The sequence below is a fragment of the Thermobia domestica genome, chromosome 3 (assembly GCF_964235325.1).
Source record: "Thermobia domestica chromosome 3, izTheDome1.hap1.1, whole genome shotgun sequence".
Taxonomy (NCBI): domain Eukaryota; kingdom Metazoa; phylum Arthropoda; class Insecta; order Zygentoma; family Lepismatidae; genus Thermobia; species Thermobia domestica.
The window spans coordinates 49,027,538-49,099,626 of NC_137456.1; the positions used below are offsets into that span (position 1 = coordinate 49,027,538).

Here is a 72,089-nt window from a genome sequence, read left to right on the forward strand (position 1 = left end):
AAATTTAACTAGTTTTAACTTGTCCTTTGTGTCTTTTTGCAAAACAAAGACATATGTAAGAAATTTCATGTAAAATCACTTCCTCTGTCAACACTTTCATATAGTATATGATTCCACTTGTAAGCAACAAGATTGATTCACAATATTGCCGTCTGCACAACTATATCAGATGGGTTATAGGATACAAAACCTTCAAATGTGAAAATCAACAACTAACAGTTGATAAAATTTGTTGCTTCTTTCTTTCTTTTGGCATAAAAAAAATATTTTAAACATTTCTACCTCAAACTTTCTCTTACTCCGAGAATCCATCCACACGTTATTAAAGACTGAAAGTACAATTTGTTTTCTGCAGTATTTTCGTTCTTGTCGTCATGTATATTGACCAATAAGCGATGTTGTATATAAGAAAGGAAACTGGAAACAGCACCATGGACACACTGTCTATTGTTGTTTGGGAGGGATTACAAAACTTCGTTTCACCTATCTTTCGCTTTGTGTGCACAATTTTCCTCCAAAATTTGTTCCGTTTGATCTGTGATAAAAAGAGAATTAAAGCATTAATGGTTTACATATACACGAATTAACAATTATCATAAATATAGAGTGTATTAAAAAGAACTTTACAACTTCGAAAACAGGTTGACTGTCATGAGCATCATATGTGGTGCTCATGCTCACCTTATTTCTCTGTGGGGTCATGAGCACCATATATGATGCTCATGCTTGATATCACAAATCACTAGCCTATTCAGGTTCTTGAGCATCATATATGATGCTCATTGTCACAAATTACTGTGAGACCATGAGCATGGCATATGGTGCTCGGCTCCTATTGGTACATTTTCGGGAGAAGCAAAATATCGCGTCAAAAATGTGACATGACTATCCATAATCGAGCCAAAGGTAAGAAGAAATTTATGGCCTCCTGGGACCAGTACTCTCAAATCACCTTGGCAGTCAATCTGCAAGCTTACAGACATGATTTTGGTGTTATTTTGTAGCAAAATATATAAAGGTTTTTACCTTATAACTAAAGAGGTTCAACGTGGGTTCCATTGGTGATGCGGTACACATAGTATCTGAAGTCGATTTCTTGCCAAACCCACTGCAGCATGTCAGGTGTGATTTGTTGAGTGTTCTTTAATTCTTGCACCATTTGTAATTTGTATGGTTTGAGATACAATCGTTTTCTCAACACACGCCAAACTATCATGTGTGGGATGCCCAGCTCTCGAGAAGCACACCAGGTTGATTTTGGTAGTACTGTTCATAAAGCTTTGTCTCACTTGCTCTACAACGTCTTCAGGCATACGAGGACGACCTGAAGATTTGTTGTGTCTTACCGTACATCCAGTTTCAATAAAAACATTTTTGCCATTGATAAAGAGTAGGCCTACTGGGAGGATCTTTATTACACTTTGTGCGAAAGTTACGTTGCACTGTTGTCACATACTTTGCATTCTTCTAACCGAAACACACAGCTATCATGCTTAGGACTAGTAAAGACAGCCATCTTTGCTGGAACTGCTGCAAGCGCTTGCGATGGCTTGTTTCTAAGCTAGTGTACTACGTGAGTCAAAACTTGATGTATTTTGCTACAAAAGCATGTCTGTACGATAAATGAATAAAGCAATATGAGTTTTCAAAGTTGTGAAGTCTTTTTTGATACAACCTGTATGATGGAAACTTCACAGACTATTTATATATTTATTACTAGGAGGAGAAAGTTGACGAAATATCATCTTCCTTTCTGTTATCGCGAACACAATGGCCATCAAATATAGATACTTCGTTATGAAAAGCAAAAGTAATTTCAAAGTGCATATTTTTGGATATTTTGCCAATTTTGAGCTTTTAGGTTATTTTTTTTCGATTTTACACCATTTGTTTTGTATTTTCCCCTAAGTTTCGGTGATTTTTTCGTCATTGTTGGTAAGGTATGGTTCATTATTTTTTTGTCATTCTTTTAATTTTGGCAATATGCTCGAGACTTTGCACCTAAGTAAACACATTTCCTCAATAGGATGGCAATTTACAAGGAAAATAAAAAGAAATTTGAACTACAGATATTAGTCTTCGTTCTTATGTTGTTAAGACAATGGTGATGTACTACAACTGTATGTAAAAAAAGTAAAAAAGAAAAACAGGAATTTTCATTTTCATTATTTATTTTCAAAATTAATTAATGTGTGTGTAATATTTTAAAAAATATTTCCTACATTTAAATTTATTTTTTCCTTGGTTTTATATTCTGATGCAAAGAGGCAGTGTGCCTAGGAGGTCCCTTCTTCCCTTTCGAATGTGTTCCTGATTTTCACTTTCCAATTTTTCGTATTCAATTTATTTAACTCTAAACAACAATTACACGTATGAGCGGATCCAGGACGGACTTGTATGTGTATGTATGCGTGTGTGTGTGGGGGGGGGGGCGGTAGTTCGTAATACTGCTACTTAGAGCTACTTTTAAGAGCACCAAACTCTGGGTCAGGTTTTATTTGTATATAAAATAAGAAAGTTTCCTCTTCGGGGGGGGGGGGGGGGGCGATCGGGCCGATCGCCCCCTGGATCCATCCCTGATTACACGATTTACATGGGTACATTTTATTTCTTTATCTTTAAAGTGACGCGTAAGAAACGGAAACACACCACGGTATATAGTAGACCGAGATGCGGGAAATTAGTGAATTTTACACTAAATGAGCTAGTGTATTTATCTTCTGTATTACATTGTTTAAATTTATATTTTATTTGGTTACTGTCAATTACCTGTTTCGATGATTTAAAATAAGAAAAATTAGTAATATGTTCTGTTAACCAATCATTTTTTTTTTTTTTTTTTTTACTATTACTGAAATCGGTCTCTGATATCGGTCATTTTCCATCAAATATATATCCCCGCCGCCCTCCTCTAAGTTCCACCATCAAAGTGAAATGATAAGAACCATCCCAAGTCCGAATCTCATGTACGTTAAAAATTTGATGGAGGTCGGTGGTTCAAGAGTTATGAAATCACAAACACAATCACTTTCACTTTTAGATATTAGGGACCTTATGCAGAGTCGTTCTGACCCTTGATTAGTGCCATACTAAAGAGTTCGACTAACATATGTTTCCTTCAATAGTCAGGTCTTTAGTATGACCCTAATCATACGTCAAAACGACTCTGCATAAGGCGGTTAAAGTTTTATTTAAAATCAAACCTACATATTTCAACTGAAGAAGCTACGTCATTTTCTTTATGGCATCACGGACACAATGCCCATCATTTCGTATGTTTGTTTTGTTTTTTTGAAAGTTAGTTACAAATTTAATGTCATTTTCCATAACTTTTAGGTAATTTTTTCTATTTCTCTTAGAGAATTACATAGGCCATATACCCAAGGGCGCCGATTTCTCTGTAAATTTGGGGAGGTGGCTTTCAGATGCAGAAGGTATATATATGAGAATTTTAAGACAAATTACATTCAAATTATGCCAAATATTGTATATTCATAAATTCAATAGGGAGGCCCACATGAACTTTGGGGGGGAGGCGGGGGCAGGGCTCCTGGCCCCCCAGGATCAGCGCTCTTGCATATACTTTTATTTTTTAAATCATGAACTTCCGCTCCCAATTTGTTAAACTATATTAGCTTTATGTAAAGTAAGTGGGAAAAATGGAATTTTCATTTTCATTATAATTATATATTTCCAATATTATTTGTGTGTGTGTGTGTGTGTGTAATATGTTTTAAATCATTTAAATTACCAGACTTGAGCTGATTGTGTCAAGGGACTAGCACCATTGCAGTAATATTGCCTACGAGACCAAAGACGTCTCGTCTCGATTCTTGTCTCAAAAACGAGATCGAGTCGAGCCGAGCCGAAACATGTTCAAATTCGATACTAGATGAGAAATTTCTCGACTCTTGTGGGCAACACTAGTTCAGAAATATCAAACATTATTTTAGTGGTATATGAGTGATATATAAAAACTATAAATTGATAAAGTCAAAATAATGAAAAGCATTTATTAGCTTTTAAGAATATGCAAGAGCTTAGACAATATATTCCAGTAATAACTTTGGCGGAAATGTTGTGATATCATATCCTTCATGGACGTAGATAACTTCTGGATGAAATTGTAGGAGAAAAAATCAGGCCACAAATTTTGTAAATAAATTTATAAAACGAGACGAAAAAACTGTATTTTTCGTCTCGTCTTGTGGGTAACCCTAAAATAGATTTCCTTTCCTGAATTCTCAAGCGTAGACCGACCATTTTGCTTTACTATCATTCGTCAAATGTTTCACCGACATTTGTTGAAAAAACATGATAGAATGTATCATATTGTAATGATAGTTCTATTTAATTTTAAAAAGTAATACGGAAGTACCATATATTAAATTATGTATTCACTTTTTTTGACGGATTCTGTACATTAAGCACATGTATGTGACTTGAAATGACTGCCAAGGCTTGACTCGATGTATCTTTGTATATTTGTTCTATTCATTGAAGGTCATATGTCAGTAGGTTTAATATCTATCAAAACGTTCCTTAGTCGTTTCTTGCTCTTAGCAGGCCCGTATTTATATATTATGCGCCAGTGTGCTCTAAATAATTTGCCAACCCCCACACAGTTCCCCCCCCTCCGAAAATGATCAATATTAGAGTTTAATTCAGTTTTTGGGATCGCTGAGATGAATAGTGACAGTTGTAATCCAATTCAAGGTCATACTCCACTCCCCAGGGAGGGGGCGAGATTTTAAAAGTAATCGATAACGACAGATATTAGTGTTAAATTCATAGTTTTCGAGGTCGCTGCGTTTTATAATATTAGTTTTCATGATGTTCAAGTTTATCCTCACCCCTTGGGGTCGGGGTGGGAAAGGATGACTTTTTAAAAATAATTAGATATGCTAGCTAATTAGTAACTACTGTAATTAGAGCAATTTAAACACATTAACATATTTTCTTGCGCGGGACTTTGCGAGTTGCTACACAGTAAAAAATGGTTGTGTTAATTCAACTCAAAATTAACACAGGGCAGTGGTTCCAGCGTGACTACCACTATGCGGTGTTAATTCAACACAGACCCCGCGGTGTTAGCGTTTAACACAAACTGGTGTTGAGCGGTGTTAAATTCGGATCTGTGTTAGTATTTTCGGTGTTGATTCGACATCATGTTAGGGTCAGTAGTGTGGGGAAAAGTGTTGAGTGTTACTTGTGGCGGCGATGTACCAACACAAAGAAAGTAACACAGTGTGTAGCAGGGTTTAAAAAAATGTTTTTTTTAAAAAAAAACAACAAAAAGAACGTTTTTTATGTTTAAAACATGTTTTTTTGTTTAAAACGTTTTTAACGTTTAAAACAAAGTACTTTGTTTTAAAAAAACATGTTTAAAATGTTTATTTTGTTTAAAACAATAATCTGAATAGGCATATATATTACATTTTTACACTCTTAGGTATTGCTTGCCATCTATATTCAACCGCTAGATCAAATTTCGGGAACTTCCCTAATCTCAATCCGTCCAAATGTTCAATTCCGGAGAAAGAAATCGGGAATTTCCCTATCTCCGTTCACCGAATATGTAGTTTAGTTTCTTTGTGTTACGTTCTATCAGGGCTTTAAACCTCAATGGCTCAGTCTTAAACCTCAAATTAAGGCTGGAAGATGGTTTTGGTACCAATTTATTCCTGAAAGATGCAGCTTTGCTGATGTGCATTTTATGTATGTGGAAGGAGGGTAAATATCGTGTTTTTTTTTGTTTTTTCAACAGTTTTTGGGGCCATTCCTCCTCTTGGGGGATAGATTCATAAAAATTGTTACGTGAAGCAATGAAGTTGGCCACTATATGGTAATATCGTGTATTTGGACTTCTTGCTTGTATGGGGCAAAGTTAGCCAATTTTTGGAGTTTTTTTTTTTTTTTTTTTTTTTTTTACGTAAATTGCATTTATTTTTACAACAAACATCAATAGCTCAGTCCTTAATTAAGCTAGAAAGATGATTTGGTACCAAAGTATTTTTGAGGGATGAAGCTTTCCGTCAATTGCATTTTATGTATATAGGGGGTACATATGTACGGCCGAGAGAGGGAGAAGAAGTTTTTTTTTGTTTTTAATTTTTCATCAGGTTTTGGCGGGTATTTCTCCCTCCTTTGTGGTACATGCCTAAAAATTGGTATGTGAAGCAATGAAGTAGTCCCCTATATGATAGTAACCTGTATGTGTACTTGTTGTTTATAGAGGTAGAGGGGGTCAAATTTGGTTAATTTACGTTTATTTTCGGGACGATCCCATATAACACAAGATATATTTCACTGAAGTGGTCTAGAAGCATAATTCTTGTTCGTATACATGATGTGTGCATCAAAAATGATTTGCATATGGATGTGGTACTATAGTGGGGAAGGGAGAGTATGTCTAATTCAATTAATATTTTTCTGCGTATATTTTTTTAAAAAAATATTTCCTACATAAAACGAATTCATTACGCAATGGCAGCAATGGCTACCATTTCTTATATTATTGTCACAAGTATGTGGCCTACACATTAGCATCATTTTGTCAGCGTAGGGAGACTGCAAGGGTTGCCAGAGCCCCGCAAAGTCAATAGTTTCATATTTTTAATGATTTTTTATGTCTGTTCTTTTTCTACGAATACGGCGGGAACTTCACGAATGTTACCTCGTTGGAATTTGTGGTCTATAAGCTTTCCAATGATGTATAACTCATGACTCTTGTGATAATTAGGGGGTCACCAGAGCCCCGAACATGAGAGTCTACCGTTTTGTTAAAATGCCTGGCGGGTATCTAGAGTTAATTGTGCTGTTGTGCCGTAGACACTAATCATTATTAGCTACCCATGTTGCAGATAGAGATGTATCTTGAAAACTGTTTAGTTAAGATGTCATTTGCTCCTTGTAGGCTAGTCACTGCGTTTTTCTATGAGTTGTATTGTATTTGTCAGAGCATTTCTTCTAGCTTATGATGTGAGGACTGTTCATTATTATGGAAATGATAGTGACCAAAAATACCCAACTTTTGAATTTGTGAATTTGGACCTTAGAATAGTGTATAGTGTGTTTAACCTCCATTATTCTTGGAAATTAAGACATGTTCAAATACTTCACTTGAATTTCTGTTGGTTTAGTTATATGCACATTGATGTGCAGAATTTCGTTCAGTAATTGCGGTTATAATAAGAATATAACTCTGCTTGTATTTTACTCCATGCACAAATCCTGCGGAGAATGGGTTGTTTGTTAGAAAATTAAATTAGCCTCTTCAATCTGATATTTTACTTGTTTTAAACATGTCCAACCAGCATCGAAACAACACGTTTAAAACAATTTGTTTAAAACGTTTAAAACAAACTGAATAAAACAACAGCCCTCGTTTTAAACATGTTTTAAACATTTGGTTTTAAACATATCAACCCTGGTGTGTAGTGTGTTATTTATTTTGTGTTAATATTACACCATCTCAAGTATCAATATAACACAGTCCTTGTGTTATTTCAACACCATTTTCTTATTATTTCAACACACAATCTGTATAATAATTCAAGGTCAAAGCCGTGTAAGTAATACCATTTTGGTATTAATTCAACACTCCCTGCGTTAAAATTCAAGGTTAAACCATCTGATTAACACCGTTTTTTGTGTTCGTTCGACTCCAGTTCTGTGTTACTACGACACTTATTTCAGTGTTGAAATAACTCCGTGTGCGATGTTGATGTAACCATTTTTCTGTGTTGGAAAAGGTTGTGGTGTGCATGCTTACGATTACCGAAGATTCTAATTTTAAAATAAGAATAGTAAACTGCAGAACACTTCATTTAGAAAATCTTCATGAAATTTTTGGCGTCTTCCCCAACACTTATTGTGAAGTATTTCTTGATGGTTCGAAACACAACTTTCACTAACAACTTGTTTTAGAATGATAGGAAACTTATCTATATCCTTATAATATGTTTGCCTCTTAATCGTGTTTCTACTGGTTTTCCGCCATTTTTGAAACACAGTCCCCGCTGTTGACTGGTGAGCTCTAGTGCAGTAGAGAAGTGACACAGTAATACGGTGTTGTTTCTCGCTGTTGGCATATTTCTTCAGAAACATTATGTAAAACAATTGGGAACACATCGCGAGGTTTGCATGTTGAAATTTTATGAATACCTGGGATAATCGTGGGACGTAAAACTCGAAGATTTCAAAGATTTGAAAGTTGTAGCAGATTTCAACCACTTCCGTTTTTATTAGAGAGGTTAAAACAGAAATGGAATATATTCTTGCCTCGCTTAATTAATTGTAGAAAACTGCTTGTCACTATCGCCGTTTCTACTCTATAGAAATCAACGTAAAAATTGGTTGATTTCTGCCACTTTCAGTTTGAATAGAGAGTTGAGAGAGAAGACGTATCCATACTTAGATTGTTAAATCAATTTTTTAAAAAATCGCTTCTAGCTATCTCTTTACTATTCCTTTTAACTCTACGTAGATCAATATTGAAATCGCAAATTTAATAGATGTCCATCACACCTGGTCTTATAGTAGAGAGTTAAGGGTGGCTATAAAATATTCTTGGGCGTCTTAATCGATTGCAAGAAACTACTTCTCGCTATCTATTACCGTTTTTGATCTAGAGTGATGAACGTTAAAACTAGAAATGATTTACTTCTATCCCTTCCAGTGGATGGATTACCTCCAGCAAGAAACTCGAAAACTTTGTAATCTTTAAGTTTCACGTCCCACGTTTATGCCATGATGACAAGACGATCATTAAGGCAAGTGATTGATGATGAAAGAATTGGTGGAATTAGAATGTGGGAGGAAACAAGAATACCCGAGGAAACACACGGACACGATGCTCTCCCGTTAAAACTTATTTCACCGGGAATCGAATCAACAAGAAACCCGATTCCTAACTTTTACTATACATCCTAGTCAAATTTGATGACGATTCATTAGGTAGTTTTTGAGATGTTTTGTCTCCCGGATGGTTGGACTAACTGACAGACAGATGAATATATGACGGAGTTTTGGTAAACCAAACTTCTTTAATAGAGTAGTGCAGTGCTTAAAGTGACATTAGATGAGGTGACGGTATGGAACAAATATAACCCCTTAGAGCAGTAATTTTGACAGAACTCTAAAGAGTATTTCTACTCCTGTCATTTTTGCACCATTTTTGAAGTGAATATCTATAGAAAGAGAGAGAGAGAGAGAGAGTGAGGACTAATATGTCAATGTTTTACTCCCCACTATCATCAGCTTAGTATTCAATGAATGTTGTTTGCCGTTGTATTACATTGTATTGTATTGTATCCCACTAGTATTTAATGATTTTTTCCAATCTAATTTCCATTTTCAAAAACTTCTTCTGGTCTCGTCTCGTCTCCTAGTCAACACTAAGTTTCTTATTATTGTAAACGCAGAAGTCCAGACAATGTGAAAAGAATAATTTGAAATTAAAAAAAAAAAAAAAAGAGTTCTGGTACGGTATTTAGTTTTTTTTTTTTGAGAGAGAGAGAGAGAGAGAGAGAATTGCTCATATAATTAAATGTTGAAAAAATCAAGAGCAAAAATTCTGCCATTGAGTAGGATAATAGGGAACTGATATTTACATTCGAAACAGCAGCAACGAAATCTTTGATAGTACAAACATATTTGTTGAGTCAATGCTAATGTTGCACTTATTTCAATGTGTAAAATTTGTTTTTTTTTTCTGTAGACAAATCAGTTATTTTTTACCGGTATGCCATACCGGCCGATTTTCGAACTTTCGGATGCATAACCGGCTCATACCGGCTCACTTTAAGCACTGGAGTAGTGTAATCGTTAATGCATATGCACGATAAGCCGAAGACCCGGATTCGATTTTCAGTCCAGTCGTGCATTTTTAATTTTTGTGTATTATTGATGTAACGTAATGAAGCCTGCTTATCTCAATCAAATGCATGTAGTTCTTAGATTGTCCGCGAAACCTTGGTTCGAATTAGCTATGTCTATATTTGTATATGTATATGCCTGTCTATGTCTATATCTGTATTGGTTAAAGTTCCTAGTCAACAAAATTTTATTCTACGTAACTAAGCCAGTTTACTCCTAGTCATTGAATCTCCTCTTTCTGTCCATATATGATTGCACGTAGATATAAATAATTGTATGTCTCTTTGATATTGTATTGATTAAATTTTTGTACATGTTCGTACTTGATTTTCTTAACCATGACTATTTTCTAGTATTCAATGAAGTTCTGTACGTATTCTCCATTGAAACTTGATCTATGTATATGATGATTAGGTATTTGTTTCTGTTCACCAAGGTTCGTATATCTTTCTATTTGACGTAGCTACGTATGTTAGTTCCTATTGATTAACTTTCCTATTAGGCCAGTCAATGAAGGGTGGAATAAGGAAAAAATGGTGGAAAGCTGGAACAAATTTTATTTTCTTAATAAAAGTGTTCGTAACAACATATTAATTTTTCACCCCTCTACCACCCCGGATCTGGCCCCCATCTTGAAAAAATAGTGTCAAAGATGAGTTTTTTGTAAATATTTAGCATGGAATGCATGTTATTACCAAAAAATAATCTACATTAAATTCTCTACAATAAATTATTTCTTCATTTTTTCTCAAGGATGCACCGTTTATATGATATAGATGTGGCTATTACGCATTCATTTTTCAGTTTCACTTTGTAGCAGAATCTTAACGAAAGTTTTCTGATACTATTTTGTTTTAGTGTTTTTTAAATAAAATATAAATTAATGACTCATTGCAGGTGTGACTATGGATAAGTAATCCGGTCTATTGGATCATCTATGTTCAAGATGTTGTCAGCTGAAAGATTTTTATCTGTGAGAGCCTTCTCAGTGATGGTATTATGTGTATAGTAACAGAAAAAGGACTGTAAACATTAGCATACTGCAGTATTAAAGTGAAAGATGAAAAAGAATGCGAACTTAAGGGACTGAAAAGTGTCGAAAAGTTTACACAAAACCAAGAAGTAGCTTACGCCGATAATCCTTAGGTCAGAAATACTAAGATTTAATTTTCATGAAGCCTGGCTGTGGACAATGTAGATCAAATTAATTTTTAAAGAAAAAACTTGTAAGTGAGCGTGAGAGTGTACATCATGTCGAAATCATAAAGTTAAAGATTCTATTATGGAAGCAGCCTACGAAAGAAATGGGTCAAATTAGTTAGTATTAGGATTGGCAATGTTCATGATTTAGTTGCTGCTGAAGTCAGATACCATTCCTCATACATGAAAAAGTTCTACAAGATTTCTTCTGGAATGAAACGAGGTCGTTTGAAAGATAATGTTGTTTCAGATGCTATGGCTCATGCTTTCAACTACCTTGAAGCTATCAAGAAAGAGTACTAATTTTCGTTCAGTGAAATTTTTCAAGATTATGATGATGCACTGCCAACTAAAAAAACAATAAGAACTAAACTGAAAGAAAAGTACTCAGAAGATATTATTATATCAACAAACGAAGGATGCAAGATGCAGAAGAGCCGAAACTTGAAAGAGAGCCACCTCAGCATATAATGCACACAGTCCTAACGAAAAGAGAACGTGAAGATGCTTATTACAGTATCCGGCAAGACAAACAGTACTAAAATCACATCGTTGGCATTTATTTATTTATTTATTTGTTGTAGAACATAATGAAACATAAGAAATGTTGTCAAATGGATGTCAACTAAACGTTACTCAACCCATATTCTAAAATTACGAAGACTCGTGCCTGCATATCATGTGTTCAAAATGTTGAGCATTCCATCGCGCACATTCTTCATAGCGGTCCTATAGATGGATGGACATGTTAGTGAACACGGGTTGCTGGAACGACAGAACAATGAGCGAATATTCTCTCTGAACTACGGTATACTGGTAGGCGGCTATCTGTTCGGAAAATTGCTTCCTTCAGCATGCCCCATATGTAGGCATCTTGAGTCCTGAGGCCAGGGGAGTGGGAAGGATATGGAAAATCCACTTTGTGGAAAATCAAGTGCTGTCCAAACTCTCATGGGCAGAAGAACAAGTGACCCAGTTGCAATGTGGGCGGTAGCCCCTTCTTTCTACATCCATTGTTATTGTAACAATAGATTTTTGGTGCGGCGGAAACCGCGGCGATCGATGTAGCGATCAAGGTACACATGGCTTTCATCACTGAACCATATGTTACTAATGAAGACTTCATGTTCATATGCCATAGCTCCAGAGCAATACAGTAGACGTGGGCGCTCATCTCCTGCAATGAGATGTTGCTCCACACCACACCGTATGATCGTAAATAGTGCTCGACAATAAACACCTTCTCCTCTGTTGTAACATTATCTTTGCGCCAACTGCACACTACGCTAGTCCACACACGACTGAGCACACGTGTGGCGCTCACAGCTCATACCATGTTGCATCTGCGCACCATCTGTACGCGAATTTCAGTACTGTTTGTTTTGCCGCATACTGTACCATACTTTTGACTAAGATGTCCTACAAGTCCTATTTGCAATGGCTATAAAAAGGATTTTGGTCTAGCTGCTGCGATTATGGCGTGAGAAATTGTTATACTTTCCCATTTTGTGGTATTCCCTTTCTTGGTTTTCAAGATAATAGTGTCGAAAAGGCATTTTAAGGTCCCAGGAATGAATGAATTAACTTCTGAAAAAAAAAAAAAAAATCTGCTGATGGCTACTCATCAGTTTCGTAAACCTAGGATCTGACATCTTGAGCAATTATTTGTTCGGCTGTCATTACGATTCTCAACTTTTCTTCGTCCATATACTTACGCTTTTGGAGATCATACTATGCATCCATGAGAGTTTTATGTCCTGTATCACAGAAGCAAACGATATAATAATATCTTTTAAGTATTTTTTTCTTTCAGTTTTTTTTAGCTGGCAGTGCATCATCATAATCTTAAAAAATTTCACTGAATGAAAATTGGCACTCTTCCTTGTTAGCTTCAAGCTAGTTGAAAGCATAGTCATAGCATCTGAAACAACATTATCTTTCAAACGACCTCGTTTCATTCCAGAAGAAATCTTGTAGAACCTTTTCATGTATGAGAAATGGTATCTGACTTCAGCAGCAACTAAATCATGAACATTGCCAATCCTAATACCAACTTCTTTGCCCCAGTCGTCATTTCTTCTATCGGCTGCTTCCATAATAGAATCTTTAGCTTGAATGATTTCGACATGATGTACACTCTCACGCTCACTTACAAGTTTTTTCTTTACTCGGTTTCTTTAAAAATTAATTTGATCTGCATTGTCCACAGGCAGGTTTCTTGAAAATTAAATCTTAGTACTTCTAGCCTAAGGATTATCGGCGTAAGCTACTTCTTGCTTTTGTGTAAACTTTTCCACATTTTTCAGTTCCTTAAGTTCGTTTTCCTTTCCATCTTTCACTTTAATACTACAGTCTACTAATGTTTACAGCAGGGGCGGATCCAGGACGGACTTCTGGGGGTGATGGGTTGTAATATTGTTACTTAGAGCTACTTTTAAGAGCTCCAAACCCTGGGATGGGTTTTATTTATATATAAAATAAGAGAATTTCCTCTTCTTGGGGGGGGGGGGGGGGGGGCGATCGGCCCGATCGCCCAATCTGGATCCGCTTCTGGTTTACAGTCCCTTTTCTGTTACTATACACATAACACCATCACTGAGAAGTCTTTCACAGATAAAACATCTTTCACTGGCGACATCTTGAACATAGATGATTCAATAGACCTGATTACTTATCCTTAATCACACTTGCAATGAATGAAAAATATATTAATTTATATTTTATTAAAAAAATGACAAAACAAAATAGTATCGGAAAGTTTTCCTTAAGATTCTGCTACAAAGCCATGCTGAAAAATGAATGCGTAATTAGCCACGTCTATAGCATCTAAACAGTGCATCCTGAAGAAAAACTGAACAGAAAATTTCTTCTAGAGAATTTAATGTAGGCTATTTTTTTTTTATAATAACATGTTTTGCTCTAAAATGCATTCCATGCGAGATATTTACAAAAAACTAATTTTTGGCACAATTTTTCCAAAATGGCGGCCAAATTCGGGGTGGTAGAGGGGTGCAAAATTAGTATGTTGTTGCGGACACTTTTATAAAGAAAATAAAATTTTTTCCAGCTTTTCACCATTTTTTCCTATTTTACCCTATATCATCCCTTATTGACTGGCATATATATATCCTTAGATTTGATTCACCATTCAACGTAGTTTCTCATCATCACTTTCTCCTTTACCCTAGCCGACATATGCATGGGGCGTAAAACTTAATGATTTCATTTCATTTATTTCCAACGTAGTTTCGCCTGTTTACTTATTGCATTGACAAATTCCTATGCTTTCCTTGCTAGCTGACTTGGTCCTACCTAGCCACGACTATTTGCATAGAACTTTGTAGTTGAGCTATTTGTTTCTATTAATTAAAGTATTCACTTTGTTATTGAGCTATTTGTTTCGCAAAATCTTAATAAACTAATAACATTGTAAAAATTAATTTACCTTTGCCAATGTCTTAGGAGTGACGGCATATACTCTGAAGAACCTGACGTCTGTGGATGCTGAAGACAATTTGCTTTCTTCCCTCAGTTTTTCTCTCCTCATCTTGAATAGAACGACCGCGTATTCTAACAGAGCCAGGAATACAAACATTAAGCAAGACAATAACCACACATCCACTGCTTTTATGCTAAGAGAAGGAGGAACGTGTGACCTGGAAGAGAACAATATTATTCGTATTTATCATTTCAAAAAGAATAGATCAATTTAATTTAGGTTGAATACTTGAGTTGGGTGAAGTTTCTCTAAATGATACATCATATACTCTAAATGGGACATCTTTTTTGATCTTCCAATTTAATATTAATAATTTGCCAGATTTCCAGTTTTGCATGGCATTGTCGCATTTTCAGATCTAGCAACAACTTATAATGCATACATGAATGACTATTCTCTTTTCTCAATTCAAACGACTTTTTCTTTGGAGTGGGGTACATATGGTATTCCTTGCTGGTCGTCTGTCACATAGATGTTCCTAAGATACTGTACACTGTAAATCTTGATACCATACCAGTAGCAGCTGCAGGTTTCCTTTCGAGATCTAAGGCGATGCATCTGGAACGTAAAGGTAATAAAAGGCTATATGAAACAGTGATATTCTTTGGACGGAGTCTGTCAAACCTCTTAGGGAAGTTTTCACTTTGTTAGAATTGTAGTCAAACTCTTGAGATGACGCTCTGTGAAACAGCGAGTCCACATGATACTGCCAACGCACAGGCAATAAGGTCAACAGTACGGCTGTATCTTTTACGTTGTATGTGAGCTCTCAAGCATAACTGCAGGTGCGTTGAAAGAGCGCTTGTCATTTACCCGACATCAATGATTGTATAAAGTGCTGCTAAGTAGATACATCCAGAACTACGTGTGGGAAACTGTGAAGGACTTGTCCTGGGATGAACTCAATGTATGTACGAACTGCTACCAGTATGAGCATTGGAAGAAACTGCACCCAACCACAAATGTGATCAATGTGGCAAAGCATTTACAGGTGTCTGTAAACAGAGACAGGACCACAACTTCTGCGAAACATGCGGAAAGGAAGGTTATCGAACATGGAACAGCATATATATATCCATCTAGACCTATAACCAAGAAACAACGCAGACTACCAAAAAATCAAGCAGCAAGAATCAATCAGGAACTAGCAACTCAACTAACCAATCAGTGAAGAGCAAGCTGAGGAGCAGCCACAAATCCAAGATGAAGCCACGAAAAAAATGAATTGAAGAAGCTATCACAAAAGCAATGGAAAAGTTTCTCATGTGGGTCTCTTCCATATTAATCACAACTCACAACATGCTGAAATTCATTCAGATACTATTAACAACAAGTATATTTCACCAGAACATTAATGTAACAACGGCAACATACGGAAGCTTATTGTAAGGATCCCTACATCACGACAGACGCACGTGCCAACTCAACACGTGCTATTGATTATAAACAACTTAGCAGACAAGAAACCGACACGAAAGACACCGAGGAACGCCGAAAGATGACAGACCTCACGGAAGGACCCGAAGAGGACAAATAAAAGGAGGAGCACCGAGGGACCCAGCATCAGTCGTCCAACTGATCAAATCGCCTACACTGCCCTGAGGTCGCACTGGACTTGGGGTACTTTCTACAACCAAGTCTCGCGAACCTGCCTTGAGCTGAGGGGGCTATCCTTCAAGACTCACCAGAACCAGCAGGTGCCTGGAGACTGCCTTGAGAGAAGGGGCATTGTGCAAAACACATATTCTCCTCTTACTTGGACATTAACAAGAGAAAACACCATTTTACTCTTTGTAATCAAAGACGTTTTGTATTTACAAATTTTTATAATAAATTAGTGAAGGGGATAAATCTCGGTCCATTATTGTCTCTACCAAAATCATTACATTATACATTCCAACACCATAGCCAATGGAAGACTGGAAACCACACCTGAAACGACTGACAACTAGGAAACTACCTTAAAAGAGGACCAAAACTACTTCTAGGGAAGAACAGACAACAACAAGAACGAACACGTCGGTTTGGATACCAAAAAAACACAATGTGCAACTAAACGAACTTAAAAACAAGGAAACTATAAACAAATTCCAATTTTAGCTTAAGGTTACACTCATTTTTAAAAGATAGGGATTCTATACAGATAGTAAATATGCTCTTTACCTTGATTTTGTCATGTAAACATTTGGGCATGTACATGTCCGATAAAGGCTTTTTCCTGGATTCTATGTGTTTCCAAGATTTTTCCTCCTATTTCATAAGCCACAAGTAAGTTGAAAAATCACGTACTTTCCTATCTTTTTTTTATCCTCCTTTCTTTCTCTAATACACACTGTCTGGTAAATATCTTCAGATTAAAAGCGGTACGCGACACAACATTAGACATGCAGATTTAGGTTGCTAACTGCATGCAGGAGGCGCACGTAGATAAAGATCGATGCATCACTCAAGGAGCGAGCTTTCTTGCCAAGGCGGCCTCTGACTTGTAATTTATTTTTCGTTTTTGCTATTTCCAAAAACAATTTTACTGCAACTTCACATTTCTCTTCAGTTGATCTTATGAATCAAGCACTAACCCAGTCGATCATCGAACTATTTGCGGCAGTGGACAATGAAACAAGCTTAAATCATGACTAAATCATGTAATTAACCATAGATAAACAGCACCAGAAACAAGCTGAGGGAGTGGAATCAACTAGGAAAAGAGGGATGTATAAGCATAACTTTACAAGGCTTCGGTGAGTCACTTCTTGAGAACATACACGTTTTAGTGTTGCTGGGGTAGAGTCTAGGTTAGAACCCAGGCACAATCCCTTGTAGTAGTTAAGACTTTTTTCCTATTTCGTCTCCTCATCTGGTCATTTGTATCCACTGTCTCGCAGTCTAAGTGTATATCAATTCGGATATTAAATTAGACCTTAAATTTTTGTTTGGAGACCATATAGACCTTAAATTTTTGTTTGGAGTGAAACCACCTTTGTGATGGTACTTCATTGACTGCCTCTTCATTATTGGGTGACAGTGGTGGACCCACGATTCATAGTATGTAACGATTTTGCACAGGAAAGTATTGCCATCAGTCTCGTGTTATCGCAAATTTTCCTTGGACGTCTGTTCCTCGTGGCCTTTATCTATCTGTTAGCATCTTTGGAACCCATTTTACGCACAATTTCCGGTACTTCAGTAGTTCCCTGATTATGAACTCGACTCGTTCCTTAGATGTACCGAGCTGTAGGACAATCTCCTGCTTGATTCGTCGATTTTCATGGATCAACTTGTCAACCACCTCTTCATGAGTCACGCCCATGGCAGTTACTGGCCTTCCAGGGCGAGCTTGGAATGGCTTGAGTCGGTTCCTCTGATTGCGTTGGCATATCTCCGAATGGTACTCTCGTCTATTCACGCCCTACCACCCATAACTTGCATTCGGCGAGAAATTTGGGCGGACGAAACTTCTTCCGCTGTCGTCAAGAATTCGATTACGGCTTTCTGCTTTAACCGTATGTTCCCACCAATTACCATCTTCGCCTGAATTGTTATCACGTGGCAGATGACAACTCCCACTGGGTGGCGTTGTAGGTAAGGAATGCAGGAACGCATACCAAAAGTTCCGATATCTGTGCAAATAAAAACAAGAGGGATGTTAGCCATCAGGCAAAACTTTTCAGCCTGCCTTCGTAAGTAAATAAATGTAAAAAAAAAAAAAAAAAATGTTCCAAGAGCTTCTCTTTATGACATCTTGTCCTGTGAATTTTTATTTTTCCTTCGGGTATAAATTAAAAGTATTTATTATATTAGTTACAAAAATTCAAAATGGTGCAGCTTATGGGAAATAATAACATTTCTTTAAAACTATATGAAAATATTTTTTAAAATGTGGCTTGTAACATAAAATAGATAAATATACGTATTTAGCAACGAATATTCTAATTTTCTCAATAAAAAAATTAAATAATTTCGTTAATAATAATAATATATAAAATAATACAAACTTTTAGATAAAAGTTTGATTTCTCATAATTTTTAAAGAGCATACAAATTTTACATATTACAAACTATAGATTTTAAAATCAGCAACAAACAATTACTTTTGAGAATGTTAGTAGAATTTCTTATTTAAAAAATTTACACAATTATTTATTAAGAATTTGCGACAAACGTTTTAACGCTTTTTTAAATGAGCGATAACTAAAATTATTAAATTTACAAATACTGGAACATCTCTTATAGTGTAATCGTAATCATCTGTTTTCTGTTGATTTAATCAGTAATCGTATTAAAAAAAACTTTAGGCATCAAATCTTAAACGTCCAAGATTAAGAACTAATAATAAAACTCTAGATTAATTCCCCTTTCAGCTTTCAGGATAATGTTCTTACCTGATTGCTTCGTACATAGTGACTAACGTAAGAATATTAGTGACCAATAGCACCATTCTACCTGGCACCACTGCGGGGTCCACAAGAAAACTTCCCCATGAGATGAAGACGAAAATTCCACTCGGTAGGTACACTTCTAGAATATGGCTTCGGACCTGACGCTTCAGAAGTATATAACCCTCCAAAGAAGAGAAAATTGCTGTAAAAAAGAAAGAAACAGGTGGTTTTATTATTTACCTGAGCGATGAAGCTCTTATGGATTCAATTTCCGTTTCCTTGTAGATTTATAACTGAAGAACGAGTGTGTTCACAACCGCCACATTTTACGCAATAATAGTACAGGCAAGTCAAAATAATGGGCCCGATTTCAGAATTTTATCCTGTAAAATCCAATAAACTTCTTATTGTGACACGTGCGCTTCGAAAGGTTAACTTTCAAAGTTTAGTTTCCACGCAGTGTTTCCTTTTAATACCTTAAGATTCAGCATTGAGCATGAATTGAATTGAACTCAACATGTTACAAAAGGTTTGGCACAGCTTGATCAGACTATCAGCTTGATGTGTGCCGTGTTACGCAAGGTAGAACCTTGTGATATGTTTGAAGACAAAAGGTTTGGCAGGAAATAGACTATCAGCTTGATGTGTGCCGTGTTACGCAAGGTAGAACCTTGTGATATGTTTGAAGACAAAAGGTTTGGCAGGACATAGACTATCAACTTGATGTGTGCCGTGTTACGCAAGGTAGAACATTGTGATATGTTTGAAGACAAAAGGTTTGGTAGGAAATAGACTATCAGCTTGATGTGTTCCGTGTTACGCAAGGTAGAACCTTGTGATATGTTTGAAGACAAAAGGTTTGGCAGGAAATAGACTATCAGCTTGATATGTGCCGTGTTACGCAAGGTAGAACCTTGTGATATGTTTGAAGACAAAAGGTTTGGCAGGAAATAGATTATCAGCTTGATGTGTTCCGTGTTACGCAAGGTAGAACCTTGTGATATGTTTGAAGACAAAAGGTTTGGCAGGAAATAGACTATCAGCTTGATGTGTTCCGTGTTACGCAAGGTAGAACATTGTGATATGTTTGAAGACAAAAGGTTTGGCAGGAAATAGATTATCAGCTTGATGTGTTCCGTGTTACGCAAGGTAGAACCTTGTGATATGTTTGAAGACAAAAGGTTTGGCAGGAAATAGACTATCAGCTTGATGTGTTCCGTGTTACGCAAGGTAGAAACTTGTGATATGTTTGAAGACAAAAGGTTTGGCAGGAAATAGACTATCAGCTTGATATGTGCCGTGTTACGCAAGGTAGAACCTTGTGATATGTTTGAAGAAAACTTTGACACTTTACCTTTCTTAGCACATGTCTAACAATAGCGTATATTTATTAGATTTGACAGAAAACATTCCGAAATTGGGTTCATCATTTTGTTTTGCCACGTATTCATCCATGCATAGGCGTAACTTGAAACACCGTTGCCCACTAGAATTTTTTAAATGACAATAATGTGTTAAGAATAGCTATAGCAGTTTATGTAAAGCAATTTTGTGTTACCTATACATTTCATACACTTAATACCAACTCTACGTCGTCCTCCCTCCATACTTTGATTCCTTGGATAGGGCTTTGAAAGCTGGATGTTATAAAGTCACTTCTTCACTGGATATGGACCCTCACAATTCGGCTATTTTAGGTTTGAAATTCTGAGATGAAACCCAAAGTAGGCGAATACGCGACAGCTATCAACTTGACAACCATAGTGCAGCACAGTGCAGAGGCAATGAAGGGTTAGTTTTCAAGATTAGTGCTTCTCACGAGACGAGACAGTCTTTCCGTGGCAATACATGAGACGAAACAAATCTCTTTGAATACTGTAAAGTTCTTTGCCTTTTGGGGTAGATCTAAGAGATGGCACACAGGATTTTGAACTTTCCTATCCCCTTTTATTATAAAAGCTTCCTCTTGAATACAAAACGTTAATAACTTATACAGATACGAACGCGAGAATAGATTGAGTGTGTTGCCAATGCGTGTGGTATTGTACTAAATCTGGTAATGTTAATTTGTGAGTACTTCTGTACAGTAAAGACTATGATAATTATGTGTAATGTTGGATAGATTGGAATTTTTGTGTTAACTAAAGAGTTAAAATTATGGCTTTATAAGCATAGAACAGAAAACATTAAAACAAAGACTAATTAGAACAGACTGTGCGTCAGAATCTTGGAAATCTAATTTCGTAATTCAATATTATAAGATATATAGTGACAAGTAGATCATACAGCAGAAAGATAATTGTATACCTATATATCAGACATGGAGCTGGATGCTTGTCCAATGGCAAGTTCGTTGTTTTTTGTTTTCGATGTGTTTTACTTCATTGGAGATAAATGTAGACAAAAGTACATTTTAAAATACTTTAAGAGTCTTTTGTTTAAATGTAAAAATATACGAGGTGTGATAAAAAAATACTGTGAATAATTATATTGGAAACAAAGAAATAAGCTTATATGGTCTTTGGATAGCAATGCACTTATCCCAACATTGACTCCATGGCTGGAAGCATTTCTGGAAGTCTTATTTTGGAAGGGCGTTCAGCTACTCTGTCGTGGCACTCTCAATGTCAGGAATGGTATCAAAACATTTTCTTTTCAGCACGGTTTTAATTTTTGGGACGAGGCAGAAGTCTTACGGAGAGCACAGCTAATGTCGACAGACAGGATTTTTTTTTTCGGCCAAAAACTCGCGGATCGAAAGCAAGGTGGCGATGAAGGAATCCAGTTGCTCATTTAATTAGCTGTTAAAATGCTTTTCATGGATCCATACGAGATGTTTAGTTCTTCGACAAGCTTTCGAATAGTTATTCGCCTGTTTAAATAAATCATTTGTGCCACTTTTTGAATGTTCTCATCTGTTTTTGATGTCTCAGGACGTTTCGATCATTTTCAGCCGACTCCTTGCTGCTTTTGAGAGCTCATAACATTTGTAAACAATCTTCAATGTCACCGCTTAATCGCCATACACTGATTTTGAAATTTCGTGAACTTGTTTGGTACTTTTTTGCAGTTATAGAACAAAACTTAATGTTGACGCACGACTAGGGATGAACAGGAGCGAGCTCAAACGAGTTTCCTTTGAAACTCGACTCGACTCGAAACAGACATCTTTGAGCTTAACTCGAGAACTCGACTCGAATCCGGGTCGAGTTTCGAGTCGAGTCAAGCCTAAACGAGTCAAATCCTGCGTGTAGTTCTAAGTACTCTCTTGTAGTATCTTGCATAGATAATATAATTATCAATTATACTACTTCTACTACAACTTATTATTATAACAAAACATGAAAGATGGGCTGTTTTTATCTTAATACTAAAAACAAGTCGACTGCCGATCTTGGTGGTCGTAAAGTCTAAGAGGCAATTACATCGTTCCCAAGATTCCGAGTTTATATTCCAGAGGAGGATTATTGTGGGCATGGGGTCATACGTTTATAGGACCCACCAAATTAATTGTCCTAGGGAATAAAGTAAATTTCCAGGGTAAGTGCATTCCTTGGCGTATCTTCACCCAGAACCTGATAGACCTCGGATCAGCTTAATATCCTGCGTAATGATTGAAAACAGTATAGCATGATACAATGAAAATTCTAACACTTTTCTACTTCTTAGTATTCACTCTCCCTTATCCTGATAGCTTAGTTAGCAGAATACACAGTGTTGCCAAAACGTCGCTAAGCGAGAGATGAAAAGGCTCTATTTTGGGGTGAAAAGTCGCTAAAAGAATCGTGAGATCCCTTGTCTATATTTACTATTCCAAACTTTGACATGTAGTTTATATAGTTTATCAGGTTTTCAACAAGGGCAAATTCTGCTATTAATAGTATTACCACTACCAGACAAAACAATATTCTTTATTCATGTGTTTGTTGACAGGACGCAACCAATCCTTAAACTCAAGGATTATTTCCCATTATTTTTATGTGCTCGTATTTGGAGGCAGTACCGTCATTCCAGGTTTTGCTTGGCTGGGTTACGGGACTTCATCTATATAAGTACATTTTTACTTTTTTCACTAGTATTTTACTATGCTAATACCCACTTCGTTTTAACTTGCACTTCTACAGCTAGTTAGCCGGTAAGCCGGCTATCAGAAATGATGCATTACTTATGCTTGTCAATGGAAGTTCTACGAACTAAAGGATAGGGAAGACTTGAATTATTCTTCGATAGAGGGCAAGGAGTAACAGAAAACAACGTAGAGGAGTACTCAAATTGTACATTTGCCCATATCAAACTATTTCGAACTAAAAGTGCTTGATTACAACAGGACAACTTAGTAAAATACAAAAAGTCATTTGATTTGTGAGTAAGTTGCTAAATCGTTATTTAAAAATCACCGAGTCACCAATCGGAAGATTAATTTTTAGTCGCTGTCCTAGAAGCAAAATCCCCTAGATTTAGTGGCATTTTCCCCAAATTACCAACGCTGAGAATACACTTAAAAGAACGTTTTATTGGTTAAAGAGACCGAATGTCACGTGGATTGTTGTTCTGCGCTCCTCTCCCTACTTCCACAATACGCACTGATTGAAATTTCACCCAGAAGCATTCAAAAGACTGATAGGTCTAGAACATGACAAATCTATTACATGATATTTCTTTGTATAAGACAATTAGAAAATACCTTTCAATTTCAGAACTATAATTTGTGTTGCATTTGATCTTCACTTGATTCATAACTTCAATGGTATCTTCCTCGAAAAACTGGGGGTGCAGAGAGTCACTCAGGGCAACTACTATTTCGGGGCACAATTTGGGAAACTTAAATGAAAGACACTTCTAGTGTACTTTTGTGTTATAAATAGAATGTTTTGATATTATTCAAGATATTTTCAGAGCTTTAGTCCTAACTTCCGCATTCCAGGGGATCTATTGAAATATTCAATATTTTAATGTTCGTGGCAAACGCTACGCATTATTACCAGAAAAAAATATTATAGGCACGTCCTTTGGACAAATCAGCTAGGTAGGGCCGCGGTGGCTCAGTAGTAGAACGTTCACCACTGGTGCACGGGGTCCTTGGTTCGATCCCAGGTTGTGCCAAGTAAACTTCTGTAGTGGACAGAGTGTGCGTGCGTGGGTTTTCCCGGGGTTCTCCCGTTTCCTCGTACTTTCTTTATCCCACCATTTCCTTCATTTATCATCACCGTCTCCTTTAGCCTAGTTGTCATAATTATGAAAGGTAAAACTTAACTACCGGTATTTAATTTCATTTCCTTCAAATCAGCTAGGTCGCTGCTTAGAAAAGCTTATGAGTATTTTCTTTCCGGTCTTTGTGTTAACTATTTGCGGCTCAATCCTTCCTCTATCTAGAAGTTTGTAGGCTTTACCGCTTCAAATAAGCATACACGATAGAAAAAAAGTAGTGTTTTGTCCAATTTACCGATGGCAGATTCACATATTACGAAGCACATGAGCATAGACCTTGTACAGCGGGGGACACTTCTAAATGGTTCAGCCATATGGAGATTTACGGCTAAGGTGTACCATTTAGAAGTGTCCCCCGCTGTACCAAACAGCATGAAAAATACAACCAGTGTAAAACAACCAGTTGGTCTTCACAGAAAGATAGAGAGAGGTTTTATTTTTCAGTGAGGTCAATCAAGTATATAGGGCCTATATTTTACTCGTTGAAGGTATCTTGCTAGGGAGAAAATGCGAGGACGGACAATTGTCAAAAGATTGTTTCGCTGTCTTCCCATTCCCTTTCTCCCTACCCAGATTTGGGTCTTTTCTATCTTATAAGAGGCCTGTTATAAATAGAAAATAATGACCATAGAACAAACAAACTCGACCTTTGTTTCATACTATGTAGATGTCAACTGTTGAACTTGCAGCTATTCTAACATGATCACATTTTTGCACGAAGGATTGTTGTTAGCAGAAGAGTGACAAATAGCTAAACCTATACTCTATCGAGTCTCCTATAAGTTTCTCTATTATTATTGCATTGACTTAATATCTTGATGAATGCATTTGTTACCTACAGGGATGCAAATGACCATTCGCCCACTCGCCTGGTTCATCGGTGCGGTCGTAGTATTTAATATTATACCAAAGGTAAGTAAATGGTTCCTATTGTGAGATGTGAGCTAGTAGCTTTTTTCTCGAGCTAGTAAAATTTTGTTGCATATTTGCACCCTTGTATGCATTTGTATCTATAATTGAGTATTATATATAGGTCTAAAGTGAAAATTAATTGTTACGTTAAGGAACTTTTAACTGCGAAGTGTTTCTTTTGCTACATCTTTCTTGTCAAATGGTGAATATATTTGCAATCTATGCATGCGGTCCTGACTCTATTCTTCGCAAGTTTACTTGCCTCGGTTTCAACAAGCGGTAGGAGTAAATTTATTATTCTTTTTCTGTATGCGCAAAATGTTGTCAAAGTTAAGGAGACGATTTAGAGTACCGGGGTCATACTCAAAGGAGGGACAAGGAACCCATGGCCCCGCATACCTGAACCAACGGAAAACTACTAATCACTGCTTCTATCTGTTAATTCTTCAAGATAACTAGCTTCCAAGAAATTTATCGAGTTGGAAATTTACACCAGACTGTACAAGAACTTTCGTAATAGTCATCTTCACAGCTGAACTAAGAATTTCTTTAAACGAGAGTTCAGATATAAGAAGATCCATTGAACCAGATATACAGTCACTTCAATAAAAGCGACATCTTTCTTCTAGTAAACAAACTCGATCCATTTGATCATGTTGAATCATCTGTGCCGACTCTAATGGTGCAATTGGTTTAAATGGGTCGGGTCACGGCTTATTCACCACAGAGCTCAGTTCAGAAAAAAACGTTCGCATGTCATGTCTACCGAGTCGATGCCTCACCTCAAGCGAGCCGGCTCGAACTGATGGCTCACCTGAGCCGAACCGAACCGAGCTGATGGCTCATCCAACCGAGCCGGCTCGAGCCATCGGATCACTTGAGCCAAGTTAGTGGCTCATTCTAACCGAGTCGGCTCGAGCCATCGCTCAACTGAGCCGAATCGATGGCTCATCCCAACCAAACCGGCTTAAGCTATCGGCTCAATTGAGCCGAGCCTGATTGAGCTGTTCTCTCAGTTGAAGCAAACCGTGCCGGTTGACATCATTGCCCGGGTTGGGCTTTTGCTTAGGCTAAAAAATTCGACCTTAAAGGTCTCAGTCTTGATGGTAAGAACTACAGAATATATTTATATTGGTGCTCACGGCATTTGAGACTATCTCGTTATAAAAATCTATTGTCTCGTTATCGAGACGAGACTAGACGCGACCAATATCTCCTCTCGTGAGCAACATTAGAAGTAATCCACATTACTACTTACATTTCTCATGGCTTTCGCTTTCCAGTCTAATCAGATCATAGTTTCAAAACGAGTTAAAATGAGCTGAACGAGCGAGCCATTTATGAAAATCAACTCGACTCGAAACTCGACCTCAAACAGTGAATCGACTCGAGAAAATTACCTTTAACTCGACTCGTGCTCATTCTTACGCGCGACCCGGAAGCCAACTATAGAGATGCCACATTGTCTTGATACTTAGTCTTCCTTTCCAAGCGCTGCTATCGGCTGAAGGAATTCCACTCTCTTTCGTCATCCGTAGAGCAATGTTGCCGCACTTCGGAACGCGAATCTTGCGGTCAGTACAGAACGTGCGAATTCTATACGATAGTTTCTTGTTCTTAAATCTGGCAATAGCGTAGACGACTGCAAGGTTCTCTCGCTCAGCAATAGCTCAACCCTTATTGGCTCAACGCGTGGGTGTGTCGAGGGTGTGAGCTTTAGTTCGCATTTTTGCCACGGCTCAAGACATATTGGCAGCATAATAGCATGTCACAACTTGTTCAAACTCGACATTGACTGTAACGGGGCCGTAATTCATGGGGAGGCAACTGCTCCCAAGGAAGCTTCCCGCCGTTCGAGGGGAGCTCACTTCAAGACAAAATTTTCTTACTTCATATATGATACGAACATGAAATTATAAATGAAGCATCGAACAGGTTCACTACATTACATAAAAAGAAACAGCACACAAAGGGTAAATAAAACAAAAATGAGTCGTGGGCCCATTTAAGTAAAAAATGTCTACTATTGGGGTCTTAGAAATAATATTTATTCGTGTGGCTTTGAGATTTGTCAATATTGTCCCCTTACTCTAATAAATCATTTATGGAACGAGTCCAGGGGGATGTGGGAGGGTCCGCAGGCTCCGGGGTGTCCACAAAGAGTATGAGAAAGATGGAAAGTAGGGGTTTATTTTCGAATTTTGCGAGAGGGCCCAAAACAACTTTTTTTTTTAGGGGGCCTAAATATTAATGCTTGGCCTCACAGAAAAAGAATCTAAGTTACGGCTCTGGATTGTACCAAAGATTTACGCTACCAGGTTTACTAGTTGAAATGGATACAACGTTGATAGATTGCACTGCGCAACTACATTCAACGTACTTTTTTGATTACACTTTGTACACTTGAAAGTGTATTTAAATGGGGAATAAATAACTAGTACATAACATTGTTGTTAGATATCCAGTATAAAATAGCCTCTGAGCTGTATATGGTGATTGTTAAACAAATAAAACAAAATAAAACAAATACGCACCCTGAAAAAAGGGTAAAAATAGATAAAGACAAAACATCTCTTACTAAATGAAATAACTAACTAAAACTAACTAACTATATGGTCTATGGAACCGGGATTTTCAATGCCGCGTTCACAAAAGCTCTCATCTGACTTCTATTCTTAGCCAACTGGATCCAGTCTCCACTTTGTACTCCTATTTCTGTGAGATCCATGTTAATATTGTCCTCACATCGGCGCCTAGGTCGTTTTCCGATTGGTCTTCCTGTTAAGATTTTGAAAGCGTTCCTACTTTCTTCCATCCGGCTACATGACCTGCCCACCTAAGCCTCCTAGACTTGATGACCCCAGCAATGTTTGGTAAACCGTATAAATTATGTAGTTCCTCGTTATGAAGTTTTCGTCATTCCCCATTCCCGTTTCTCTTGGGTCTGAATATTCGTCTCAGGACCTTGTTCTAAAAATACTTTCAATCTATGTTCTTCCTTCCGAGTAAGCGATCATGTTTCGCAACCATACAGAACAACAGGCATGATTATCATATTAGATATTTTAAGCTGTAAATAAAATAAAAATTGTAAACAAAAATGGGAAGTTTTCCCATTTTTTAAATTCAAATTTTCACTTTTAAGTTGTTTTATTATTATTATTAAAACCGGGGAAGTAAATACGAAAACCCGAAAGTCTAGCTCTTCTAGGTAGATTACAATTCAGACATTTTCTCAGCTATTGAAAGGTGTTTTATCACTGCTTATTAATTTATTATTCTTTGAGCACTCTGTCAGACAAACTAATTTGAAAAAGACGCTGCCTGGATTTATAAGCTGATGTACCATTCCAGCATTCACTTAATCTGTCAAAGAAAAGCTTGCGAACACCAGTGACTCGCTATCGACTTCTTAAATATAGAATTACTCGAACAGCTGTTTCCAGCGAAATTTGAACCTGGGACTGTTCACACAATTGTAAATTCCAATAATAATAATAATAAATCAGTCGAGAGGTGTGAAAAATTCTTTACAGATCAGCTACTATAAGGAAGTTTTTTTTTTCTCATTCGCACCAGGTAAATGACAGAATGGCACCTTTAATCCCCAAGTTGTCTCCTTTTCAATGCCTTTAACGAAGGACATTATCCTTCTGACATCTTCGTCATCAAGCCGGAGATGCCTTATCGACTTTTATAATGTGAAATAAATATACTTACATCTTTCTCTGAAGTAGAGCTGGCAAATTAACATGTTCTTTGGATTTTTCTTTGCTATTTTTTGATGTTTTTGCTTTTGCATTTTCGTCAGAGGAAAATGTTGTCTCTCTTCCTTTTTAACCAATTTTCTAACACCTTCTTGAAGATCTTGCAAATTGCGCAACAATTCTTACTTCTCAATCCAGAAAGAAAGTTTAAACACTACTAAACAGTTTCGAAGTGACGGCTATACCGCAATGATCCAAGATTGCTGTAACATGATCATACGATACAAGTCTTTCGTGACTTTCGTTTTTTACCTCCTGTTAACAATTTTTTTTTTCAAATATTTTTTGTCTCAACGAAAACGAAACAAAGAAAAGCACTTATTTTTAGCACCTCCCTTTTTTGACCAGTAGATTGCGAAAAAGTACTGTAAATAGTAGCTGCTGAGTATTTATCAAAATCAATCGTCGCTTTCTTTGATGTCAATTGTAGCTAGGTTCGCTGTTATAGTTGATGGTATTGGGAACGACGGTGAATGCTTCAAACTAGACTGACGATAGGTCATGTTTTGTTATTTTTGTGGGGGTCAACGATTTCTTGGCGCAAATATATTCATTTAATTTCCTCTTAACCCTTGAATCAAAGTAAAGATCACGTTTTATTGGAACCTCCTTCCGCGATTAGAAAGGAACGGGTTCCATCCCGTATTGCCTCACTTAAATTGTATCTAACCGGCAGACTTTGAATTTGGATCAAAGAGGGCATGAAAACTTCGGTCAATGCTATGTCAAAACAGAAAAACTACAATGTCATAACATGAACATAGATTTTACTCTTTACCCTCCTCACTACTCAATTCTATCTCTCACTTATCTTTAGAAACAAGAGTTTCTAAGAGTTTCAAACAAAAATATTTGAAAAAAATCTTTGATTTATTTTATTATAATCTCATAGGTCAGTTTTCAGAAAGTAAGGATAGCGGATGTGACGTCTTGAGGAAAACCCACTGCAGGTTCAGAGAGCTGTTTCCCATTATAGAAGAGATCCTCGGAAAACTCTATTCCCACACCACGAAAACGCAAACATTTTAAAAGAATTTAGACATCATTCGTGGCAACAGCCTGAAGACCAGCTGTTTAGCGAGATTTTTTTTTGTTTTGAAATAGAATACATGAAAAGCATTTGTTGTTTGTTCCAATGAAGTGAGTATACTGTGAATCCCATGTAGCGTATACCCGCGTACTTCCTAAATTTTAGGTGGCTATACGATAGTTTCTAAAACTTAGAGGTGGGTATACGCCATATACCCGCGTATACCCTCCATTACATCACTGCTCCTGTCACACTATCGGTGTAATAACACTCTTAACATTTTGCATATAGCGCTACAGGACAAAAACTGTATTGGTAAAAGTTACCTAAAGTATTTGTTTAAAATACGCCGTCTCTTTGCTTGTTTCTTGTGAAGAACATTTGGAGCATCTCTTGGAATCATCCAGCAGAAATCCGCTAACATTAAAACTGACCACTTTCCTTTGTAATGTTGTTCCATAGCAGAAATGTCCTGGTGAAATCGCTCTCCTTGCTCGTCACTGAAAGATCCACAATTCACTGGAAAGACATCAAGCTGGGTATGGAGGAAGTGCATTTTGAGTGACATACTGCATCCAAGTTTCTCGTAGGCAGATAGCAATTCTTCAACTAATTCTTTGTAATTTTCGGCTCGGTGGTTGTCCAAGAATCTGGTACAAACATTGCGAAAACAATGCCACGCATGGAGCTCATCAACACGGAGAATAGATTCAAACATCTTGTTTTGCAATAGCTTTGTATTTGCGGACAAATAAAGACTCCTTGCTTAATCTTCTCTGTACTTAGACGCGGAAACTTTTGGCACAAGTATGCCAATGCACATTCATTGCTGTTCATGGTCTTCATAAATGCCTTCATGAGTCCAAGTTTGATGTGCAATGCTTTGTGGGTTCACGAGAGGCACATTTGAAATGTTTTTCTCGCTTGGCAACAAAACTGTTCGTCGCGGCCATTCCTTTTGAGTGTAATGGACATTCTTTGCACGACTATCCCACTCACATATGTAACAACTGTACTTTGTATAGCCACCCTGTAGACCAAGCAAAATTGCGATCACCTGAAAATCACCACAAACTAACCACTTGTGCTCACGATATTTTGCAGGATCCAGAAGGCGTTCCAACATGGGATTACTTTCTTTACCTAGAGGTGCATAAGCAACAGGGATTGATGCTGATATTTCCTTACTGTTGTACAGGAGCACAGCCTTAAGACTTGTTTTTGGAGGCGTCTATAAACAGTTTCCAATCTTCTACTTTGTACGGAACCTTTAGTTTCGGCATCAAACTTGGAACATCATTGCAAAATACTAACTCTTCTGTGCAGCAGAAATATTTTGCAAGATCCTTTTGACGATCGCGTAGAGTTGATACCCTTAACTGTATCCTCCAGAAGGTTCCACTGCTGTAACCTAGATGCTAAGAGCGCAGCTTTATTCTTTGGCAGTTCCAAATCTTTAATCAGCTCATGAAGCTCCGCTTGTGTGAGTTGGTGTGGTTTAGGATAGTTGGTTTTCGACCCAAATGAAGGATCAGTGTCACCGGTGTGTGGAGCAGGTTTACCTTCACTTTCTTTCTCTGTATCACTTTCCGTCGGAATAGTAGCCGGGGGATCGAGAACAGGCAATCCTTCTCAATGAACCACTGCACGAATGACAGATCGTATCACTGGGCATTCGATCTTTCTCTTCTTCTTCGTATTTATACCTTTCTTTAAGCAGGGTAGTATGCAAAAGTAGCAGTCTGTACTAGAGACCTGCACGGGCCGAATTTTTCGGCCCGAGTCAAATCCAGCCCGAATGTACGTAGGTCCGGCCCAGCCCGGGCCCGAAAAGTTTTGGCGATTTTCGGCCCGAGCTCGGCCTGGCCCGATAAGTTTTTTAAAATTCTTGGCCCAGGCCCGGCCCGGCCCGGGCCCGATAAATTTTCGAAGTTTAATTTTGTAACATTTTTCACGGGCACACTTCTTCAACGTTTGCCTTTATTCTAATTATCGTTTAACGAATGTCAATAATTATTAAAGAATTGCAATTAATCGGCCCCAGCCCAGCCCGACGTGAAGAGAAGTCAGTGTCGGCCCTCCCAAGCCCGGCCCGGCCCAAAGAAATAATAGAGTCGGCCCGCCCAAGCCCGGCCCGTGCAGGTCTCTAGTCTGTACTATGGTTTGTTGGTTGATGCCAAATGGGGGACATAGCAAAGCGCATGGAAACGCTCTTCCCATACATCCAGGAATTGAGAGTAGATGAATAACTCGTACAACAAACGTGGGGAACCCATGATTTATCCTGGTCTCTAACACGACACCCAAAGTGTAGTAAATATGCTCTTCGCACTGCAGCAGTTACTGTCCACCGAATTGTTGCAAACGCGAGGCATTGCTGCACTTCGCAATGAAAACAATATGTACAACAGCGATAATGTTCTCACTCACTACTTTCAAACTGCTGGTTCACCAGCAACACAAACAGTCTTCCAAACTCCTGCTTGAAGAACGCCACGAATACGATTAGAGACGTTAACTGGAGTTAGTTGCAAGTTGCAATCATTGCCTCACGTGACTCATGAGACGCTCGCACTAGCTGTTGATAACGTACAACGTTGCCAAGTCGAATATGCAGCAAATAGGGTAACTGTCCCAATAATTGACAGTGTACCAGTAATTGATACTGTCGTCTTTTTTCCGACGCAACAAGACTGCGGGACTAGGTACAAGCAAATGCTGCCACCTTTTCTCCCTTTGCATTGTTGTTAATCCCACACCACTGTTAATATTTGCCTCTAATGTAAGTAGTAGTTCTCCAAAGAAAACAGAAAATCGATGGACAGTGCAAAATAGTACTATAATAGCTATATTAGCGAAAGAAATAAACATGTTTATCCAGGTGGAAACTTATAAATCAGCTTGATAAGTTGGTAGAAAATTATATGGTTCATTAGAATAATATATTAGGAGATGTCAATTACAGGGTCACAAGGTGTCAATTACTGGTGAATCTCACAAATCTTGGTGTCAATTACTGGTACAATGATCAACTTTTTGTATACATATCGTAAAAAATAATAATTATTAGTCTATTATTTTTATGATGGTCTATATAGATGAAGGAAGGATGCCTTCGTATCTCTACGAGAGATCAGTGAGCCAGGCTTATTTAAAGGGTGAAGAAACTTGCAATTTGTCAAACACTGTTCTTATACTGTCAATTATTGGGACAGTTACCCTACTTGTCAAGAACGACACTTTGTACCGTGTAAAACAATAATTTCAAATCATGTACTTATAATGTCCCATAGCGTTATATGCAAAATATAAAACGCTAAATTACTCAGAAACCTGAGCCAGGAGAGAATTTTAAGTGCGATTTTCGCGTTCTGTGGCCGAAAATCAATAAAGAATGGCTCTTTCGTTTCTGTAAAAAATAAAAAGTGAAAAAATTTTGAACACTGTAATACTTACCTTCTGGTAATGAAAGCGGTACAGGTCCTGCCTTGCATAGTTGAAAGATGTATCGAGGCATTTTCAATTCCTTTGCATTATTTTGAAATTTAAATGGAGAATTTGGACCCCATTCAAGTTGAACTTCCTCTTCTCGGTCTGGATCTAATAATAATAATAATAATAATAATAATAATAATAATAATAATAATAATAATAATAATAATAATAATAATAATAATAATAATAATAATAATAATAAACAACCGAACAAACAAACTCAATTTGTTCAATCCATACAACTATACAGGTGTTCAGAAGACAAACCGATTAACTCCATTTTTTTTGTCTTTTTTTTTAGTTGTACATATTTTTGACTTGGAAAAGATACGTTCTTTTCAGAGGGAAATTCTACTAACTGTATAGTGTAATAACAATTTGCCACTAGAATGTATAAACGTCCTGATCACTCTCATTGACCTACATTGTATACAAGTTACTAAAATGCTCACTACTGAAAAATCTCGTTTGATGGAAGTTAATCGGGTTGGCATCTGAACGGCTCAATTACGTATATCATGTTTCAAAGACATCGGTAAAGAAACTAACAACATATCTTGAACATAAATTTGAACATAAACTCATTACTTTCGTACCTTTCCTTACAAGAATTTTAATGTCTGTTCTCCATGACATGGATTCACCAATGCACCATTCAAATCCATACATGCCTGGAGACGAAAAACAACGTTCTCACAAGCAGCTTGGCAGACCCGTACTGGTATCCTATGTAACTCTTCTGTGATAGCTTCCCCTAGTTCGGCCAAATTGCGTATGTGATGTTGATACACTGTGTCATTTAAAACACCCCATAAGGAAAAGCCAGGTATTAAATCGGGAGATCGAGGTAGCCACTCCACAGGCCCACGTCGACCGATCTAGCGGTTTGGAAGTGATTCTTACAGTCTCACAACCTTGTCTGGCATACACTAACAGTTCTAAGTCCAGTAACTAGCATCCTCATTCTCAGGCTACAGTGTTGCCATATGGGAACTTTTTGTCCAGAATTACAAATACTACAGTCAGTCAAACATCATATACAGAATTGTGGGCCGCCTTGTATATAACAGTTAAAGTGGCTACAATGATAAACTTTCTGTTCATCTTTTGCATTATGGTGACTTGCAACAAGGGATTCTACAGAAAGAGTCATCATGAGTCCTGTGCCACTAGCCCTTTCCAGCCCGAATTTTTTTGTGTGTTGGAAAAACATATGTTGCAATGATGCCACATCATAGATTCTCTGTTTTGCTTCAACGCGAGTAAGTAGAGATACCAAATTATGAGATTGACCCGAAAGAAAAGTGTTATCATTACATGGGGAAACTGCATGAATTAATATTAGATTTATGATTATAAAAAGTTTGTGATTCCAAATGGCATCATTGGGCTGGAAAGGGCTAGCAGTTTACGAGCCGTTCTTTACGGAAACACTACGTGTACCAGGATACGTCTAAGTTACGAACTTATAATACTTACAGAGGACTTGAGTTTTTCTGATCTTTTTCGCACTTTTTAATTGATTAATTGGGAGTTAAATGGGTACTCTGTAATTACTTCAAATTTGAATAAAATTTGACGCTGAACAGCAATTATTTTTCTTTAGAAATAATACGCTTTTGACAACTGGATTTGCAAGACGTGATCCCGAAGAATGGCCCCTTCATTCACCATATCTCAACTGCAATTTAAAAAAAAAAGTTTTGGGAACAATTTAAAAAGACCAAATTTAATCAGAACATTTTAAAAAAAATGCATCGTATCTCGACGAAATTCAGAATCCTGTCATTCAAAATATTTGGAATTTCTTTTTCTGTAGTTTTGTGAATGATTACATTAGTAAAGCTAACTATTAGTCATCTTCTAAATTCAATTCGCAAATATATTTACGTGTATACGTGTATGAAGCTTTGTGAAAAGACTTTTGGAATGATGTGTAAAATATAAACTTAAATACACTTTGAAATCTAAATGATTATGGAAATACAGAAAAATTAAGCTACATTGAAACAGTAGTTATTTACATACAAGGGCGGTCAAAAAGTTCCCGGCAATCAAAAAGTTTTGTTGTAACTCTTTATTGGCACAATATAAATACAAATTTACTTAATCGCTTTCAACGTGGTCAATTTTAGAATCTTGCTCCACTGCTCCGGTCTTTGCTGGAAACCCCGATGGAAATCTTCTTTTGGTATATTAGGATATTCAGTTGTCACGTTGGTTTTTATCGTCTTCTAGGATGGCGAAATGGATATGAGCATTTGAGGCTAATTTCTCCTTAAAGCATTGTCATCGTAAATTGTTTTTAAGGCTATCAAAGTTTCGGAAGCAGATTTCTCCAATTTTCACATGAACTTGATGTTTGCACCTTGCTTGAACAGCGACATTACGCCAGCTGATCACTTCACACTAGAGACCTGCACGGGCCGAATTTTTCGGTACGAGCCCAATCCAGCCCGAATGTACGTAGGCCTGGCCTAGCCCGGGCCCGAAAACTTTTGGAGATTTTCGGCCCGAGCCCGTCCCGGCCCGGCCCGATAAGTTTTTTAAAATTCTTGGAGTAGCCCGGCCCGGGCCCGATAAATTTTCGAAGTTTCATTTTGTAACATTTTTCACGGGCACACTTCTTCAACGTTTGCCTTTATTCTAATTATCGTTTAACGAATGTCAATAATTATTAAAGAATTGCAATTAATTGGCCCCAATCCGGCCCGACCTGAAGAGAAATCAGTGCCGGCCCGCCCAAGCCCGGCCCGTGTAGGTCTGTACTACACACTTCCCCGTTTAGCTATACTTCTCATACGCTGCCTGTTATGACCTGTTCACATATGTGAAATTCATAATTAGACAACCTAAGGACTGTAGTGGACAAACTTAATCTTGATTGCAACAGAAATACCAAAACTACAATAACATTCCGGGAACGTTTTTATTGCCCTGATACTATCGAGTAAAACACATGCAAGTAAATCATATTATATTTAATTACTTCCTTACATGATAAGATACCCATTTTGCAAATTTGGACATCGAAGGGAAAATCGCTGAAGTCAAAGTCACATTGAAGAATGAGTGATATTCTGAAAGGAAACAATAATCGATTTAGTGGAAATACGCAGTGCAAATTTATACATTTCATTAGTATAGCAGATACCATCTTTCTAATCTTACAAGTCGTAATATGTGTGTGTCACTGTTTGGAGTATGCATGTCATTTTTAGGAGAATGTATATCGCTCTTAAAAGATATGTATCACTGTTTGGAATATATGTCTCGCTGTTAGGAATATCTGTATTGTTTCGATCTTTAAATATTGATTTAAATCTTTCTGAGATACAATTTAACTGTTAACTTCGCTTATTGACTTTGGTCGTTAAAAAGAGTCGACTATTGAATGATAAATTAAATTTAAAGAAAATATGATTTGTTAATGGTTGCAGCTTTCGTTCTTTTTACAAAATTAACGAATAGTATAGTGGTAACAAATAGAATATATTATCCCTTCACGGGATAACAATTTTTACTACCCTATCCGCAGCTTAAAAATAGGCCAGAAAGACAAAAAAGACTTACACAACCACCTCCAGTCCCATCTTTCAGAAATTATATGTTCTGTAAGCTAGTATGCTGGACTATCGTAAGTTGAAGTGATGATACCCGTTGCTTCCACGCACCTTTTTTTATTCCAAAGTTTATCTTGTCATTTAGTTAATATATAGTTGTTAAAAGTCACTTTAATAGTTATATATCTAAAGATTTGGTGTTAGCATGAGGGGTCAGGTTTAATTCAGTACCAGTCTGGTTTTCGTTTATTGTCAGTTTCTCGCCGTTTATTGCCATGTGTTCAATAAATATAGTCTTTAGTCATCTGCTATCTTACAAGTGTCTTAAACACTTAATGACTTTTTTCTTCGTCCTTCCTGGCGGGTATGTGAAAGTATCATTGTTTGGAGTATATGTATCGCTGTTAGGGTATCTGTGCCACTATTAGGAGTATGCATATTATTGTAAGGCGTATGAGTACCACAGTTAGGAGTATGTGTGTCACTGTTAGTAGTATCTATGTCACCGTCAGGAATATGGCTGTCACAGTTAAAGAATGCAAAGAATACATGTAATCTGTTACTTAGCAGAGTATTTTATACATATAAAGTAATCTGTGCTGGTAGTTAAATCAGTCAGAATTTTATATTCTCTCATACCTCAAGTTTAAGGTGTTTTACCTTTGCCAATATTGTTTAGAGATTTAACCAAGGATTTTATAATTGTGATTGAACTGATACCAAACAACAATACTCTAAGGTTTGTATATCCTCTTATACCCAAAGTATGTAAGGTATATACCCTCTCAGGCCTCAATTATATAAGTTTTGGATACCAGTGATATAAAGGAATCTTGGAAAACAAACGTCGTTAAAAATGAAGATGATTTTGTTTGTGATCGCATCACAGGAAAACGACTGCACCACTTGAAATTAACTTTTGAATACAGTTAGTACCTACCTCGAACACGGGGTTTTTATTATACCACCTTGATTAACATGCATATCGTAAGAAGGATGGAGGCTCAAAATTTAGCTCAAAGTATAATATATTACGTATCCCTTAAGTTAGGATGTTAAAACCTTTCGATAATTTTTTTTATCGAAAATATTGAAGTGTAGTATCGATAAAAGCTTCCGATAATGCCACTTTCAGAAGAAGGAAGTCGGATAATTTCTATTTGTTTCTTTTTCTTTGAGCCAAATTGAAATCCACGATGTCACGGGAAGAGACCGAACCTTCGACATTAATTTTTGTACAAAATCGTAGTTAGCATTGCCCTCGAGCCAGGATTTTAATATGTTACTTTCATTAAAATGCGTATCTTAAGGGAGGTAAGGGCTTAATTTATACATTAAGTGATCAAAAGTATCCGGACACCTGGCTGAAAATTATTTACAAGTTCGTGGCGCCCTCCATCGGTACTGCTGAAATTCAATATGGTGTTGGCCCACCCTTAGCCTTGACAGCTTCCACTCTCGCAGGCATACTTTTAATCAGGTGCTGGAAGGTTTCTTGGGGAATGGCAGCTCATTCTTCACGGAGTGATGAACTGAGGAGAGGAATCGATGTAAGTCGGTGATGCCTGTCACGAAGTCGGCGTTTCAAAATATCCCAAAGGTGTTCTATAGTATTCAAGCTAGGACTCTTTGCAGGCCAGTCCATTACAGGGATGTTATGGTCGTGTAACCACTCCGTCACAGGTCGTGCAGTATGAACAGATGCTCGGTCGTGTTGAAAAATGCAATCGCCATCCCCGAATTGCTCTTCAACAGTGGGAAGCAAGAAGGTGCTTAAAACATCAATGTAGGAATGCGGTGTGAGAATGCCACGCAAAACAACCAGGGGTGCAAGCCCCCTCCAAGAAAAACACGACCACACCATAACACCACCATCTCCGAATTTTACTGTTGCACTACACACGCTGACAGATGACGTTCACCGGGCATTCGCCATACCACATCCTGCAACCGGATCGCCACATTGATCCTGTACCGTGATTCATCACTCCACACAATGTTTTTCCACTGTTCAATCGTCCAATGTTTACGCTCCTTACACCAAGTGAAGTATCGTTTGGCATTTACCTGCGTAATGTGTGGCTTATGAACAGTCGCTCGGCCATGAAATCAAAGTTTTCTCACCTCACGCCGAACTGTCATAGTACTTGGAATGGATCCTGATGCAGTTTGGAATTCTTGTGTGATGGTCAGGATAGATGTCTGCCTATTACACTTTACGACCCACTTCAAATGTCGGCGGTCTCTGTCAGTCAACAGACGAGGTCGGCCTGTACGCTTTTGTGCTGTACGTGTCCCTTCACGTTTCTACTTCACTATCACATCAGACACAGTGGACCTAGGGATGTTTAGGAGTGTGGAAATCTCGCGTACAGACTTCTGACATAAGTGACACCCAATCACCTGACCACTTCGAAGTCCGTGAGTTCCGCGGAGCGCCTCATTCTGCTTTCTCACGATGTCTATACCGACTAACTGTAAGAGGTGATTCCTCACACCAAAATAAGAGAAAAAGTTCATATGGACTTATGGCGAAAAGTGTATAGTTTCAGAGCTAGGGCTGTCCAAAAAAGCGAACAAGCTAAATTTCAAGAGGGCCTATTTCGAATTCCAGAAACTGTGGATGGTGGTTCTTATCAGCGTAAGGGAAGCCACGCATACACAATCCAAAAGTGTATATTTCACCAATTGTCAATAGGTGTAGAGGGTATTCCCTACAGGGTGTAGTTCTCGGATATGTTTTCAATAGAGTTTTCAGATATACCCTGATTTCAAGAATGGTCCAAAGTAGGCAGGAGGTGAACCTTGACAACAATGAATACCCAATGTTTCGGATGGAAGGCGGAAGTGTTAGGAATAGGCAGCTCCATGTTTCTTTGTGTTCGGAATAACGTGTGATGATGTGTATTTCGTCACGGCATATTTCACGTTTTCTTCACTTATGAGCGTGATAGAAAACATATCACCATGCGTTTTCCCGAGTACGAGAGACCATGGTTCTGACGATCCTTAACATTTCCGACATCGCACCAAAGGATTCTGTGTTCACTGCTATCAAGGCTTGTCGTTTGCCTGCTTTGGATCAATAATAAATTCAGAACATATCTCAAAATTCGTTTGATGACATGTCTGGGAATTTCACCCTGCAGGGAATAATCTGTACACCCATTGAAGATTAATAGAATATGGATTTTTGAATTGCGTATGCGTGACTTCCTTTACGATGATAAGGACCACCATCCACAGTCTCTCGAATTCGAAATAGGGCCTCATGAAATTTGGCTTTTTCGCGATTTTGGTAAGATGCAGTTTTCGCCATAGGTCCATATGAACCTATAAACCTATATATAAAAGATAGGTATATAGATAATATAGCGAACGTGAGGAAACGGTTTCAACTGTTTAATGTAAACATCTGAACGTAACACTTCGACCGAGCTTAGTTTTTATGAATGCGTTTCGATTCCAATTTACATGGTAGGGAGAGAAGAGATGCAAATATAACTTTCAAATATTTTCCAAAAACCTATTCTCTCTATCAGTTGATACAAAATGGAATACAAGGCATGATAATGGTTGTTATAAATTCATTTCAAGAAGAAAACTGTTAACACATTATTGAAAATATGTCTGTTACATATTTCTCAGAGACCCTTACCCCGCTGCATACGTGAGCATCTTGTTGCCTTTTATGACCAAACGTTGGAGTTTCTTGAGACCAGTCATTACATTCAATTTCTTCATATTCATGACATAAAACGTAGGAGTCCAAAGGTCATTCATCTGTTTGTCTCCCAACGTTTGATGATCACGAGGTCCATAGTCCTCATGAAAAGTCAGACGGTATTCTGTCCATGTCATATAGACACCAATATCCAAACTCATCAACTGAAAAGAAATGAAAAACAAACAATAAACATACTGATTGTTTAATAATGAAAAGATCTTTAATGTAACTTCCTAAAGTTATACCCTATTAATGTTGCCTACGGCACGAGACGAAGCGAGACGAGAAATAAGGTTTTCTCATCTTATGTCGTAAGTTCTGTAGATGTCTCGTCTCAAATCGTTTCCTTGTCTCGTTTTGTACATTTAAGTACAAAATTTGTGGCCTCATTATTTCTTAATATCATTTAGGAGTTATCAAAATCCTTCTGCGTCACGAGGAACGGCCTGATATAATAACATTTAAACCAGATTTGTTATTGAATTATGCAAATGCATGCTCTTCATTGTATTTGTACATTTACTTTATTAATTTATAGTACACTTATACTGTGAATCACGAAACACTAAAACAGTATTTTGGAATCTAAGACTTAGATAAACTAGTGGTGCCCACGAAACTCAAAACTTTCTCGATTTGTCTCGATTCTCGTCTCGAAAATGAGACGACAAATGCAATGTGACATACTCAGTATGACAAGCTAGATCTTCTCCTATGGAGAAGGAAACAATGACTGAAATGAATGGGAATTGGAATAGGTCAGCGAATAGATACAAAGATTTACAAACTAAATTCCTTCATTTGTTCTACATTTTATATTTTTAGTTTATTTTAAATATTTTCTAACTCTTATACGATCAGTGTTTTTCTTTATTTTCATATGTAGTATGTAATGAAATAATGCATTATACACGGGAGTCATAGTGTCATTGATATATGGTGGGTGGTCTTTCGACAACACACGCCAAGTGAATAGAAATCCATCTTAAAGTGGATGAATGGTCCATGCGTAATCTCCTTAAAGCAAAAGCTTACTTCGGTGCTGCCAACTCCACTCCTTGTGGCAAAATGTCTCGTGTGCATTGGGTTGCATATCTGTCCTGGCGTTTAGCACTCAGAGTTGCATATTCATTTGCTAACGACTATACAACTGTTGCAGCCTTAGTAAGAATCTCGTCATCAATCATTTTCTAAGTTTAACTCACTAAAATTTGATTAACTGTAAAATATTGATCCCAAGGTTATGTTGTAGGGTTGGATTAAGTATGTTTTGCGGTGCTAAGTAATTTTGTAGTATAGAGAAAGATAAAATATTGTTGTTAGGTAAATATGGTGATCTGTTTATAGGGAAACCGAGCATGATTAGTAAAAAGAATAATTATTTGATTACTTAAGTGTAGATAATTGTTGGGAGGACAACAATTAAATATTATATTATGAAATAATATTATGAATAGAGACCGAATGTTTAATTAAGCATTAAAATCCTGGAAAATAGGCAAGCAAATAGGCACTTAAAATTTTAAAAATAGACACTAAAATGTAACTCGAAATAATGAAGATAAATACTCAATACAATTAAAAAATAAATTCAAGTCATAATGTTCAGAGAATATAGAAACATACCTGTTTGTTAATATATTCTTTTGCTGTATATATGAAAACGAAGCTTGACATGTTTTCTATGTATATTTAGGAAATACATTCCCTACAATTTATCACTACACATAACAGTCCCAATTTTATACACTTATCAGTACACGCAGCAGTCCAAAGTTTTACAGCACTTTATCAGTACACATAACAGTTCAAAGTTTTACGACATTTTATCACTACAAACAACACTTATATTTCTCGGAAGAGGTAGAATTCTTTCTTGAAATACTTAAATTATATATTTAACCCCAATAGTCTTACTTTGAAGAAAATGCATAGAATAGGCAACATTAGGCACTAAAGCAATTATTTAACAGGTATGGGTGAAATAGGCAAAATAGGTAAAAATAGGCAAAATAAAATTGGCTTAAATTGAAACTATAACCCCATATAAACTCTAAAACGTTAATTTTCGTCATATTTTTATATTAAAGAATACGCAATTTGTCTAACATCCGGTCTCTAGATATAATTGATGAAAGGTATTAAGGAATAAGTGTATCATGCATAATAATCAACGGTGTTGTAATTGGAAGCTATTCTAATCTTTTTTAAGTATACCATTTAGTTATTAATATTTTCTTTTGTGAGCCAACAGGTGTCAGTAGTATATTTCTGTTAGCATGACCTTTTAAATTATATATTGAAAGTTTCAAGTTACGTCCTCCGTACGCTTTGCGAATGAAGAGTAAAATTTTTCATTTTATGGGATCAATCTCTAACAAAAGTGAGATGTTTCTGAGGTATTTCGTACTTTTGTCGTGGCGTAAAATCTGGAGTTAATTGCACAAATTATACTGACAGCACTCATCATACTACCAGAGAAAATATATTGATCGCGTTCCACAGTATGACACCAAGATATCTTTTTTTTTAATTATTATCAGGACAACTCAAAGAATCATTGTACCCAAGATCAGTACAATTTTTTTGATGATACACTTCCCAGCTTCTCGTGTGGATTAGAAGGTAAAATATTTCAACGCATGGAGTTAATCTATTTGAATAATGATATACATATCTAAGCGTTTTCAATATTTATGTTATCCTGGGCATAGCGAGCTTATGGTCTCCGTATGTCATTTCGAACAGACGTAACAAATCTAATTTGGAGTATTACTAAGAATTTTAAAAAATCAAAAGCATTTAAAACAACTTCATCAATGGGCTATTACAACGATAACGTTGTATGTAACATTATTAATCTGTACCTATTTACAGAAAGGGATCAGAGGCGAATTATGTGAGCAGTATAATGTATAAAGAAAAAGAAAGATATATAGAGATTTCGACATTATTATTGTAATCGGTAGTTAAAATAAGAGTTGTTGTTACTATAGCAACGATATAAATAATGGTACATAAACGTAGACATCTTGATGAGTAAATAAATGTGTATGAAAGTCTATATATATTTTATTATATATGCCGAAAAGTTAATTATATATACTTTTCATGGTCAAGTATTAAAAGTGAGTTGAGAAAGTGTTAAAACGCGTTAATTATTTTGAAGATCAATTTAAAATTACGGACCGGGCCCTTATAAAAATTGGTGCCTCACCACGGGAGTTATATAAAGTGTCGTTTCGAAGGATTAGTAAAAACGACATTTCAACGCGAACTTAATAGTACCCTATTGCGAAGTGGAAAAATAATTAAACGAAATATGGCCATGAGCACGGAAAGCATGAATATGATTGATGGACAAAGTGTGAATCCAGAAGTGACTCCGAGTGACAATTTGGCAAGCATTCTAAAAGATTTGGCTCAACAGTTAAGAAACCAGTCAGAGCAGATTCAAGAAAAATTGGACCAGCAAAGGCAACATGTGGATGAAAAGTTGGATCAGCAAAGGCAACATGTGGATGAAAAGTTGGACCAGCAAAGGCAACATGTGGATGAAAAATTGGACCAGCAGAGGCAACATGTGGACCAAAAATTAAGTCAGTTAGCCAATGATTTTGATGAGAAAATAATGAAATTGAACCAACGAAACGAAGATAGATGGGAACATGTGCAACATCAACTAAATAAAATGAATCTGCAGGTGGTGGAAAAATTTGGGAAATACGAAGAAAAAATAGAAAAGGTTGTACAAAGAAGTACAGAAATACAAGAGTCCATGGATGTTTTAAAATCGTTAATCAACGCCCATGAAAACCACATTAGAGTACTGCAAGATGAAATCAATTTCATCAAAGAAAGATGCATTCCCGGAACTTCATTCCAGACCGAAGGCACGAGTCACCCTATAGCCACAGGTTGGGTACCTGATCATCCTCCAAGAACAACATTGGAATTTGCTGGATCATCAAGTGGTGCAGAGAGTAGTGGCGGAGAAGAACAAGTGAGGCAAACATCCCAGCGCAGACACATCTCCAGTAGAGGTATGAAGACATGCACAGGTAACCAGTTGCGGTTTAGTGAAGTAAAGTCGCTCACAAAGTTTAGTGGTGTACCAGGAGATATACCCGCTAGGGCATTTCTCGAAAAATTCCAGGATGAATGTGAGCTCATCGGTGTAAATGAGTCTCAATTCTTAAAATTATTACCGCATATTTTGTTGCCACCTTGCTTAACATGGTTTAAGGCTATTAGAGGTAGTCTTCATTCGTATTCAGATTTTAAGAATGCTCTTTTTATCGAATTATGAAAACGATTTTATGCCAGCAAATAGAGATGCTGTTTTGCAAACCAACCATTACAGTCCAAAGGTACTACTATGAGCAAAATAAATGACGCGTCTCTTTATTTTGAAGTTTTTTGAAAATATCTCCGTTTTCTTTATATGTTCGAAATTTCGGAAGGTTTCCCCAGCAGGACAGGTTAATAACAAACCCGTTTTTAATATTTGTGTTAGATATTAGCTTAAAATAAAGAAATTAGAAGCAAAAAACATTAAATCGACAGAAATCTCGAGAATTACCAACTCTGCTAAAGTGGGAAATTTTCAAGAACGCGAGGGAATTCTGCAGTTCAACACGAAGCAGCGACATCTATGTCATTGAGAGAAGCGTGGATTAGATCTACAAACGAAAATTTTAACGAAATATTTCTAGTATGTCTTATTATATGCATTATCAGCGAACTGCAAATATATGAATCTATGCTAAGTATTAACGTATAGATAGTGCAAATAGTGGAAATTACCTATGGAAAAAGACGAATTGTTAGCCCAATCGTAATGAAAAATCGTCTTTACTGTAGAACAGGTTCAGCTTACGTAAGAAGGCAAATAGCTCAGTTAGATAAAGCAACGAGTTTGTATACCGAAGGTAGACGGTTCGAATCCCGTGGAAGTACTGTTGTCATTTTTATCACTAAGGTTATTTTATTTATTTTTTTATGTGGGAAAGAATCAAAATGTAACATATGTGTAAAACTTATGACGATACCAAAAAAAAAAAAAGTTTGGATATTTTGATAACAGATTTCCCTATTAAATGTTTAATTTTCTCTATAAATATTTGCCTTAAATTGAAATTGTTTTGAATTTACTACATAAGCAAAGTTGCCCGAAGGAGGAGAGCTCAAGTAATAGATATTCTACGTAAAAGCAACCTATTGTAGAATGATGATGCTTCTTACCTTCAGCACATAATCTTAACGTTAGAGAGTCAGAGAGAGAAAAATCCTGTTTTTCCTCCCCTATGACCACTCATCTTAAAGCTCTATCTATAATGATTCGTGTCACATAATTTCGGCTCTCCAAAGACATTCATATTTATTATTATTATTATTATTATTATTATTATTATTATTATTATTATTATTATTATTATTCCTGAATATGAGCCAGAGCCCACTCTGAAAAATTGCATCTGGCGTTCTGAGTGAAAGTTCTATGGGACTATTAGAAAAATATATTCCCGTTTCCACGCTGATGGTAGAATTTCTTAAACAGTTATTGAATTACGTTCTAAAGCTAGGCGTAAATAGCGCCCCCGCAACAATGTGGCGTGGGGACCGCACAAGCTGCAAGGCCAAAAAATATACAGAAAGTACGCCGGGGCGGAGCAGGCCAAATTTTCACACGGGCCAAGTGACTTTTTGGCGCCCTTCCCCTAGTAGTAGCCTATATTTTACATTTTATCATAGTGTTTTTAATAGTTTAAACCAGGAGCGTCATTTCAGATTTTGCTTTGGGGGGGGGGGCAAGACCTCTTGATATAAGTAAAATTTCGCGTTTTTCACTGATTTACTACTATTCTAATGATAAAATCTATATACATCTCAAACTCAGGGGGGAAAATGCCCCTCCCTGCCCTCCCTAAATGACGCCCCTGTTTTAAACCCATTTTCAAAAAGAAATCCATTACCTAGGAAAACTTCACAAAGAATATGGCCCGCTATAAACAATACCAACTCCATCCCCTCTGGTCTAGTGGCTAGCACACCTGCCCTCTGTGGTACCGGGTCCAATTCCCGTTGGATTACTGTTGAACGATAAAAGTGGTTCGGATTCCACTATAATTAGTATCCACATCTCCCTTGCCCATTAAGGCTTAACCGTGGAACGCTAAACTCAAGCAAACAAACAAACAATACTTAATTCCCGGCACTCTTTATTCTACATGCCATCTCTCAATTTTTCGATACAGCCCCCTTAGTACTATGAAACTCTCTTCTTCCATAGTGAAATGGAAAAAGATCATATAATTGTACCTACTTTACAAGAATATAAACCAAAAACGTCAGTAGAAAGCACATTGTAAAATTTACTTTTTGAGGCTCGTTTTGGTGCCCTTCTTTCTCTGGCACCCCGGGCAGTCGCCCGGCCCTTAGTCCGCCCTTGAAAGTACGGACGCATAACTAAGGACTGCGGAGGAGAGGTTAACCTTCATGTTATGCCACTGGTTTGACGTGTTTGAAATGTTCAGTAAGTGATCGGTTGGTGAAATAATTTCGACGGTTACTGATGTTTAAAGTTTAGGTAAGACAAAGCTACCTAATCAAATACATTTGATATCGCGATGTCACAATTTGATTTTTCCTCACATAAAAAAGATAAAAACAATAGTAATAAAAACCCTTACTCGTACTGGGCTCCTAACTAACTAACAACCTAATTCTTACAGACTAGTTGCTCTGACCAACTGAGTTTCGATTTCTTACGCGAAAGAAGTCTGTTATATTAAGAGGCATGCTTTTCATTATCAAAACTGTTCGAAGTAATACGAACATGGCTTAAGAACAGAGACGGAACTGAATTACCACTCGATTGACCTTGAGGGCAAATCACCAAAGCGTAGCTATAAACGTAAGTTCCAGCATGCATTTCTCTGGAGTTGTGTTCAGTATTCCTATCTGCCAGTCATGCTTGTTCGTAGGAGTAATATGTTACAAACCTAACCTTTCGATAGAGCACAATGACAGAGAATCAGAGGAAAGAAACTCTTGCCATTGTGAACGTGGGATACCACACTGTGCAATAAAACTGACGCGTCTCCTTGAAGTGATATTTCATCGAAAATAACTCGTTTTCCTTTATATAGTCTATCCGAAGTTTTTGAGGGTTTCAAAATGAGGAAATGTTACTGACAAACAAGAACGCATTTAGGGGTGGGTCTAGGGGGTCCGGACCCCCTCTGAAACCCCAACTTTTCTGTAAATTTAGCCTAATTTTGGGGATTATCTTTTAAAATTTTATTATAATTTATCCTAATATTGAAGTCGGACCCCTCCCGAAATAAATTACTGCATACGTGTCTCTGACAATTTTCAATATATTCGTTAAATAATAAAGTAAAATAACTAAATTAGGAGCAAAAAGCTTTAACACGGGCTAACTTTTGTCTACTGCCAATATTGCTAGAAGGGATATTAATAGCAAAAACTGCTAGTCAATGCTAAACCTTGGAACGTCATCCCGAACAAGTCTATTATTAAGAACTACATATGAAACATGTTATTAAAACTTATCCAGCTTTTATCTGGCATGAAATTATTATATACACCAAAATTCACTCTCCTAAAATGTGTATCTAAACAATGTACGAAGCAATGAAAATTTTTTATCGAAATATTTGGGCAGGAAACTCTAACAGCCAGCCATTTTATTTAAATCGTAATAAACTCCGTAACCGTACGTTAGCGTGAGGACAAAGCTTGGTCCATTGGTAAATTGTTTGAAGAATAAAAATTCAATGTTCGTAGGTTCGAATCTATCCAGTCACCACAACATTTTATTCTTATGTGTAACGATGAAATAAGAAAAAAATGTATAACCGTTAAGTCAAAACTTCAACCAAGTCTGAAGAGAACAATACTAAAATAGTAACACAATGACGTCAACCAAAAATTATTTCATGTAGCGTTTGGACGAAATTACAGCTGTTAACAATTGCAGAAATAAAAACAGACTGATAGCTGTAATGCAATCTAGACTTCTGAATGCGTTTACTTCCTGAAAACTTCCGTCTCGTCATTGGTATGCCGTTAATCATTGTAAAACCTTTCAATTGGAAGTGAAATGACACAAACTAAAACAGTTTTAAATCAATAAATAATGTCTATGTGTAAAAGTAGGTGTCTTTTATCTGTAGTTCTGAGTTCCTTTTACTTTGAAGTGACAAATGAGAGAAGAAAGTATGGTGTTCGAAAAAAAAAAAATCAAATTTGAGATTTCAACGAATTTACACGTATTATAGCCCCTAACACCGAAAAAGTTATTTTTCGATACATGTCTATCTGTTCGTCCGTCCGTTCGCTACACTTTTCTGTGCACTCGCCTAGAGGCCATACCGTTCAACTTATCTGCACCAAATTTTAGTTTAAGATTTTCATAGTATTTCCTATAGTTTTTTTATTTCCCTCCTACTCCCAAAACAAGGGTAGTTTCCTGTACGATGAAAATAGAAAAAAAGATATTTTCTCATAACTGGCTCTAACGATCTTGTTTTCTTTCTTTTTTTATAAATCAATATTTAATTAGCAACCCTATTTTGTGGTATAAGGCATTTATCTGAGAAAAATCTACAAGGGGTAGTTTATACTAAGGGGGTGAGTTTTTTCTCAGTGATTTTCTCAAAATGGACTCAAATGTTTTCGTTCATATTTCATAAATAAAGATTTCATTAATAACTTATCAATATGGCATAACTCGTTTGTCCTAAAAAAATGCGAGGGGTAGTTTATTCTTGGTGGAGTGTTATCTGGGCGATTTTCTCAAAAACGACTCAAAAGAGTTTATTCATATTTCAAAAATAAATATTTCGTTAATAACCGAACAATATGGCAAAACTCATTTGTCCTGAAAAAATATGCGAGGGGTAGTTTACTCTTGAGGGTGTTTTTCCTCCACGGTTTTCTCAAAAATGAGTCAAGCAATTTTGTTCGTACTCAGAAATAAATATTTCATTAAAAACCTAGTAATATGGAATAACTCGCTTACCATGAAAGAATCCTCAAGAGATAGTTTATTCGGGGAGTTATTTTTCCCTCACGATTTTCTCAAAAATTACTCGGACAATTTTATTTATAATTCATAAATAAGTATTTCATTAATAACCCTATATTTTAGTATAAGTCATTTCTATGAAAAACAATTACAACGGATAGTTTATTTTTGGGGTCAAGGTTATTTCCCCGACAATTTTCTCGAACGACAGGCGAGTTTGTTCAAATTTCGCAAATAAATATTTCATTAATAACCAAAAGTATATCTTAACTCATTGTTCGAAACAATTCACAAGAGGTAGGTTACTCTTGACGTGTTCTTTTTGAACGACTTTCCCAAAGTGACTCATTTGATTTTTTTCATATTTCATAAACAATGATTGCATTAATTGGTCTATTATATGTCTAATGAAAATGTGCTCAAAGTGTGAGTTAGTTTTGTAGTGTGGATTTTCTTCAATCGAAGTTTTTTATTCGATAATCTGACATTCGATGTATTCGAATAATACGATAACTTTATTCGTATTATCCAAATACACACTTCAGTAACAACTGCGGCCTAACACAGTTAAGAAATTGAATTGAAAAAGTTTAGTGCGGTGGCCCTGTAATTGAATATTTTTTGAGAAACTCCCTAGCTTTTTGTGGTAAACTTAGGCTTTTCTTTTTCGAGCGACAAAAGAGAGAAGAAAATATAGTGATTGTGAAAATAATATCAAATTCAGATTTCAACGGATTTACATGTTTCATGGCGTCTACATACCGAAAATGTGACTTTTCGACACCCGTCCTTCCGGTCCGTCCGTTCGGCACACTTTTATATGCACTCGCCTAGAGGCCATACCGTTCAACTTATCTACACCAAATTTTAAACTTAGGGTTTACTTAGTATTCTTACAGGAGCTTTTCCATTTTTTCCTACCACCTAAAATAAGTGTGGTTTACAAACAGCCGAAAATCGAAAAACGCTATTTTCTCAAAAATGGTTTTAACAATTTTGTTTATTTTTCATCAATCAATATTTAATTAACAACCCTATATTGCAGTATCAGATATTTCTCTTAGAAAAATTTACAAGGGGTAGTTTATTCTTGGAGGTGACTTTTTCTCGACGATTTTCTCAGAAAAGACCCTGGCGAATTTTGTACACACTTCATAAATAAATATTTGACCTTACAACATGGTATAAGTCAATTGACCTGAAAAATATATGAGTAGTAGTTTATTCTTGGACTTGAATTTATTCTCAGTGAGTTTCTCAAACACGACCAGTTGGCAACCCTGTATCTCGACAACGAAGCTGAATTCGAAAACTGCAAGAGGACCATTTGTCTCCTTTTGATGTCACGAATCACCTCCCGAAGTTTGTGGACATCTTTCAGGTTCACCCTTAATGAAGCTTCTTTTCGAAAAGTTAACTATTAACTTTAGGCATTGTTTATCTTTTTTTAAATCACAAATGTCGTTATTAATTTTAAGGCAGAGAACTACTTCTGAGAGAATAGATCTTGAAAGATAATATTAAAACTTAGACTTTTGTTTTCGAGACATTCCAGACAAGACGAGACATTTTACAAGCTATCTCGTGTCCAAAACATTTGCCTCGTATTATCTTGGATGTCACAAAGCGCGTCTTGTCTCTTTCTCGAGACATGTCTTATCTCGTGCGCATTCGTTAACACTTGGAGAGGATTATCTTTCTACTCAAAGCATTATTTTTATAATGGTTGCATATTTATGATAATTGCTGTCCACATAAATTACAGTTCTTTCAGTTGAATTAATTTTTATTATTATTTGGTCTAGGAATTAATTCGTGCGGGTGGACAAGAGATGGCGCAACGAACGGAGCGTCCCACAGTTCCGTGTATCCACACATGTGTTGCAAACCCCTGTCATCGCGTATCGTTCGTAGTATAGGGCAGTGGATTAAAGCGTCAACAACACCAGTTTGTAGTTAAGTGAACATGGCGCAATTTGTGCCTGATAAAGTGTTCTTGCGGGGTGTCCTGCTGCATTACTTTAACATGCAGAAAAGTGCGACTGAAAGTCATCGTATTTTGGTGGAAGTGTATGGTGACCATGCTCTAGCTGAGCGAACGTGTCAGAAGTGGTTTGCACGGTTTAGAAGTGGTGATTTCGGCATGGCAGACCAAGAGCGAGCTGGACAGCCAAAAAAATTTCAAGACGAAGAATTGACAGCATTGCTCGAGCAGGATTCGTGTCAAACGCAGGAACAACTTGCAGCAGCATTAGGCGTTGATCAAACAACAGTCTCCAAACACTTGAAAGCCATGGGAATGATTCAAAAGATGTCACATTGGGTTCCACATGAATTGAAAGACAGAGACGTTGAAAGACGAAAAACCATTTGCGAATTGCTGCTTCAACGACAGAGCAGAAAGGGGTTTCTGCATCGAGTTATTACGGGTGATGAGAAGTGGATCCATTACGAGAACCCTAAACGAAAAAAGGCCTGGGTGAAACCAGGTGAACCAGGTCCATCACAACCAAAACGAGATAATCACTGTGCAAAGGTTATACTGTGCATATGGTAGGATATGAAAGGTGTGGTGTACTATGAGCAGCTGCAACCGGGTGAAACTATGAATGGAGAACGTTATCGACGACAATTAATGCGTTTGAAGCAAGCTCTGGCCAGAACACGACCAGAATGGGAGAACAGACATGATAAACTTATTGTTCAACATGATAACGCTCGCCCACATGTCGCAAAACCGGTCAAAACCTATTTAGAAAATGTCGGATGGGAAGTTTTACCCCACCCGCCGTATTCACCAGACGTTGCTCCTTCGGACTACTACTTGTTCGATTGCATGAACAACGATTTGATTGGACAGCAGTTTACTTCTTCAGAAGATATCGAAACATGGGTCTCTGACTGGATCGCTTCCAAGGATGAGGACTTCTTTCGCCACGGAATCCGTACATTGCCTGACAGATGGGCGAAAGTGGTTGCTAGTGATGGACAATATTTTTCTTAAGGTATTTATGTATTTTGTGTTTGTACTACAGCTTCAATGTGTGCGTACCAACCGCACGAATTAATTCCTAGGCCAAATATTATTATTGAAATTGCAATATCTAGTTTAACGTTGGTCGATTGTGCACCTACGCTAAGGGAGAATGATGATGAATGAAATGGTGAAATGAAGAAAGTGGGAGGAAAATGGAAAATCTCAAGAAAACACATACCCATGCACACGGTATTTGTCCACCTCAAATTTCACTTGGCGCGAAGTGGAATCGAGCCACGGACCCCATGCACCAAAGGTGAATGCTCTATTATTATTATTATTATTATTATTATTATTATTATTATTATTATTATTATTATTATTAATAATAATAATAATAATAATAATAATAATAATAATAATTGTAGCGAGCTCAACGGGTTTCAACCGTTCGACTTAACCAACGTTTGGATGCCTATTCGTTCGTCGGCTCCATGAGAACTTCTCATAAAAGACATTTCATTTTAATGAAACTAGTAAGTGCCTTCTTTTAGCTCTGCGAAGTAAGTATTGCTTGGAATATGAATCTGCAAAACATAAGAGGTAAAATTAACCAAATGGTGCAAGTTTCCACTTATATATACAAAACAATTTTGCAATATCAACTACGTGAATCTTGTCCCATAAAGAAGCCGAAACCCCTACACCGAAGAGCCCTCCGAGATTTGATCATTGTCCACACGGACTGAAATTGTCATTTGAAGCCAAGGCTTTAATATGAAGCCAATAATTTCTTTAAAATAGACGGAAAATTCGGAAGTTATAAGCATTTTCATATTTTTGCCTTTTCTTATAAGGGAGCCGTAGCCCCCTATACTGAAGAGCCCCCCCCCGGAGATTTGATCATTGTCCACTCGGACTGAATTTGTCATTTGGAACCAACACTTTAATACGAAGCAAAATATTTCTTTAAAATAGACGAAAAATTCGAAAGTTACAAACATGTTAATAATTTTGCCTTTTCTCATAAGGGGGCCGTATTAGCCTACACTGAAGAGCCCCACGAGATTTGATGATTGACCACTTGGACTGAAATTCTCATTTGAAACCACAACTTTTAATATGAAGCCAAAAATTAAACTTTTACATCAATTTAAACTGACTGGGTTCCGGTTCCCCCCACTATTGTTTAGTTTAGTTAAGTGGTAATTTGTGACAGCTTCACATCATCAAAAGAATGTTTCACTTCAACTCCCCTCCCCCAGGAGTTCGTGCTGGATCCACCACTGGAATCAATAGACACTCTTCCTATTCTTTTTGTCACCCTTGATTGTGTAGGGGCTCCCTCGTACAAATAAAGAAGCGGTAATATTACAATCAAGGGGCGCTATATATTAGGTATTTTTTTAGTTACCTACCCCTAACCGCACAGGGCCATCTTTCGTAGAATAAAAAATATTACGTGATATTCCAATCATGAAAGGGGAGAGGATGCTGTAAATATATTTCTTATTCATTTTGTCTGTCCTGCTTATCAAAAATTACTTTCTGTTGGAAGGGTACTGAAATGAGAGGGGCAAAATAAAAAGTCGTACCCCCTCCTACATGGTTGCTTAAATAAGTACTAAAGAAAGCATTTTAAACTAAGATATTTAAGATTTAAACTAGGAAACTAAGATATCCTTACATTATGTAAGGATGGCATATTCAGGATTATTATTATTATTATTATTATTATTATTATTATTATTATTATTATTATTATTATTATTATTATTATTATTATTATTATTATTATTATTTGAATGTTTTTGGAGCACCGAAATTTTGTGAGACGAACAATGATATGTAGAGGTTTAAGATGGGTGGTCATAGAGGAGGAAAAACCAGGATTTTTCTCTGTCTGACTCTCTAACGTAAAGATTATGTGCTGAAGGTAAGAAGCATCATCATTCTACAATAGGTTGCTTTTACGTAGAATATCAATTACTTGAGTTCTCCTCCTTCGGTCTACTTACCTTATGTAGTAAATTCAAAACAATTTCAATTCAATACAAATACATTGTAAAACTTTTCCGTAATTAAACATCTAGGGAAAATTAAACATTTAATAGGGAAATCTGTTATCAAAATATCCAAACACGTAGATAGAAGAGTATCTAGTGAGAAATATTGTAAAACTTTATAAAATTCTCCAAATTAGAATTAACATTTACTGGGAAACATTCGTTATGCGCCAGCGAGCATATGGTGAACAGTGAGCACAGGGGAAATAATTACGAAACTGTTTGCAAACAAAATTAGGGACGCTAATGCAAGTGCGACAACGGCATTTTTTCCTTTTTTTTGGTATCGTCATGAGTTTTACACATACGTTACAATTTAATTCTTTCCCACATAAAAAAATAAATAAAATAACCGTAGTGTAGAGATAAAAATGACAACGGCACTTCCATGGGATCGAACCCGCTACCTTCAGCATACAGACTCATTGCTTTAACTAACTGAGCTATTTGTTTTTTTACGTGAACTGAGCCTGTTCCGGTAAAGACGATATTTCATTACGATCGTCCTACCAATTCGTCCTTTTCCATAGATAATTTCCACTATTTGCTCTATCTTTATGTTAATACTTAGCATATATTCATATATTTGGAGTTTGCAGATAATGCATATAATAAGACATACTAGAAATATTCGTTAAAAGTTTAGTTTATAGATTTAATCCACATTTCTCTCAATGACATAGATGTCGCTGCTTCGTGTTGAAATGCAGAATTCCCTCGTGTTCTTGAAAATTTCCCACTTTAGCAGAGTTGGTAATTCTCGAGATTTCTGTCGATTTAATGTTTTTTGCTTCTAATTTCTTTATTTTAATCTAATATCTAACACAAATATTAAAAACGGGTTTGTTATTAACCTGTCCTGCTGGGGAAACCTTCCGAAATTTCGAACATATAAAGAAAACGGAGATATTTTCAAAAAACTTCAAAATAAAGAGACGCGTCATTTATTTTGCTCATGGTAGTACACCGTAGTATTACTGAATTTGTAGTATCAACATATCATGAGCTAAGATCATTGAATCCGAACCATCCGGAATCCCGAATTATAGCTTCAATTAGGATCTTATTGCCATTTAGATTACAACAGTTGTTAATGTCAGCTCAGTGCATTAATTTCAATCATTTAATAATGCTCATTCAAAGTTATGAGAGTCAATCTGCCATTCAGAATAACAACAAGATGCAGGATAGAGGTCAGTAATTATGCACGTAACCAGACACCATATGCATCTGTTCGTAAGGAAGATATACGACCTGAAAATGATTTTAATGTTCGTAGTTTCAATAATAGAATGAGTAGCTATAATGGTACCGGAAATCAAAATCAACCCAATTATAGAAATGAAACTAGGAATTTCAGAAATAACAACAGGAATTTCAGTAGGAATAATAATTATCGCCGATTCTCACAAACTCAATTTGTAGATGGCAGGAATTTCGTAAACAGGAATCAAAATATGGTATCATCCTATGAAAGACAAGCACGGACACAAGATTGTGCTATACAATGTTCCTTAAATGAACCCTTCGAACGTATAACTTGAACTGACAAAAAGGCGTCCGATGGATTTGTATTGATTTGACCTTTGCTTACGTCTATGGCTAATATGTTTTTCAGTTCATTTATTATTAAAATGTACGTTGAAAACGTGTAATTATGAAATATTGTTCCAACTTTGTTATTCTATCGTTGAATTTCTAGAATTGTATATTTTATCTGATGTTTGATGTTTGTGTTTCACGTCTTTTGCAAAGTTATTTCATAATTACTTATTTGATTATTATTAATATTTAAAAATAAAAGATCGTAATTTTAATGTAAACTTATGAAAGTAATGACAGATATATGAAATAGATGCAATTTATTATATGGAAAGAATAACAATAAGGAATATCGAATCTCTTGATTTTTCAAAGTTTTTTTTATTGTGTTAAATGATGACCATCAATGCGTTTATATGTTTCAACTGTGTTGACTTCTGATCCTATCAATATTTAATATTATGAAGATCTTTGTTTGTAAATAATGTTGTTTGTATATGAAGGAAAAGTTACTTTTGTACCCTATAAGGAAACTACTAGTTAGGTTTAATTCTTGAATAGCTTTACCTATGATAATTATTAGTCGTCGTTATTAATATTGAGATATACTGATAAATATAAAAATGTGTAATGTTATAATATATTATATATAAATGGCAAAATAGAATATGTGTGTTAAAGGTGATATATATATATATGAGGGCTATTCAAAAGTAGGTGTTTCATGATATTTAATCCAGGGCTCTTTCCTTTATAGTGGAACTATTACGGAAGTCCCGTCCGTGCGACATCTACAACGATAACGTTGTATGTAACATTATTAATCTGTACCTATTTACAGAAAGGGATCAGAGGCGAATTATGTGAACAGTATAATGTATAAAGAAAAAGAAAGATATATAGAGATTTCGACATTATTATTGTAATCGGTAGTTAAAATAAGAGTTGTTGTTACTATAGCAACGATATAAATAATGGTACATAAACGTAGACATCTTGATGAGTAAATAAGTGTGTATGGAAGTCTATATATATTTTATTGTATATGCCGAAAAGTTAATTATATATACTTTTCATGGTCAAGTATTAAAAGTGAGTTGAGAAAGTGTTAAAACGCGTTAATTATTTTGAAGATCAATTTAAAATTACGAACCAGGCCCTTATACTATCATCTATATATTAAAATGCTATGTTTATATGTTTGTGATCAATTCTTTCGACAGTGAGTTATCGGCTCTAGAAAGATGCTGTGTTCACTGATTGACTGCAAATTTTGTGTAGATTGTTCAGTTCTTATCGAATATTTAAAAATATGGCCGTTATTTCTTTATTACATTTTTAGGGGTACACTGGAAATGTCGAAATTTTAAAAAAGTAAAGTATCATATCCTACGAGTTATACATTCCAACATCACACATTTGTATACGGGGTTAGTATATCGCTCTGGCTTTCGTTTCATGGCCAAATGAAAATGAAAAACGAAAGATAATCATTTCTCCAGTCTAAGAGGAATCTCTATTGTTTGGAGTGTTTTGCCAATGAACGCCATATATCAGTGAAATTATAATTAACTGTGTATGTAATGCATTTGCTTATTACATACTGGTTTTTATTCTTCTCACTTTTTATTTGTTTCTAGTATTCCACTAAATGTACCTAAATATATTATGGGTTTATTAGAAATATATATATAGTATAAATGTATGATTGGAGTGTAATCTTTGCCATTTCAATATATGCTTTTTCAATTATTATTCTATAAATAATAATTATTATCATATTAATTCTAATGTTTGCATGGTCAAGTGGGAGACAAGGCATGATTAGCCTTAACGTCCCCATCTAAAATAAGACTAAATAAATAAATACTGCATGGAAGAAGAAGAAAAAACACTGATCATACATGAATTAGAAACTCCAACCGGAAGTAGGCTCCATTTTTACAAACGTTGCGAGATATTGAAAAAAAATATCGAAAAAAATCTCCCTTCTATGGTACGCTTTGCCGATTTTTATCAAGATGTCTTTTACTTGTGTCTGTAAAGGAACATTTACAAATGTTGTGAGAAATGACAAGGAGATATACTCATATGTGAATAATGTGCTGTGGAGAGAGCTCAGGTTCAGCTGGTGATGTTTAATTTATGTCTACTTTTCTTTTATCAACCTACTGCGGGTGTTGGATGATTTTTTCCCCTGTTAAAGTTAGCTCCGTAAAATAACGAGATATGATTCGCTGATTTTTTTAAAAAAAATATATTTTCAGTCATTACGGATATTCTGAAATTTAATATGGACTTTATACAAATATCCTATGTAAGAAAGTGATTTTTACACTATGCTTGCTGCTGCTCTTTAATAATATTACAGGGGTACACTTTAGAGGAGAGGTGATTAGCATACATTTATGAAACACACAATTCCATTTCACATGTTAAAACTAATGACAACCCTGTAGAACAACCTCTTCCAGGATGGAAAAGTGAAAGATTTGTACCTGATACCTCCTAATTCCTGTGTAATAATGTTAACCATTTATATATACTGGTTGTCTTAAGACACGATTAATATATCTATATATATAAAAGAGAACGCACAAATCCTTTGTTACCTCATCACGCTAATACGGCTGAACCAATTTCTTTTATTTTTGGGGGGTTATTAGGATTTGGACCCTAGATGGTTTTTATCATATCACTTTAATTTTTAATTACCAGTGTCTTGAGATAATTGACCATTCAAGTGTCCATAACGTACAAATCCTTTGTTAGTTCATCATAGGTAAAAATAAACGTATTTATATGCAACCCGCATGACCGTGTCACTCGGCGGGTTAACATAAATGACAGGCGATATAATGTTAACATTTACTGCAATCTACTATGGTTTTTATCATACACTTGAAAGCGAAAACTTCCGGGGTGACCGCAGCGAAGCGGGGCGGGTTAACATAAATGACAGGCGATATAATGTTAACATTTAATGCAATCTTCTATGGTTTTTATCATATCACTTGAAAGCGAAAAAGTAAAAATTATCTAAGTAACAAAGTTTATTGCGTTCCGGGGTGACCGCAGCGAAGCGGGGTGAACGCTGCTAGTTTATTAATAAGAATGAAATTGTCATACAAATGGTATTTAGTTAATGAAGGCATGAGAAGTTTCAAATAGAAGGTGTCAATGTAGTTATTTAAAAATACTCACATTATTTATTTCATCTACTTGTACGACCCGATACACTGTGATGCAGACAACTACTTTGACTGGACCTGAAAGCAATAACATAAAAATAATAACAATATGACGAAAAAAAGCTATAAATATGATTATGGTATCAGTATGGCTTTTAAATATAATATAATATATATATATATATATATATATATATATATATATATATATATATATATATATATATATATATATATAATAGGCAGACTATTTCTAATGATAATAATATTAATCATTAATTACTTTAAGTGTTCAAGATTTGATACCATGCTCAGAAATTCTATTTTAAAATAATTTTACTAATAAAAATTAGAAATATTTACTGTAGTTACAGACATATAAGAAGTAAATAGACACCGATTTGGTCAAGAGTGGGTAGTGAATTTCTACTAAAATGATAGTAACCGTACACTCCTAGCTTTTAGTAGCTCTACCTTTTGCATTCTGTAGCTCACTGCGTCGGTAAATTCCGGAATTTTGGTATGAGCAACATCAGTTCACATCTCATAATAAATACCAATGAAATGAATGTATTATGTTTTAAACTTTCTATGGCACCCGTTGTATATACATTCCTATCCAATATGATCCCTATGACTTCTTTACAGTAGTTTCTGGATGCTGTTTTGCTTGAGCAAGGTTTTGGTCAGCTTTTTGCTGTGACTTGAAGCCCCATTCTTCGTGAACTTGAACACCAAGTCACTGAAAAATATTACTAGGATTTATCATTCAAGTATAGAAACGTACTTTTGTGCAGTTATGGTGCAGTTACGAGACTCAATGCGTTCCTACCGATATGTCTACCATATGTTTTTTTTAATACGATTACGGAAAGCCTCCAAAATCTGTTTGTGATACTGTTGTGTCTTTAATCTATAATACTAAATAATTTATATGGAATTGTAAGTTTTCGATATTTGAAATATGTAATAATCTGACACATTACTGGTATTTGAAAAATATAAGTTTAAACTGGGTTGCTAACAATGTAATATGGTAGCATAGCTGAGTACGTCAAACAATTTTGTTATGTCGATATTTGCATCGTACCAATTTCAGTGTTTTGTATTTATTAGATTAAAATAGCGTTTTCTATAAATGGCCCACTCTGTATGTATAAAATATCCAAGCTCGTCGCAGGATCCATTTTCGCTTCTCCTCTTCTAATTCGGAGATGTTTATTTAAAAGTTTTCTTTTACCCGAACAAAAAAACAATATACAGGGTGGACCATTTATGTTGAAACTGATCAAATCTGTTCTTAATTCAATGAAATTTTCCAAGTTCAAATGCCCATAGAGGGTTGTTGCTTGACATACTCTCCAATATCACAAGGACAACCAATTATATGTTTTATTCTTTATCGCGCTACATCAGGTTACAACGTAATTAAAATCAACGCATTGAAAGAAATCTTATGATACTAAATTTATTAATTAATCTTACGAACTAAGGACGCTTTAGTGTCACAAACATCCAAATTTTGGAGGCTTCATTAATAATAACTCAAGAGAGACGTATGCATCAATGTAAACACGGAAAGGAAAGTATTTGATAGTTGATAAATTTTCTTTTTGTAAATAATTCAGGAACAAATGAATTAATTGGTATCTTTCTGTTGTTATTCTTAGAAAAGTTATAATTTGATAACTTGCCGAAATCGGAACTCTAATAGGTTAATTTATTGTGAGTTATTAGGAAAATATATTTTGTCAATTGAAGAATATTTTCTTTCGTAGCTATACATCCAAAGTATGTTAGTGTACAATACTTTGACCATAATATGATGTATTTCTAGCAAGTAGAAGTGAAGTTTTAAACGATTGAAAATTTGACTTTCTTCAAAAGATTTTATTTCAAAAAAAAAAGTCCAATCACGTAGTTGTTTAAAATAAATGCAAACATGATAATGCTTTAATTAGAAATGCAATTCACTGAACAAATCAAAGTTTATTTAAAATAATACATGCGTAACAGTTCACTGAACAAATCAAAGTTTATTTAAAATAATACATGCGTAACAGTTCACTGAACAAATCAAAGTTTATTTAAAATAATACATGTGTAACAGTTCACTGAACAAATCAAAGTTTATTTAAAATAATACATGCGTAACAGTTCACTGAACAAATCAAAGTTTATTTAAAATAATACATGTGTAACAGTTCACTGAACAAATCAAAGTTTATTTAAAATAATACATGCGTAACAGTTCACTGAACAAATCAAAGTTTATTTAAAATAATACATGTGTAACAGTTCACTGAACAAATCAAAGTTTATTTAAAACTAGCAGCGTTCACCCCGCTTCGCTGCGGTCACCCCGGAACGCAATAAACTTTGTTACTTAGATAATTTTTACTTTTTCGCTTTCAAGTGATATGATAAAAACCATAGAAGATTGCAGTAAATGTTAACATTATATCGCCTGTCATTTATGTTAACCCGCCCCGCTTCGCTGCGGTCACCCCGGAAGTTTTCGCTTTCAAGTGATATGATAAAAACCATAGTAGATTGCAGTAAATGTTAACATTATATCGCCTGTCATTTATGTTAACCCGCCGAGTGACACGGTCATGCGGGTTGCATATAAATACGTTTATTTTTACCTATGATGAACTAACAAAGGATTTGTACGTTATGGACACTTGAATGGTCAATTATCTCAAGACACTGGTAATTAAAAATTAAAGTGATATGATAAAAACCATCTAGGGTCCAAATCCTAATAACCCCCCAAAAATAAAAGAAATTGGTTCAGCCGTATTAGCGTGATGAGGTAACAAAGGATTTGTGCGTTCTCTTTTATATATATAGATAATACATGTGTAACAGTTCACTGAACAAATCAAAGTTTATTTAAAATAATACATGCGTAACAGTTCACTGAACAAATCAAAGTTTATTTAAAATAATACATGTGTAACAGTTCACTGAACAAATCAAAGTTTATTTAAAATAATACATGCGTAACAGTTCACTGAACAAATCAAAGTTTATTTAAAATAATACATGTGTAACAGTTCACTGAACAAATCAAAGTTTATTTAAAACTAGCAGCGTTCACCCCGCTTCGCTGCGGTCACCCCGGAACGCAATAAACTTTGTTACTTAGATAATTTTTACTTTTTCGCTTTCAAGTGATATGATAAAAACCATAGAAGATTGCAGTAAATGTTAACATTATATCGCCTGTCATTTATGTTAACCCGCCCCGCTTCGCTGCGGTCACCCCGGAAGTTTTCGCTTTCAAGTGATATGATAAAAACCATAGTAGATTGCAGTAAATGTTAACATTATATCGCCTGTCATTTATGTTAACCCGCCGAGTGACACGGTCATGCGGGTTGCATATAAATACGTTTATTTTTACCTATGATGAACTAACAAAGGATTTGTACGTTATGGACACTTGAATGGTCAATTATCTCAAGACACTGGTAATTAAAAATTAAAGTGATATGATAAAAACCATCTAGGGTCCAAATCCTAATAACCCCCCAAAAATAAAAGAAATTGGTTCAGCCGTATTAGCGTGATGAGGTAACAAAGGATTTGTGCGTTCTCTTTTATATATATAGATAATACATGCGTAACAGTTCACTGAACAAATCAAAGTTTATTTAAAATAATACATGTGTAACAGTTTCGCCAACTAACTGAACATATTAGTTTCATCAGACGCTTCCAAAGTCTGACATAGTGTCTGATGAAGCCTGTATGCTCAGTTAGTTAGCGAAACTGTTACACATTTATTATTTTAAATAAACTTTGATTTGTTCAGTAAATTGCATTTCTAGTTTAAGTTATTTAAGATAGCAAAACTAGCATGAACCAGTTAGTTATTATAATGTTGTTTACAGCAACTTGATATTTCAATCTATTCCGGGGGGCGCGGTGGCTCAGTGGTAGAGCGTTCACCTCTGGTGCTTGGGGTCCCGGGTTCGATCCCAGCCCCCGCCAAGTGAACTTTGTGGTGGACAAACACCGTGCTCGTGGGTTTTCTCGGGGTTCTCCCGTTTCCTCCCACTTTCTTCATTCCACCATTTCACTCATCTCTCATTATCACCGTCTCCTTTAGCCTAACCGGCATAACCGTGGGACGTAAAACTCAAAGATTTCATTTCATTTTTTTCAATCTATTCCGGAGATATGTACAGTAAAACCTGTGAACTTGGCCACCTCTCTAAGTTGGCCACCTGCTTATCTTGGCCTGGTTCGTGTTGAACCTGCATTTTCCCATAAGACATTCGTTACTTATTACTCGGTAAGTTGGCCACCTGTCTTTCTTGGAAGTTGGCCACATTGAAGCAATGTTTACCTATGATGATAATGATAAATTTACCTGCGTATCTTGGCAACGCAAAATACCGTTTTGTTATTTTTCTCAACTCTTTCGTATTCCCATATGAGAGGCAGATGTTCTGTATTTGTGACTGGGCACAAAGAAACATGGATTCGCACGATTTGTTCTTGGAGGTCAATGGCCAGAACACTACCCTCATAAAGGGTTGGTGAAGGAAGATGTGAATAAGAAAAAGCACTACAGGAATTCAGGAAATGGTTGTACGTATTTGTTTACCCTATCTGTTTTGGTAAAACCATTAGCTATATCAACTCCTCTCATCAGTGGGCAGCTTTAGTAATTCCGGAAAATTCTCAAGGTTAAAGCTAACCATGTCAATTGTCAAGTATTGGCACCTGACGGCTTGTCGAAAGGTAGCGGAAGTTTGGAAATATGAATTCCCATAAGATTTTCTTAAAACATATTTTGCTCCGAGGATACGCTTGTACCTCATTAACAAGAAGTAGTTAACTACAAAATTAGAACGTGTATATGTGCTAAAAAGGAATAAAAGAAGTACGATGATGAATAAATTTGGAATGAACCATGATCAACAAATTTGTATAATAACTGATTTGCTATTTTTTTGATTGGTATCTACAGAAAATATTTGCCATTGTCGAAAAAAAAACTTATAAATTGCATATAAATTGTTCAATTTATAATTTTGCTTTTCTTGTTTTCAATCTGAAATGAAATCTTTACGTCCCACGTTTATGCCGGGTAGGCTAAAGGAGACGGTGATAATGAGAAATGAGTAAAATGGCGGAATAAAGAAAGTGGGAGGAAACGGGAGCACCCAGAGGAAATCCACGCACACGGTGTCTGTCCACCACAAAGTTCACTTGACGTGAGCTGGGATCTAACCAGAGACCCCATGCACCAGAAGTGTACGCTCTACCACTGAACCACTGCGGCCCCTGTTTTCAATCTAAGTAACTCAGTATCAATTTCATAATATGAACTTCAATAAACTGCGTGAATATGTTTCTATTATATGGTTGTTTGTGTTATTGCGCTTTCAATCCGAATAACTAAGTATACCAGACTAGTTTTCAGAAAGATAAAGGTACATCTATTAAACATACTGTAGTACTTTTTTCTAGTACTGTACATTGTTATGATTACTCTATACACATTATTTAAAAGTAGCTATGCTGCCATTGCTTATTAAAATTTTACAATCAAGTAATACTAGAAATCCTATCTTAAAAATACACCAATCACACCTATTTTCTGTAAGTTGGTCACCTGTCTAAGTTGGCCACTTTTCAACGGAACCGATGGTGGCCAACATAGACAGGTTTCACTGTATAACAAAACATGGGTACAGATAACTAAACTGCTTAAAATAACGTAGTCGGAGGAAATTATTTTAAAAAGTGATGCCTTCCTCTGCTTCTGTAACATTACAGTTATTTTTTTTATAATTGTAATTACAAGTTCACGCAATTATGTAATTTTATACAATGTTTCAAATTCTACCAATGTTCATCGTATCTTCCCTAATGAATTGAGACATCAAATTGCTGGAAACGGCATTATAATCTTATGCAGGGGTAAAAGGACGCATGACGTCACACCGTCTTCCGTGCTTATCTTTGCTCATTGTAATTTTTTTAGGAATTGGGGACGTCAAAGATATTTTTCTGGAAGTGGGAGGACGACGCCTCCCTGCGTTCCCCTTCGCTTTTACCCCTGTGATCTTATGTTCATCGTGATTGGATGTGATACTTATTGAAGCATTTTTTTTTTTCGAAATAAATCCTTTTGAAGAAAATAAAATGATAAATCTCTTGTAACTTTGTTCTAACCCCTTAGAAACATGTGATATAATGATCATAGTATTCGACACTAACGTACTTGTGGCATGCATGGATTCGAGGATCTCAATTTCGTTAATACTTGTTTGCGATATTGTAACGTCCTTAGTTTTTAACTAAATAATTTTGTGGTATTACAAATTTTTTAACATGTAAATTTGAAATACGTAATAACGTGATGTAATTCTATTTGAAAAAAAAAAAAAAATACAAGTTTATGTTCGGATGGGTACACTATTAATCTTGTGGAGTCGCATCGCATCTAAGACAATATCCTACTGTCAATGTTTGCATGTTACAAGATGTCATCAATTTTTATCAATTAGTTTAATAAATTACAAGGGCATTTCAAGAAGAAACTGTATAAAGTATATGCATTACTTATACAGGTGAATTTCGCCAGCCCCCCCACCTTGGAGTTTTGAAAAAAAAACCTATGCCAATCGTGTGTGCTACGTTTGTGCCGGAATGTACCGAAAAAATTTTCGCTTGTACCACTTCCGGTACGAAATTATAAGGGTTTTAAAGTGCGGGGCTGGAGAAACGGCAGCCTCCAAACTTGGAATTTCGAAACAAAACCTATGGTAGTCGTTTGTGCTACGTTTGTGCCGGAATGTACCGTAAAGAGTTTCGTTTGTACCACTTCCGGTACGAAGTTATAAGGGTTTTAAAGTGGCGGGGAGGCTGGAGAAACGGCAGCCTCCAAACTTGGAATTTCGAAAAAAAAAAAAAAACTATGGCAATCGTTTGTGCTACGTTTGTGCCGGAATGTACCGAAAAAATTTTCGTTTGCACCACTTCCGGTACGAAGTTATAAGGGTTTTAAAGTGCGGGGCTGGAGAAACGGCAGCCTCCAAACTTGGAATTTCGAAACAAAACCTATGGTAGTCGTTTGTGCCGGAATGTACCGTAAAAAGTTTCGTTTGTACCACTTCCGGTACGAAGTTATAAGGGTTTTAAAGTGGGGGAAGGCTGGAGAAACGGCAGCCTCCAAACTTGGAATTTCGAAAAAAAAAAACCTATGGCAATCATTTGTGCCGGAATGTACCGAAAAAATTTTCGTTTGCACCACTTCCGGTACGAAGTTATAAGGGTTTTAAAGTGGGGGGGGGGCTGGAGAAACGGAAGCCTTCAACCTTGGAATTTCGAAACAAAAACTATGCCAATCGTTTGTGCTACGTTTGTGCCGGAATGTACCGGAAGAATTTTCGTTTGTACTACTTCCGGTACGAAGTTATAAGGGTTTAAAAGTGGAGAGCTGGGGAAATGTCAGCCCCCCACCTAAAAATTTCAAAACAAAACCTATGCCAATCGTTTGTGCTATGTTTGTGCCGGAATGTACCGAAAAAATTTTCGTTTGTACCACTTCCGGTACGAAGTTATAAGGGTTTTAAAATGGGGGGGGGGCTGGAGAAACGGAAGCTTCCAACCTTGGAATTTCGAAACAAAACCTATGGCAATCGTTTGTGCTACGTTTGTGCCGGAATGTACCGAAAAAATTTTTCTTAGTACCACTTCCGGTACGAAGTTATAAGGGTTTTAAAGTGGGGGCTGCGGAAACGGCAGCCCACCACCTAGGAATTTCGAAACGAAACCTATGCCAATCGTTTGTGCTACGTTTGTGCCGGAATGCACCGCAACAATTTTCATTTGTACCACTTCCGGTACGAAGTAATAATAGTTTTAAAGTGGGGGGCTGGGGAAACGGCAGTACCCCCATCTAAAAATTTCGAAACGAAACCTATGCCAATCGTTTGTGCTACGTTTGTGCCGGAATGTACCGCAAAAATTTTCATTTGTACCACTTCCGGTACGAAGTTATAAGGGTTTTAAGTGGGGGGCTGGAGAAACGGCAGCCCCCACCTAGGAATTTCGAAACAAAACCTATGCCAATCGTTTGTCCTAAGTTTGTGCCGGAATGTATCGAAAAAAATTTTGTTTGTACCACATCCGGTAAGAAGTTATAAGGGTTTTAAAATGGGGGCTGGGGAAACGGCAGTACCCCCATCTAAAAATTTCGAAACGAAACCTATGCCAATCGTTTGTGCTACGTTTGTGCCGGAATGTACCGAAAAAATTTTCATTTGTACCACTTCCGGTACGAAGTTATAAGGGTTTTAAAGTGGGGGGCTGGAGAAACGGCTGCCCCCACCTAGGAATTTCAAAACAAAACCTATGCTAATCGTTTGTCCTACGTTTGTGCCGGAATGTATCGCAAAAATTTTCGTTTGTACCACTTCCGGTACGAAGTTATAAGGGTTTTAAAATGAGGGGGCGGGAGAAACGGCAGCCTCCAAACTTGGAATTTCGAAACAAAACCTATGGCAATCGTTTGTGCTACGTTTGTGCCTGAATGTACCGCAAAAATTTTCGTTTGCACCACTTCCGGTACGAAGTTATAAGGGTTTTGAAGTGGGGGGCTGGGGAAACTGCAGCCCGCCACCTAGGAATTTCAAAACAAAACCTATTGCAATCGTTTGTGTCGGAATGTATCGCAAACATTTTTGTTTGTATCACTTCCAGTACAAAAGTATGACAGTTTTAACTAGGGGGCTGCCGTTTCCAGAACCCCCACCTTGGAATTTCGAGATAAGACTATGTCAATTGTTTGTGGTACGTTTTTACCGGAATGTACCGCAAAAAATTTACGTGCCTGAGGTTGGCCTCCAACCTCTACCAAATTACGCCAAACGTTGCACATCGTTAATGCAATATTAGTGCACTTTGAATTTAGAACTAACGTTAGAGCTATCAGCGTTTACGAGATATTGAAGATTTTGGTGGGGGACCAACTTCATATGAAGTTCGCCCCACACCCATCTTTATGCAGACAGATTTTCACTAAACTTAGCGCATCGTTAGTGCACTTAAAAGCACTAAGCACTAACGTTAGTGTTACCACATTTTGAGATTTATTCAAAATTTTTGGTGGGGGCCAACTTCAGAAATATCAAATTCCATACAAAGTGTCAGTATTTTCAGGAATCAGTAACGAATGCACTAATTACTTTGTTAGTGCTTGAAGAGGGCGCAAATTCACGCTGACGACCAAAGATATTTTACTTGTAGCACCTACACTAATTAAGCACTAACGTTAGGGGTTGTTGCACGAAGAAGCACTAACGATGCACTAAGGATTGTACTGGAAATGATCATTAGTGCTTTTTTATTTGGCAGAAATTGGACACAGTGAAAAACTCCCCTTAAATTTCTTATGTGAGTTTCCTGAGATGTAACTGGCCATAACTACACTAATAGTGAAGCACTAATGAAAACGGCTGTAATTTTTTCGTTATTGGTTGAAGTGGGGCGCCAAGTTTATGAAAGCTTCCAAAGGTTTTTTTACTTGTAGGACCTACATTAATGAAGAACTAACGTTAGGTGTTAATGCACTAAGAAGCACTAACGATTTCAGTAGAAGAGGTCATTAGTGCTTTTGATTTTGGCGGAAATTTGACGCAATGAAAAATTCAACATTAATCTCTTATGGAATTTTTGTGGCATATAATTGGCCATATCTACATCAATAGTTAAGCATTAACGGAACTATGAGTGTTTTGCAGAAGCGCTAACGATACATTAACGAATGGACTTATTTTTCGTTACTGCTTGAAGTGGGAACCAAGTTCACGCTGGCCCGCAAAGGTTTCTTACTTGTAGCACCTACACTAATGAAGCACGAAAGTTAGGTGTTGGTGCACTAGGAAGCACTAATGTTACAAGGAAAGAAAACTTTCGAAATTATCGTGAACTTAGCCCTCACTACAAGCACTAACGAAAAAATTAGTTTTATACGTTAGTGCATTGTTAGTACTTCTAGAAGATACAAGTAGTTTCGTTAGTGTTTCACCATTAGTGTAGAAATGACCAATTATAAGTCTCAAAACTCCCATAAGAAACACGTGGGGAATTATTCATTGTATCAAATTCCCATCGCATTCAAAAGCACTAATTACCTCTGTTAGTGCAATTGTTAGTGCATCGTAATTGCTTCTTAGAGCACAAACACCTAACGTTAGTGCTTCATTAGTGTAGGTGTTACAAGTAAAAAAAACCTATGGGGAAGTCAGCGTGAATTTCGCATCGACACTTTAAGCACTGACGGAAAAAAAGTCCAATTCGTTAGTGCTTCTATAAAGCACTAACAATTTCGTTAGTGCTTCACTATTAGTGTAGTTATGGCCAATTACATATCACGAGACTCACAAGAAATTTAGGCAAATTTTTCATTGAATCAAATTTCCGCCAAATTCAAAATCACTAATGATCTCTTCTAGAGCGATCGTTAGTGCATTGTTAGTGCTTCTTAGCGCATCTACACCTAAGGTTAGTGCTTCATTAGTAAATGTGCTATAATTAAAATATCTTTTGAGGCCAGAGTGAACTTAGCGCCCCCACTTCAAGCGCTAACTAAAAACTTAGTGCCATTCGTTTGTGCATTGGTAGTGCTTCTGGAAAACACTAACAATTTAGTTAGAACTTCAATATTAGTTTAGTTATGGCCAATTACATGTAACGAAACACAATAAATTTATGGGAAATTTTTCATTGCATCAAATTTCCGTCAAATTCAAGAGTACTAATGATCTATTCTAGTGCAATCGTTAGTGCATCGTTAGTGCTTCTAGAAAACACTAACAGTTTCGTTTGTCCTTCAATATTAGTGTAGTTATGGACAATTACATGTCACTAAACTCCTATAAGACATTTATTGGGAATTTTTAATTCCATCAAATTTCCGCCATATTCAAAAGCACTAATGATATCTTCTAGTGCAATTGTTAGTGGTTCTTAGTGCACCAACCCCTAACGTTAGTACTTCATTAGTGTAGGTGCTACAGGTACAATATCTTTGGAGGGCACGGTGAACTTGCGTCAACTTCAAGCACTAACAAAAAATTAATGCTTCATTAGTGCATCGTTAGTGCTTCTAGAAAGCACTAAACGTTTGTATGGAATTTGATATTTCTGAAGTTGGCCCCACCAAAAATCTTGAATAAATCCCAAAATATGGTAATGCTAACCTTAATGCTTAGTGCATTTAAGTGCACTAACGATGCAATAACGATTGTCTTTAACTGCATGTTTCTACCTCTATTTGTATAGAATTTGATCTTTCTGAAGTTGGCTCCCATCTAAAATCTTGAATAAATCCCAAAATATTGTAGCACTAACGTCAGTGTTTAGTATTTTAAGTGCACTAACGATGCACTAACGATTGCCGTTAACTCTATGTTCCTATCTCTATTTGTATAGAATTTGAAATTACTGAAGTTGCCCATCCCACCGAAAATCTTGAATGAATTCCAAAATATGGTAGCACCAACGATAGTGCTTAGTACGTTTAAGTGCACTAACGATGCACTAACGTTTGCCATTAACCCCATGTTTCATCCCTATTTGTATAGAATTTGATATTTCTGAAGTTGACCACTCCACCAAATTTTTTGAATAAATCTCAAAATATAGTAGCACTAACGTTAATGCTTAGTGCGTTTAAGTGCACTAATGATGCACAAATGATTGCCGTTAACACTATGTTTCTACCTTTATTTGTATAGAATTTGATATTTCTTAAGTTGGCCCCCCCACAAAAAATCTTGAATAAATCCCAAAATATGATAGCACTAACGTTAGTGCTTAGTGCTTTTAAGTGCACTAATGATTGCCGTTAACACTATGTTTCTATCTCTATTTGTATAGAATTTGATGTTTCTGAAGTTTGCCCCCAACTTTAACACTATTATAACTTCGTACCGGAAGTGGTACAAACGAAAATTTTTGCGGTACATTCCGGCACAAACATAGCACAAACGATTGGCATAGGTTTCGTTTCGAAATTCCAAGGTTGGAGGTTGCCGTTTCTCCAGCCCCCCCACTTTAAAACCCTTATAACTTCGTACCGGAAGTGGTACAAACGAAAATTTTTGCGGTACATACCGGCACAAACGTAGCACAATCGATTGGCATAGGTTTTGTTTTGAAATTTTTAGGTGGGGGCTGCCGTTTCCCCAGCCCCCCACTTCAAAACCCTTATAACTTCGTACCGGAAGTGGTACAAACGAAAATTTTTGCGGTACATTCCGGCACAAACGTAGCACAAATGATTGGCATAGGTTTTTTTTAAATTCCTAGGTGAGAGTCTGCCGTGTCCCAGCCCCCCACTTCAAAACTCTTATAATTTCGTACCGGATGTGGTACAAACGAAAATTTTTGCGGAACATTCCGGCACAAACGTAGCACAAACGATTGGCATAGGTTTTGTTTTGAAATTTTTAGGTGGGGGGCTGCCGTTTCCCCAGCCCCCACTTCAAAACCCATATAACTACGTACCGGAAGTGGTACAAACTAAATTTTTTGCCGCACACTCCGGCACAAACGTAGCACAAACGGTT

General features: G+C 36.4%; 1 protein-coding gene across 1 annotated transcript; it reads right to left on the reverse strand.

The window, feature by feature from the left end:
• Positions 1–15,042: 15,042 nt before the first annotated feature.
• On the reverse strand, positions 15,043–41,980 carry LOC145681771 (glycine receptor subunit alpha-4-like). The gene is made up of 6 exons (XM_081753383.1): positions 41,692–41,980; positions 40,588–40,817; positions 36,364–36,446; positions 33,328–33,471; positions 18,958–19,156; positions 15,043–15,136 (listed from the first exon to the last, which is right to left on the reverse strand). The coding sequence occupies exons 1-6, from the start codon at positions 41,737–41,739 to the stop codon at positions 15,043–15,045; spliced, it is 798 nt and encodes a 265-aa protein (XP_081609509.1). The 5' UTR covers positions 41,740–41,980.
• Positions 41,981–72,089: the final 30,109 nt, after the last annotated feature.

Coding starts and splice junctions, on each gene's coding strand:
- LOC145681771 (XM_081753383.1), bottom strand. CDS start 41,739: ATGCACACGAGACATTTTGCCACAAGGAGTGGAGTTGGCAGCACCGAA. Junction 40,818..41,691: donor GTGGAGTTGGCAGCACCGAA/GTAAGCTTTTGC, acceptor ATTTCTTTTCAG/TTGATGAGTTTGGATATTGG. Junction 15,137..18,957: donor ACTATGTACGAAGCAATCAG/GTAAGAACATTA, acceptor TTTACGTTCCAG/ATGCATCGCCTTAGATCTCG.